Source organism: Hordeum vulgare, chromosome 6H (genome assembly GCF_904849725.1).
Source record: "Hordeum vulgare subsp. vulgare chromosome 6H, MorexV3_pseudomolecules_assembly, whole genome shotgun sequence".
Lineage (NCBI taxonomy): Eukaryota > Viridiplantae > Streptophyta > Magnoliopsida > Poales > Poaceae > Hordeum > Hordeum vulgare.
The window spans coordinates 36,265,602-36,337,690 of NC_058523.1; positions in this window are offsets into that span (position 1 = coordinate 36,265,602).

Consider the following 72,089-nt stretch of genomic DNA (forward strand, 5'->3'; position numbering starts at 1 on the left):
TTTAATGAACCCCATGAGAACTAGCTCCAATTAGTACCTCTTGGGTGGGATAGTTTTTTGGGGTGGGTTAGATGCAACTAGCTCCAATCTAACCCTTATATTTGGATACTTTAGGGCTAGTTGAACCCAAACTAGCTCAAACTAACTCTAGCCCATGGATCCAAACAGGACCATTCATGGCGGTGGCCATGGCATGGCAGGATGGCTATGATCTTTCTCTCTCTCTGGTGGATATGGTGGTGTTTCTCTCCCAGGGACTAGACTTTTTTTAGTCTCAGGGACTAAAGAAAAAGGTCCCTTCAATAGAGGGGGTGTTTGTTTCCAGGGACTTTTTGATGTAGGAACTAAAAAAAGTCCCAAAAAGTCCCATGTGAAACAAACAGGAAGCACTTTTAGGGACTAAAAGTGGGTATTTGGGACTATTTGAAGAAGTCCCTATGGGAGGGTCTTTTTGGGACTTTTTTGACACTTTTTCCAGCAATGCCCCTACTTTTAGCATGTCATTTAATAACTACTACTACATTACTAAGGGTAACATGGTCTTTTTGCATGTCATTTAATGACCTCTAGTCCCTATTTAGTCCATGAAAACAAACGGGTAGGGACTAGGGACTTCTAAGTTGGGACTAAAAAAAGTCCCGGGACATCTCAAACAAACAGGGCCAGGCACGAAGTAACCGTAGGCGCCTCGTCGTCGATGGGAACTTCTCCTCCCATTGAAAGCGTATCGTCGAAAATCCTGATATAAATCCAGAATTAATGCAAGCACCAGGATTTGAACCCTGGTGGGCTGGGGATACCACTGTCCCTCTAAGAGCAACTCTAGCAGACCTCGCAAAATCTCGACTCACAAAACGCGTTTGCAGTTTCACGAATATCTCATTTACGGGTCGAAAATGAGTGCGGCCGAACAGAAACCGTAGATGAAACTGCATAATTTGAAAATATAATTTTGCGGAAAGTTCATACTACATACTACATCAGTACGAGCTCAGTCCTCCTCGCCGGAGCTGCAGAGATCAATGTACATCGCCCTCTACTCCTCGCGGATGCGCCGCCACTCGTCGTCCTTCGCCTTGGCAGCGAGGTTAGCCTCGACCGCCTGCCGCCGCTGGAGGTCTTCGATCTCCTCGTCGTGGCGCCGGCGCTCTCCCTCCTCGTGCAAGCTACGCTCGGCAATGGCGGCCGCAACCGCGTCCACGTCGGCGACGAAGTCCTCCAGCCCGACGACTCCGCGGCGGCCGAGCTCCTCGGGCTCCTCCTTGACGGCGACGACGTCCTCCGGCTCCTCCGACCAGTGCCTCTTCACAGGGAGAGGGCGAGCCCCTGAAGAGGAGGAGCTACCGGCGTAGGACGAGCCCGCGGCCGAGGACGAGCCATGCCGACGGTCGTACTCTTCCGTCTCCCGGACAAGGAAGCTCGCCGGCGGTGACATGCCGCGGTTGGTCCACCTCCGGGCCCCGCGCTTCCTCGCGGCGTCCGAGCGGACGCGCCGCTCGCGCTCCGTGTCGCTTCCATCGCCGGAGCCGCGTCCGGAGCTCCACATTGCGGCTGGAGGCGGGGGAGGTGGTCGCCGGCGGCAAGAAATGTGGAGAAGGGGTGGGGAATCGCGGGGGCTCGGCGGCGGCGGGGGATAGGATTTCGACTCGCAAACGCGTCGCGGAACCGTAGATATAGTGGTCGGGACGTGCGTTTTGGAGGCCGCGGCAAAAAAAATTACGGGCCGAGCGAGTATGCGGGCTCTGTTCTGGCTGGAAAAATGGGCCGAACCCGCATACTCACCGAAATTTTATGGGTTTGCCTCTTTTGCGGGGTCTGCTAGAGTTGCTCTAACCATCCAACCACAAATTGATTTGCGTTGGAGCCATACTTAGCAGTATGTGTCTGGTGAAAAGTCTATACTGCCCGTGCCTTTGTTTTTCTCGAGAGCCATTCGAGCATAACGAGTTAAATAGCAGAAGAAAAATATATGATAGTGGTTAACTAGGCATCTTCAACGCCGACCCCTAAAGTGGGTAGATACGGGAGCTAGCTAGCCATCAAACTGTGTACCCCAAATCATTTGCATACATTTTTAACGAAATTCAATTAACTTGAACAATTTGCATTTAAACAAAACTAGATTAATTACATTTTGGATATGGGACACACCCACATGGGACACAAGGCGTAACCCACGTCACACTCTTCTTCGTTGGAGTGCGGCGTGTGGACGTCATCGACCGAGGTGAGGTCTACGATCGATGTGAACGGGCCAGCCTAGTGGTAGTTGCGCCCGGGCGCAAACCACGTGGGTGGTGCTACCGATGCGGAACTGAGGATGTCCGTGATCATATGCGCCTCCTCTGCGTCCGCCCATGCATCGATCTCCACCCACAAAATTGAAGAAAATGGTTCTACTATTTCTGCTTAAAAATCAATATCGCATCTATCGATTCTAACAGGAAGAGGAGGGAGGGCTTGAAGGCAAGTCAGTGGCAACGTTTACGGCCCGATGGGGCCTCGTTAGAACTGGGCAGAGTGGTCAACTATGTGGATCTTTGCGGGATTGTAAGGCAAGGCGAGTTAGAGGTTGATAAATGTGGTAGAGGGAGTTTTTCCGTATTGAACTTGATTGGATGGGAGGAAGCCGAAGACGGAGATGCCACATCTTACCACGGTGTCCCCTACGAGGCTCGATCAGGAACTCGCCGAAGTATAGGTGGGGGAGGGGGCAGTCGGGTTGCATTGCACAAAATCACGATCAGGGGGTTGAGGATGAATAGCGTAGTCGAAGGTTGAAGATGATAGCCAATTTTGTTGTTGTTAGATTTCAGTCCAACGGCTAGCACGAAATCACCGATCTCAAAAAGAAACTACTAAAAAATAGGTGATCCATTTTGTAAAAAATTGAAGTGGTTAATCCCTATTAAAAAAGGCGCTAATCGATCTGAATCGGACCATTTGTACCTGTGAAAGAAACGGCAAACCGGGAATTATTTAGAGTTCACGGGTGCGAGCTCACGCCTGCGTCCCGTCCCGGCCGTGACAACGGGTTGCAAAACCTGCAACACCATGCAGATCCGACGATCGATCGGACGTGGTCGATGCATGCATGAATGCGTTTTGGCACCACTTATGTGAGCCATGTGTCGTCCTTGACCGTGGAGCAGAGATATGCCGCACGACAAAGCGTTAACACCATCGATCGATCTCAGCAACGAACATGCCCGGTTGTTGTACGTGTTCAGAAATTTGAGTACAAACATATCTCGTGTTTTGATTTTTATGGAAGTTGATCGAGATTTGATTCTAGTGTGTAAAATTCTTGAGATCTGGTCATTTTCCTACTACCGGGTCATGTTGGGTATAACAACCCGTCGTCGGGGACCCTAGTGGTACGAGTTTACGCTTTATTGTAAAAATAAATTGTAGGTATTGAATACAGTGCATGTTCGCACCTACCGTTGGACACCTTGACAGTAAGGTTGTACAAGATATCACCAGCCTATTTGGCGGTAGGCTTGCATCATGTTGACGTTGATATAAGTTTTCTACCGCCAGAAACCTCGATGGTAGACTGCTATACCCTAACATCATGGACTTCCGTGATAAAAAAAATGATCGGATTCTAATTTTTTTAGAAACCAAGGTCAGTTTCATAAAAAAGTCAAAACACAAAATTTTACCATGTTACACATGTGTGTAACGTAGACATGTATGTATGCACTAGTCGGGACAGGGCCTATAGTGTCGGCCCGTAAGGGGCTTTAGTCCCGGTTCACCAACCGGGACTAAAGGGGCGGGACTAAAGGCCTAACCTTTAGTCCCGACCCTGTTCCACGTCGGGACTAAAGGTGCTCCACGTGGGCGCCTCGTAGCGCACCAGGGGCAGGCCCTTTAGTCCCGGTTCGTTACACGGACCGGGACTAAAGAGTTTTAGATTTTGTTTATTTTGGGGTTTTTTTGAATGAAATTATTTTTGGGTTTTAGGGTTTTAGGGTTTAGGTGTTCGGGAGATTAACGTGATGCCTCATTTGGTGTTCGGGAATTAGTTTTTATATAATTTAAATAGAAATAATTATGCATATATATATAAGATTAACTTATCTTACAAGCGAGCATATATATACAATTATATGGAGATCTGAATTATCGGGACTAGAGCCCGTCTATTCGATTACATGGACGAACATCAGTAATGGCCCCTAGCTACACTAAATTGTCCTTTGTCATCTATAGCTTCCGTCCTCAGAAAGGTCGCAAGCTCCTCTGCAACAGCAATCGCGCGTTGCTCTGGTAGGACCTTCGTCCTCATGGCCGTGTACTATATAAGAAGAGGAGATGAATATGAATATCAATCATGATAACAAAGAATGACGGGTAAAAATAGAGGTGTGAATGTTCATTGCTTACGTCGAATCTGTGATCCTTGTGCTCAGAGGTAAACGTACGAATGGTCTCGCAAATATAGTATCCGCATAGATGCGTTCCCCGTGGCTGCTGGTCGCACTTTACGAGAATAGAATATATATAATCAAAATAATAATCTAGCATCATAAATGTATTGAAAATAAAAGTATATCATACTACTACTTACCTGAGCCGCTCTAAAGGTCAGCTTCTGAGGAAAGTTACCGGGAGTCACGCACTTGAACCGCTTCCAAACCCTGCCCGACAAGGATAATGATTTGCTAAGTTTTTCATTAATTGGTATATCAGAAAATCATCGAAAGAGACCGATAGAGCGCAAGAATGATTGAAATTACCCTTGGAGCATGTCCTGCGGGCTTTGGAACTGTTCCAAGGGTCTCGATAATGGGTCGAAGGCATCAACTCTTACCTTATCAATTTGAATGTCCAACAGAATCCAATGAAAGCTGCACATGTACATATATATATATATATATATATATGTGTGTGTGTGTGTGTGTGTGTGTGTGTGTGTGTGTGTGTGTGTGGTGTGTGTGTGTGTGTGTGTGTGTGAGTAACTTATCAATTACACTTATAAGTGAATGGACACAACAGAGTAAAGACCCTCACCTGAAGTTGTATGGAAACAGTATGTGGTCACAGAAATTTTGATCTGTTAGAAACCTTAGAAGGTTTTCCTCCGTCTCCTTGGGTTTATCAGTTAGCGTCGCTATATGTATTTTATATGGGTCAATAAACCCAATATTTAGGATGTTCTTTCTTTTACAATCCAGAATCTTCATTCTGCATAATAGAGTACAAGTTATATATAGACAATCAATTGAAATAACTAAACAAGTTATATGTAGAGAACGAATTGAAAAACTTACAGACAATAGCAACTCATAAGCGATTTGTCGAGGGCAACCATTGTACATCTGGAAGAGTTCATCAAAGTCGATATGGATTTCTTCGGGGCGGCCGTAGTACTCCCGTGGGACACTCACCACGATCATCGTTCTCCCATTCTTTGATTCACTTAAGTACCATGTATGCAAGTAACGCATATTTGTTGGGAGATCATCTTTGGTGACCAAAGGCGCTCCCATGACAAACTGTGGCTTAGGGGCTACCACAGCCTTGGATAACCTGTCGTCTTGGGAAGCCAGAATGTCTTCAACCGAGATACCCCATTCAGCCGCCCACTTCTTTGCTAATTCGAAATCTTGCCCCTGCACCGGAGGGGGGACATTCTCGGTTAAAACCTTGAGGGGTGGGATCGACTGTTTGGCCTGTTGTCCAAGCACAGGAACGTCTGATTTTTTCTTGCTTGTAGTTGAACTTGATTTGCTCCCACTTGCACTTGCACGTGATCTGCTCTTTTTCACTTCCTTGTGCAATGTGCGTGTATAGTCATCAGGCTTATGGTGTAAGTCATACTGTGATGGAAGGGTCGTGAAGTATTTTGCAAATGCTATTTGCTTCTCGGTGTATTCCGGGCGGGGCTCGGGTTCCTTCTTTTTCATCTGCGCATCATGATGTCCCTTTGCTATCCTGGCGTTTTCCTCGGGGGTACGATCATAAGGTCTGATAGGAAGATTCGCATGAGGTACCTTTGGGAGGGGCGACCGTTTGCGCTTTGGGGGGCTCCGTCGCTTAGAAATCGTCGGCGGAGCGTTCTTGGTGGCACGCTTCCGCTTAGTATCCGGAGCGGGCGACGACGGAGACGGATGACCCAAGTCCGGCCGCGGTGATCGAGATGGACTCGTGTTGTGCTGGCCGACGTCATGTGGAGGGCTTGGAGGTAATGGAGGTGTAGGTGACCTACGACGACTCGGAGGTGGTGTTGTCCTTGGGGCCGAGCCTGGAAGCTTGATGTAGTTCTTGTCCCATAGGATGACTCCACCCAGTACTTCTCCGAGTGTCCTCTCATCTTCGGGTACAGCTATGTCGAGCTCCATATCATGAAACCGCTACATGATTTCATCCACCCCGACTTTAGCTTGTCCGATGGCCACCTTCATGGATATGCTCTTGAATTTATGATGGAGTTCACATGATGTTGACTCCTTGATTCCTTCCACGGGGTAGCCGGGACCGCCCTCTATCATTCTTCGTTCATCCTCGGGCGGGGCCTCAAATTTAGCCACGCTGCTTTTCCGCTTAGATGGGACGCCGGTAATATCAAATGCAGGACCTTCCTAGCGCGCTACTCCTCTAAGCTCATCAATCTGCTTCTCTTGCTCGTTAATCCTGGCAAGCAACTGGTTGAACTTGTCATTGTCCTCATCCTGCTGCCGCTTCTTTGCTCTCTCTCGGCTTCTGTAAGTGTCTTGGTCTCTGGCAAACCCAAGCCACCACGGGTAAGAAGGACCGAAGGCTCGCGCTCGTCCTCCATGTTCGTCATTGCCGAGGACCAGTGTGAGCAAATCTTTCTCTCTATCTGCAGTGAACTTTCTTTTTCCCTCCTTAATTTCTTTCACTATCCTTTTCCAATTCTCCCTGGGTATCCTAAGACCGTCACTGCAGATGAGGTCCCCTGTTTCTTCGTCGTACGAACCACCATGCGCAAGGAACCAATTTCTTGCTCTCAACTCCCACTCATCACGGAGTGGTTCAGGTACGATGCCTTTATCTAGCAGATCTTGCTCTTTCTTATCCCACTTTGGGATGGCAGTCTCATAGCCCCCTGGCCCCAGCTTGTGGTGATATTTCTTCTTGTCGGCATTTATCTTGTTCTTTTCTGATAATGCGTGGGCATCTTCTGACTCCTTGTACTCTTGAAATGCCTTCCAGTGATTCGCCTGCTTGGCTAGATACCCCTCGAATAGTGGCAGTTTCTTTGTCTTCACATAGTTTTTCCATAGCTTCTTCTTCGAGCTATGGAACAGCTGGGCCATCTTCTTTAGAGTCAACTGCTTGACTTTGGCCCTCAGTTTGTCTGCGGCGTCTTCATTCTCACATTCTGGCAGGTTGAAATGTGACATGAGATCATTCCAAATATTATCTTTGTACCTTTCGGCGACATAGTCACTATCGGCTGCCCCTTTGCGCTTGTTCCACTCCCGAACGCTGATCGGGACGTGATCCCTAACGAGAACTCCGCATTGCTTCTTGAATGTGTCAGCAGCATTCTTAGGAAGCTTGGGTTCGCCCGTAGGCAATATCACCTCAAAGGTGTAATGCGTCCGTGCATCCAACTTTCTAGTCGGGCCTCGTTTCGTATCTTTGCTCGATGTGGAGGCCTACGAGGGAGAAACATTCGTCAAATGAATGTATATGTATACAATATAGAGCTATCTCCAATATTTTTCACATATTACAAGTGATTGTCGAACTTCATATGTATACCTCGCCGGACTTTATTATTTCTTCACCGCTTCTCCACCGGCTTCTCCATCAGTGGAGCTATAACCTTCTCCGTCATTAGACCTATCTCCTGCCCCATCGGCTTCATCTTCGTGTCGCTCGACCTCCATTCCATATCCGGAGGGGTTTAGATATGACGACGGAGATTCAGCTGGTTCAACGTCGGGGCCGTCTTTTATTATATCTTCGAGAAGTTCTTCCTCTTCGAGGTTCCTGATATGTGGATCCATAGTTCTGCAAAAAACGGACATTTGATTAACTAATAAACTAACAAACTATATAAGAGGGGTTGGAAACTTCGAAGTGTCGTTTTATATAGGAGGACCTTTAGTCCCGGGTCTTGGCTAGAACCAAATCGTAAAATAAAGTAGTATTCAAATTACATGCATTCAATTATAAGCAAATACATCATCGCTTTTGTCCGTACATCATCGAATATTATCACTAATACTCCTAGAATACTATCATACATATAGCATCACTGATACATCTAGAACCGTAGCGCCCGATGGGTATTGGCGCACGCGGTGGACACCCAAAGAGAAGGAACCATCACAGGATCATAGTTCCAGTGAGATTCCCGAAGAACCTGTCAGGTATGCTCGAACCTGCCCTCCAACGCAACCATGTAGCGACGGACGTGCTCATCCTCCTCGCTGACACGGTGACGTACCACCTCCGCGGTGTCCGGAAGCCTCGGCACCCTCACTGGCCCACGCGACCGCCACCAAACAAGGATCGGGTCAACGACGGGCTCGCTCCTCACCAACCTACGCCCCCCGGAAGGTAGCACCTCCCAATACCAGCCGGGCGGAGCCCAGTCCCGGACAGGGCCCCTCTGATCAAGCAGGTCTCCTCCGCCGAGTCGACGACGAGGATGCGGGATAGGCATCGTAAAATGAACTAAAAAAATAAGCTAGTTCTATTAATTTTCTTGCTAAAAATGTGTTGGGGAACGTCGCATGGGAAACAAAAATTTTCCTACGCGCACGAATACCTATCATGGTGATGTCCATCTACGAGAGGGGATGAGTGATCTACGTACCCTTGTAGATCGCACAGCAGAAGCGTTAGAGAACGCGATTGATGTAGTGGAACGTCCTCACGTCCCTCGATCCGCCCCGCGAACAATCCCGCGATCAGTCCCACGATCTAGTACCGAACGGACGGCACCTCCGCGTTCAGCACACGTACAGCTCGACGATGATCTCGGCCTTCTTGATCCAGCAAGAGAGACGGAGAGGTAGAAGAGTTCTCCGGCAGCGTGACGGCGCTCCGGAGGTTGGTGATGATCTTGTCTCAGCAGGGCTCCGCCCGAGCTCCGCAAAAACACGATCTAGAGGAAAAACTATGGAGGTATGTGGTCGGGCAGCCGTGATAAAGTCGTCTCAAATCTGCCCTAAAAGCCCCATATATATAGGAGGAGGGAGGGGGACCTTGCCTTGGGGTCCAAGGGATCCCCAAGGGGTCGGCCGAGCCAGGGGGGAGGACTCTCCCCCCCCCCCCAAACCGAGTCCTACTTGGTTTGGTGGGAGGGAGTCCTTCCCCCTTCCCACTTCTTCCCTTTTTTTTCTTTCCTTTGATTTTTTCTTTCTTGGCGCATAGGGGATTGGTGGGCTGTCCCACCAGCCCACTAAGGGCTGGTGTGACCCCCCCAAATGCCTATGGGCTTCCCCGGAGTGGGTTGCCCCCCTCCGGTGAACTCCCGGAACCCATTCGTCATTCCCGGTACATTCCTGGTAACTCCGAAAACCTTCCGGTAATCAAATGAGGTCATCCTATATATCAATCTTCGTTTCCGGACCATTCCGGAAACCCTCGTGACGTCCGTGATCTCATCCGGGACTCCGAACAACATTCGGTAACCAACCATATAACTCAAATACGCATAAAACAACGTCGAACCTTAAGTGTGCAGACCCTGCGGGTTCGAGAACTATGTAGACATGACCCGAGAGACTCCTCGGTCAATATCCAATAGCGGGACCTGGATGCCCATATTGGATCCTACATATTCTACGAAGATCTTATCGTTTGAACCTCAGTGCCAAGGATTCGTATAATCCCGTATGTTATTCCCTTTGTCCTTCGGTATGTTACTTGCCCGAGATTCGATCGTCAGTATCCGCATACCTATTTCAATCTCGTTTACCGGCAAGTCTCTTTACTCGTTCCGTAATACAAGATCCCGCAACTTACACTAAGTTACATTGCTTGCAAGGCTTATGTGTGATGTTGTATTACCGAGTGGGCCCCGAGATACCTCTCCGTCACACGGAGTGACAAATCCCAGTCTTGATCCATACTAACTTAACTAACACCTTCGGAGATACCTGTAGAGCATCTTTATAGTCACCCAGTTACGTTGCGACGTTTGATACACACAAAGCATTCCTCCGGTGTCACTGAGTTATATGATCTCATGGTCATAGGAATAAATACTTGACACGCAGAAAACAGTAGCAACAAAATGACACGATCAACATGCTACGTCTATTAGTTTGGGTCTAGTCCATCACGTGATTCTCCTAATGACGTGATCCAGTTATCAAGCAACAACACCTTGTTCATAATCAGAAGACACTGACCATCATCGATCAACTGGCTAGCCAACTAGAGGCATGCTAGGGACGGTGTTTTGTCTATGTATCCACACATGTAAATGAGTCTTCATTCAATACAATTATAGCATGGATAATAAACTATTATCTTGATACAGGAATTATAATAATAACTATACATTTATTATTGCCTCTAGGGCATAATTCCAACAGTCTCCCACTTGCACTAGAGTCAATAATCTAGCCCTCACATCACCATGTGAATTACATTGTAATAAATCTAACACCCATACAGTTCTGGTGTCGATCATGTTTTGGCCGTGGAAGAGGCTTAGTCAGCGGGTCTGCTACATTCAGATCCATGTGCACTTTGCATATATTTACGTCCTCCTCCTCGACGTAGTCGCGGATGAGGTTGAAGCGTCGTTTGATGTGTCTGGTCTTCTTGTGAAACCTTGGTTCCTTTGCTAAGGCAATGGCACCAGTGTTGTCACAGAACAAGGTTATTGGATCCAGTGCACTTGGCACCACTCCAAGATCCGTCATGAACTGCTTCATCCAGACACCCTCCTTAGCCGCCTTCGAGGCAGCCATGTATTCCGCTTCACATGTAGAATCTGCTACGACGCTTTGCTTGAAACTGCACCAGCTTACTACACCCCCATTAATAATAAATACGTATCCGGTTTGCGACTTAGAGTCATCCGGATCTGTGTCAAAGCTTGCATCGACGTAACCTTTTACGGCGAGCTCTTTGTCACCTCCATACACGAGAAACATCTCCTTAGTCCTTTTCAGGTACTTTAGGATATTCTTGACCGTTGTCCAGTGATCCACTCCTGGATTACTCTGGAACCTGCCTGCCATACTTATGGCCAGGCTAACATCCGGTCTAGTGCACAGCATCGCATACATGATAGAGCCTATGGCTGAAGCATAGGGAACGGAGCGCATATGCTCTCTATCTTCATCAGTTGCTGGGCACTGAGTCTTACTCAATCTCGTACCTTGTAACACTGGCAAGAACCCTTTCTTGGACTGTTCCATTTTGAACCTCTTCAAAACTTTATCAAGGTATGTGCTTTGTGAAAGTCCTATCAGGCGTTTTGATCTATCCCTATAGATCTTAATGCCTAGAATGTAAGCAGCTTCTCCTAGGTCCTTCATAGAGAAACTTTTATTCAAGTAACCTTTTATGCTCTCCAAAAGCTCTACGTTGTTTCCAATCAGCAATATGTCATCCACATATAGTATTAGAAACGCCACAGAGCTCCCACTCACTTTCTTGTAAATACAAGATTTTCCAACCACTTGTATAAATCCAAATGCTTTGATCACCTCATCAAAGCGTTTGTTCCAACTCCGAGATGCTTGCACCAGTCCATAAATGGATCGCTGGAGCTTGCACACCTTGTCAGCATTTTTAGGATCGACAAAACCTTCGGGTTGCATCATATACAACTCTTCCTTAAGGAAACCGTTAAGGAACGCCGTCTTGACATCCATCTGCCAGATTTCATAATCGAAAAATGCAGCTATTGCTAACATGATTCTGACGGACTTAAGCATCGCTACGGGAGAGAAAGTCTCATCGTAGTCAATTCCTGGAACTTGTGAAAAACCCTTTGCCACAAGTCGAGCTTTATAAACGGTCACATTACCGTCAGCGTCCGTCTTCTTCTTAAAGATCCATTTGTTCTGAATAGCCTTGCGGCCTTCAGGTAGTATCTCCAAAGTCCACACTTTTTTCTCATACATGGATCCTATCTCGGATTTCATGGCTTCTAGCCATTTGTTGGAATCTGGGCCCACCATTGCTTCTTCATAATTTGCAGGTTCATTGTTGTCTAACAACATGATTGACAAGACGGGATTACCGTACCACTCTGGAGCAGCGCGTGATCTCGTCGACCTGCGTGGTTCAACAGAAACTTGAACTGGAGTTTCATGATCATCATCATTAACTTCCTCCTCAACCGGCGTCGCAACGACAGAGGTTTCCCCTTGCCCTGCGCCACCATCCAGAGGGATGAGAGGTTCGACAACCTCGTCAAGTTCTATCTTCCTCCCACTCAATTCTCTCGAGAGAAACTCCTTCTCGAGAAAAGTTCCGTTTTTAGCAAGAAACACTTTGCCCTCGGATTTGAGATAGAAGGTGTACCCAACTGTCTCCTTTGGGTAACCTATGAAGATGCACTTTTCCGCTTTGGGTTCCAGCTTTTCAGGCTGAAGCTTTTTGACATAAGCATCACATCCCCAAACTTTAAGAAACGACAACTTTGGTCTTTTGCCATACCACAGTTCGTATGCTGTCGTCTCAACGGATTTTGATGGTGCCCTATTTAAAGTGAATGCAGCTGTTTCTAATGCATGACCCCAAAATGATAACGGCAAATCAGTAAGAGACATCATAGATCGCACCATCTCTAACAAAGTACGATTACGACGTTCGGACACACCATTACGCTGTGGTGTTCCAGGCGGTGTTAACTGCGAAACAATTCCACATTGTCTTAAGTGAGTACCAAACTCGAAACTCAGATATTCACCCCCACGATCAGACCGTAGGAACTTGATCTTCTTGTTACGATGATTTTCTACTTCACTCTGAAATTGCTGGAACTTTTCAAATGTTTCAGACTTGTGCTTCATTAAGTAGACATAACCATATCTACTCAAATCGTCAGTGAAGGTGAGAAAATAACGATATCCGCCGCGTGCCTCCACGCTCATCGGACCACACACATCGGTATGTATGATTTCCAATAAGTCACTTGCACGCTCCATTGTTCCGGAGAACGGAGTTTTAGTCATCTTGCCCATGAGGCATGGTTCGCACGTGTCAAGTGAATCAAAGTCAAGTGACTCCAAAAGTCCATTAGCATGGAGTTTCTTCATGCGCTTTACACCAATATGACCCAAGCGGCAGTGCCACAAAAATATGGCGCTATCATTGTTTACTCTAACTCTTTTGGTCTCAATGTTATGTATATGTGCATCGCTATCGAGATTCAATATGAACAATCCTCTCACATTCGGTGCATGACCATAAAAGATGTTACTCATAGAAATAGAACAACCATTATTCTCAGACTTAAAAGAGTAACCGTCTCGCAATAAACAAGATCCAGATATAATGTTCATGCTCAACGCAGGCACTAAATAACAATGATTTAAGTTCATCACTAATCCCGATGGTAGTTGAAGTGACACGGTGCCGACGGCGATTGCATCAACCTTGGAACCGTTTCCTACGCGCATCGTCACTTCGTCTTTCGCCAGCCTCCGTCTATTCCGCAGTTCGTGCTTCGAGTTGCAAATGTGAGCAACAGAACCGGTATCGAATACCCAGGCACTACTACGAGAGCTGGTTAAGTACACATCAATAACATGTATATCAAATATACCTGATTTTTCTTTGCCCGCCTTCTTATCTGCCAGATACTTGGGGCAATTGAGCTTCCAGTGACCCATACCCTTGCAATAGAAGCACTCTGTTTCAGGCTTAGGTCCAGCCTTGGGTTTCTTCGGTGGATTGGCAACAGGCTTGCCACTCTTCTTCGAATTGCCCTTCTTGCCTTTGCCGTTTCTCTTGAAACTAGTGGTCTTGCTCACCATCAACACTTGATGTTCTTTACGGAGTTCAGACTCTGCGACTTTCAGCATCGCAAACAACTCGCCGGGAGACTTGTTCATCCCTTGCATGTTGTAGTTCAACACAAAGCTTTTATAGCTTGGCGGCAGTGATTGGAGGATTCTGTCAGTGATAGCTTCTTGCGGGAGTTCAATCCCCAGTTCCGCTAGACGGTTTGAGTACCCAGACATTTTGAGCACATGTTCACTGACAGACCAGTTTTCCTCCATCTTGCAAGCATAGAATTTATCGGAGGTCTCATACCTCTCGATCCGGGCGTTCTTCTGAAAGATGAACTTCAACTCCTGGAACATCTCAAATGCTCCATGACGCTCAAAGCGACGTTGAAGTCCCGGTTCTAAGCCATACAAGACTGCACATTGAACTATTGAGTAGTCCTCCTTACGCGCTAACCAAGCGTTCTTAACATCCTGATCAGCCGTAGCGGGTGGTTCATCTCCTAGCGCAGCATTAAGGACATAATCCTTCTTTCCAGCTTGTAAGATTAGCTTAAGATTACGAGCCCAGTCTATAAAGTTGCTTCCATCATCTTTCAACTTAGCTTTCTCTAGGAACGTATTAAAATTGAGGATGACACTTGCGTGAGCCATGATCTACAACACAAATATATTCAAAGTGGACTTAGACTATGTTCAAGATAATTAGAGTTCAACTTAATCAAATTACATGCTAAACTCCCACTCAAAAAGTACATCTCTCTAGTCATTTGAGTGGTTCATGATCCACCTACACTATCCCAAGTCCGATCATCACGTGAGTCGGGAGTAGTTTCAGTGGTAAGCATCCCTATGCTAATCATATCATCTATATGATTCATGATCGACCTTTCGGTCTCATGTGTTCCGAGGCCATGTCTGCACATGCTAGGCTCGTCAAGCTTAACCCGAGTGTTCCGCGTGCGCAACTGTTTTGCACCCGTTGTATGTGAACGTTGAGTCTATCACACCCGATCATCACGTGGTGTCTCGAAACGACGAACTGTAGCAACGGTGCACAGTCGGGGAGAACACAATTTCGTCTTGAAATTTTAGTGAGAGATCACCTCATAATGCTACCGTCGTTCTAAGCAAAATAAGGTGCATAAAAGGATTAACATCACATGCAATTCATAAGTGACATGATATGGCCATCATCACGTGCTTCTTGATCTCCATCACCAAAGCACCGGCACGATCTTCTTGTCACCGGAGCCACACTATGATCATCCATCAACGTGTTGCCATCGGGGTTGTCGTGCTACTTATGCTATTACTACTAAAGCTACATCCTAGCAAAATAGTAAACGCATCTGCAAGCACAAACTTGTTAGTATAAAGACAACCCTATGGCTCCTGCCGGTTGCCGTACCATCGACGTGCAAGTCGATATTTCTATTACAACATGATCATCTCATACATCCAATATATCACATCACATTATTGGCCATATCACATCACAATCATACCCTGCAAAAACAAGTTAGACGTCCTCTAATTTTGTTGTTGCATGTTTTACGTGGTGACCAAGGGTATCTAGTAGGATCGCATCTTACTTACGCAAACACCACAACGGAGATATATGAGTTGCTATTTAACCTCATCCAAGGACCTCCTTGGTCAAATCCGATTCAACTAAAGTTGGAGAAACCGTCACTTGCCAGTCATCTTTGAGCAAAGGGGGTTACTCGTAACGATGAAACCAGTCTCTCGTAAGCGTACGAGTAATGTCGGTCCAAGCCGCTTCGATCCAACAATACCACGGAATCAAGAAAAGACTAAGGAGGGCAGCAAAACGCACATCACCGCCCACAAAACCTTTTGTGTTCTACTCGAGAAGACATCTACGCATGAACCTAGCTCATGATGCTACTGTTGGGGAACGTCGCATGGGAAAAAAAAATTCCTACGCGCACGAATACCTATCATGGTGATGTCCATCTACGAGAGGGGATGAGTGATCTACGTACCCTTGTAGATTGCACAACAGAAGCGTTAGAGAACGCGGTTGATGTAGTGGAACGTCCTCACGTCCCTCGATCCGCCCCGCGAACAATCCCGCGATCAGTCCCACGATCTAGTACCGAACGGACGGCACCTCCGCGTTCAGCACACGTACAGCTCGACGATGATCTCGGCCTTCTTGATCCAGCAAGAGAGACGGAGAGGTAGAAGAGTTCTCCGGCAGCGTGACGGCGCTCCGGAGGTTGGTGATGATCTTGTCTCAGCAGGGCTCCGCCCGAGCTCCGCAAAAACACGATCTAGAGGAAAAACTATGGAGGTATGTGGTCGGGCAGCCGTGATAAAGTCGTCTCAAATCTGCCCTAAAAGCCCCATATATATAGGAGGAGGGAGGGGAACCTTGCCTTGGGGTCCAAGGGATCCCCAAGGGGTCGGCCGAGCCAGGGGGGAGGACTCTCCCCCCCCCCCAAACCGAGTCCTACTTGGTTTGGTGGGAGGGAGTCCTTCCCCCTTCCCACTTCTTCCCTTTTTTTTCTTTCCTTTGATTTTTTCTTTCTTGGCGCATAGGGGATTGGTGGGCTGTCCCACCAGCCCACTAAGGGCTGGTGTGACCCCCCCAAATGCCTATGGGCTTCCCCGGAGTGGGTTGCCCCCCTCCGGTGAACTCCCGGAACCCATTCGTCATTCGCGGTACATTCCCGGTAACTCCGAAAACCTTCCGGTAATCAAATGAGGTCATCCTATATATCAATCTTCGTTTCCGGACCATTTCGGAAACCCTCGTGACGTCCGTGATCTCATCCGGGACTCCGAACAACATTCGGTAACCAACCATATAACTCAAATACGCATAAAACAACGTCGAACCTTAAGTGTGCAGACCCTGCGGGTTCGAGAACTATGTAGACATGACCCGAGAGACTCCTCGGTCAATATCCAATAGCGGCACCTGGATGCCCATATTGGATCCTACATATTCTACGAAGATCTTATCGTTTGAACCTCAGTGCCAAGGATTCATATACTCCCGTATGTCATTCCCTTTGTCCTTCGGTATGTTACTTGCCCGAGATTCGATCGTCAGTATCCGTATACCTATTTCAATCTCGTTTACCGGCAAGTCTCTTTACTCGTTCCGTAATACAAGATCCCGCAACTTACATTAAGTTACATTGCTTGCAAGGCTTGTGTGTGATGTTGCATTACCGAGTGGGCCCCGAGATACCTCTCCGTCACACGGAGTGACAAATCCCAGTCTTGATCCATATTAACTCAACTAACACCTTCGGAGATACCTGTAGAGCATCTTTATAGTCACCCAGTTACGTTGCGACGTTTGATACACACAAAGCATTCCTCCGGTGTCAGTGAGTTATATGATCTCATGGTCATAGGAATAAATACTTGACACGCAGAAAACAGTAGCAACAAAATGACACGATCAACATGCTACGTCTATTAGTTTGGGTCTAGTCCTTCACGTGATTCTCCTAATGACGTGATCCAGTTATCAAGCAACAACACCTTGTTCATAATCAGAAGACACTGACCATCATCGATCAACTGGCTAGCCAACTAGAGGCATGCTAGGGACGGTGTTTTGTCTATGTATCCACACATGTAAATGAGTCTTCATTCAATACAATTATAGCATGGATAATAAACTATTATCTTGATACAGGAGTTATAATAATAACTATACATTTATTATTGCCTCTAGGGCATAATTCCAACAAAATGAACTACTAACACTTAAGCATATACGATAGCAAAATTAAACTATTAACACTTAAGCATATACAATAGCAAAATTAAGCAATAATCTAAGAAACACTATTAACACTTAAGCATATACACTATACAATTGCAAAATTAAATGACAAAAAAATATTTCTTCTTCTTGTAACCCTAAAATATTTTTTCCTCTTCTTCTATTTCTCCTCTTCTTCTACTTCTTCTTCTACTTCTACTTCTCCTCTTCTTCTACTACTTCTCCTCTTCTCTTCTTCTACTTCTCCTCTCCTCCTCTTCTAATTTTTTCTCTTCTCCTACTTCTCCTCTTCTTCTATTTTTCCTATTCTTATCCTCTCCTCCTCTTCTTATTCTCCTTTTTCTTCTTTTCTTCTCCTCCTCTTCTTATTTTCCTTTTTCCTAATCTTATTTTCTTATTTTTGTTCATATTTCTTCTTCTTGTAACCCTAACCTAATTTTAAATATTACTAACCCTAATAATCTAGCACAAACCTAATATCTTTTTCTTTTTCTTTTTTCTTCTCCTTTTTCTTCTTTTCTTCTCCTTTTTCTTCCTTTCTTCCCTTTTTCTTCTTTTCTTCTCCTTTTTCTTCTTTTCTTCTCATTTTTCTTATTTTCTTCTCCTTTTTCTTCTTTTCTTCTCCTTCCCTTTTTCTTCCTTTCTTCTCCTTTTTCTTCTTTTCTTCTCCTTTTTCTTCTTTTCTTCTCCTTTTTCTTCTTTACTTCTACTGGCCGGAGTGTTGGGGAGGGGGCGGGGGGCTTACCGGCCGAAGGAGGGGGCGGGGGGCTTACCGACCGGAGGTGTCGACGGCGCGTGGCGAGGAGGACGGCGGCGCGCGGCGAGGAGGGCGGCGCGCGGCGAGGAGGACGACGTCGACGGCGAGGAGGACGGCACGCGGCGGCAAGGAGAACGGCGTCGTCGAGGTCGTCGGTGTGCCGCGCCGGGCAGGAGAACGAGAGGAACAAGAAGAGAAATGGACGACTTGGGTGGGAATTTTTCAAAGTCCCGCTTATATAGGTGGATCTTTAGCCCCGGTGCGTGGCTCCAACCGGGACTAAAGACCCCCTTTAGTCCCGGGTGGAGTCACGACCCGGGACTAAAGGCCTCTTTTCGGGCAGACCAGAAGGCGGGAAGCAGGGGCCTTTAGTCCTGGGTGGAGCCACGCACCGGGACTAAAGCCCCTCCTCGGCAAGCGGCATGCGAGGGGCTTTAGTCCCGGGGCGTGGCTCCACCCGGGACTAAAGCCCCTCCTCGGCTGCACGATAAGTTTAGTCCCACCTCGCCCAGCGAGGGGGACAAACACTTGTTTATAAGCCCCGTGGCACCTTCTCCATCGAGCTCCTCTCTAAAGCAGGCTTACTGGCCTAAACTCACTAAAAATTGAAACTATATTCAAAATTATGGAGAAAATTCAACCTGAATTCAAAGTGAGTTCACTTTGAATTTAGGTTGAATTTTCTCTATAAATTCTCATATAGTTTCAATTTTTTTCTATTTTCAAAATTAATTATTTTGACTATCCAAACTATTATCTATTTTGTTATTTTCAACTAAAAACTATGTTTATTAAAAATTCTTTTTGCATATTTGAGAATTTGATAAAACTATGATAATGAAAAGTGTTTGAAATTGAATAAATAATTCAAAATAATTTTCTATTTTCAAAAGTAATTATTTTGACTATCCAAACTATTATCTATTTTGTTATTTTCAATTAAAAACTACGTTTATTAAAAATTCTTTTTGCATATTTGAGAATTTGATAAAACTATGATAATGAAAAGTGTTTGAAATTGAATAAATAATTCAAAACTATTTTCTATTTTCAAAAGTAATTATTTTGACTATCCAAACTATTATCTATTTTGTTATTTTCAATTAAAAACTATGTTTATTAAAATTCTTTTTGCATATTTGAGAATTTGACAAAACTATGATAATGAAAAGTGTTTGAAATTGAATAAATAATTCAAAACGATTTTCTATTTTCAAAAGTAATTATTTTGACTATCCAAATTATTAACTATTTTGTTATTTTCAATTATAAACTATGTTTATTAAAATTCTTTTTGCATATTTGAGAATTTGACAAAACTATGATAATGAAAAGTGTTTGAAATTGAATAAATAATTCAAAACTATTTTCTATTTTCAAAATTAATTATTTTGACTATCCAAACTATTATTTATTTTGTTATTTTCAATTAAAAACTATGTTTATTAAAAATTCTTTTTGCATATTTGAGAATTTGATAAAACTATGATAATGAAAAGTGTTTGAAATAGAATAAACAATTCAAAACTATTTTCTATTTTCAAAATTAATTATTTTGACTATCCAAACTATTATCTATTTTGTTATTTTCAATTAAAAACTATGTTTATTAAAATTCTTTTTGCATATTTGAGAATTTGACAAAACTATGATAACGAAAAGTGTTTGAAATTGAATAAATAATTCAAAACTATTTTCTATTTTCAAAAGTAATTATTTTGACTATCCAAACTATTAACTATTTTGTTATTTCCAATTAAAAACTATGTTTATAAAAATTCTTTTTGCATATTTGAGAATTTGACAAAACTATGATAATGTAAAGTGTTTGAAATTGAATAAATAATTCGAAACCATTTTCTATTTTAAAAATTAATTATTTTGACTATCCAAACTATTATCTATTTTGTTATTTTCAATTAAAAACTATGTTTATTAATAATTCGAACGAGAACTAATCTCTTATAAAGAGATTTCATTTTTTTTGAACTTATTTGAACTCCATACTTTTTGTGTGTTCAAAATGCACCATTCAAAGGCAGATCACAAAATTTCAATAATTTCTGACTTAATTTGGTATTCTTCGTGCATTTACTTATTTATTTTTGAGCTAGTTGACCCTGAAATTGAAAAGCACTACAAATGAACTCTGAAAATGTTGAAAGTTGGCATGCTATCGTCATTTCACCCACATAGCATGTGTTAAAAAGTTGAGAGGTCTACGACAAAAACTGGTTGCACTTCGTGTACAAAACGGACAATCTCTCTCGAAGTATTAGCGTTTCGAACGAGAACTCATCTCTTACAGAGGGATTTCATTTTTTTGAACTTATTTGAACTCCATACTTTTTGTGTGTTCAAAATGCACCATTCAAAGGCACATCACAAAATTTAAAAAATTTCTGACTTCATTTGGTATTCTTCGTGCATTTACTTATTTCGTTTTGAGCTAGTTGACCCAGAAATTGAAAAGCACTACAAATGAACTCTCAAAATGTTGAAAGTTGGCATGCTATCATCATTTCACCCACATAACGTGTGTTAAAAAGTTGAGAGGGCTACGATAAAAATTGGATGCACTTCGTGTACAAAACGGACAATCTCTCTCGAAGTATCACCGTTTCGAACGAGAACTCATCTCTTACAAAGGGATTTCATTTTTTTGAACTTATTTGAACTCCATACTTTTTTTGTGTTAAAAATGCACCATTCAAAGGCACATCACAAAATTTCAACAATTTCTGACTTAATTTGGTATTCTTCGTGCATTTACTTATTTTATTTTTGAGCTAGTTGACCCTCAAATTGAAAAGCACTACAAATGAACTCTCAAAATGTTGAAAGTTGGCACGCTATCATCATTTCACCCACATAGCATGTGTTAAAAAGTTGAGAGGGCTACGACAAAAACTGGATGCACTTCGTGTACAAAACGGACAATCTCTCTCGAAGTATCAGCGTCGATGATGGTCGCTACTCCTACTTCCCCTAGTGCATAAGCAATATCTAGCACACGGAGAAGAAGGAGAAACGACCCCCCACAACAACAATCGACATTCTTCTTCTCTCATGTATGGTGGACACTCCCTCACCTGATTTTTCGACCGTCGATGATGGCCGCTACTCCTTCTTCCCCTAGTGCATAACAAATATCTAGCACAAAGAGAAGAAGGAGAAGCAATCCCCACGCCACGTGAGACTAATGGTCTTTCATTTTTAAATGACTGTTTTAATCAAAAATAGATCTGTTACAAAAGGGATTTCATTTTTTGAACTTATTTGAACTGAAGACTTTTTGTATATATATGTGGCCGAAATGCATGATACCATGAAGTTAGAAAGGGCTAAACCATTCAAAAGTAGCAAATGAAGTTAGAAAGGGCTAAACCATTCAAATTTGGAAACTATAATGGCACAAACGGAAACTAGACATATATGAATTGGTCGAAGCAGTACATGATACTAGTCCAAACAGTACATAATAATAGCTACCATAGATATATATATTCGAGGTGACGCTGGCCATAGTTAACGACTCGAATTAGAATGTCCACCTTATTCGAGGTGACGCTGGCCATAGTTGACGACTCGAATCTTGCGGTACAACTCGTATGAAACGTATGCATCTTTTGCTGCATACTCAATGTTGATACGATCAAGTGGGGTCTTCTCCCAAAGTTTGTGCTGAGACTTTGGGAAATTGGTCTTAATATTACCATATTCCTCGTCGATTAAGGCAACTGCCATATGAGCCATCGAAGTCCTGACATGTCGAAGCCTGAATACCGTTTGGAGATCAATGAGGCAACCAGTTGGTATCTCAATACCGAAGTTGTACCTCATCTTCAGCTTGTCGTTCGTTATATCAACGGTAGCAAAAGTGATGCCGCTGCGAAGGAAGTCCATGAGTTCTGGACAATGCTTGTCACTACTGCAACAGAAACAAATTAAAATGGAACAAATGTTACATACTGCTGCAATTAGGAAACATGTTTCACTACAACTAAAGAGAAAATTATATTTAGGATTCAAATAGAACATATTGCTATCCTATGCAATTTTCATATCCTACGAATTGATCAAGAAACCGTAAATTAACTATGACATATATATATATATATATATATATATATATATATATATATATATATATATATATTCTCCCATGGTTTTGCAAATATTCAATAAGCTAGACATATTGCATATTGCTATCCAGTGGAACCTAGAGAGATCACTATAGCTATCCAATGGAACCTAGAGAGATCACTAGCTATATGCAATTTTCATGACTATGACATATCATATTGCTATCCAATGGAACCTAGAGAGATCACTAGCTATATGCAATTTTCATAACCTTGGAACAAAGAACACCACATAAAATTGTATCACTACAACTATGATTTCAATGGAACATATTGAACCAATCAGATTTTTCAGATTGTGGAACACTATTCCAATCATATTGTGTTCCCTTCAACTAATCAAAATTGTTTCACTAAACCTATTTGAAGCGAACCAACTATGATTCCAATGGAACATATTAAACACTAGTTGATTCTAATACGATTTTTCAGATTATGGAACACTATTCCAATCAGATTGTGTTCCCCTTTAACTAATCAAAATTGTTTCACTACAACTATTTGAAGGGAACCAACTATGATTGAAACAAATGAACTTACAATGTCATTGCCTTGGATCAAAGAAAGCCTCAAAACTTACCTCGCCCATTGGAAGATCAAGACATGGTGTTTGAAACATAGTTGGATGACGGCAACACCGCGTTGATCGGCCGTGTACTCCAGATCAAGCCCCAAGAACTTCTCATGATCCACTGCGGCGTCAAGCCATCGTTCCTTCAACTGTCTAAGAAAATGCGGCACCTCCCTGCTCTGGTTCGTGTACACGACATCGAGCTTGGTCTTGCCATGTGCGAGCACCTCTCCAAAGCGAGTTGGCATGGTGGAAGAAGAGAAGGGAAGAAGAGAGGGGAAGTATAGAGAAGGGAAGAAGCGAGAGAGGAAGAAGAACGGAGAAAGGGCGGCGCGACAGAGACTCTGCTTTGGTTGTAGTTTTGTGAAGCGGGATGCAAACCGTTTGGGCCTTTAGTCCCGGGTTGAGCCACCAACCGGGACTAAAGAGGGATACCAACGGTTGCCACCACTACGGCAGGCCACGTGTTAGGCCTTTAGTCCCGGGTTGAGCCATCAACCGGGACTAAAAAGGGATACCAACGGTTGCCACCACTACGGCAGGCCACATGTCCCTTTAGTCCCGGTTTGGAACACAAACCGGGACTAAAGGCTCCTTACGGGCCGGGACTAAAGCCTCGAGAAAGGCATTGAGAATTGGGGCGACGTGGCCGGGACCAGAGGCAGGCCGAGACTAAAGGGTCCCGGCCAAAGGCCCGTTTTCCACTAGTGATGCATACAAGGTGCTAGACTAAAAAGGAGAAAAGACATACTACAGGATACATACAAGACTTTGATATCCAGGCCGTTACGTTGGACCCTTTCTTGTATACGTAGAAAACTTTGGAAGCATCTTTTGATATGACTACTGAGGCACTTATGACGCTAGCATTGCGTCATTCGCTTCCGAATCATTTGTCCCAAAATCATTTTCTTGATTGACACTTAGTTCATATACATTGGTGCTATCTTAGAGATGCAACATAGGATAAATGTTGACACGAGGGACAGATAAATTATATAAAAAAGAATTTCCTTCACTTATCTTAAGAGGTAATATCTTAGCATAACATGTTTCATCATGTTTTTAGAAATAACTAATTATTGAAAATATTGTTAAGAGATAGCCCGTTGTAGACATATTTTATTGTCATATCTACATTACATGCAAGGTCTAAGATAAAACTTCCTTAACAATCATTATACATGCGCTTACAATGTTTAGGGAGAGAATTTGTGGCAAGCAAGTGCGGGCGCATGCATGTCCCTGGTACCCACTTTTTTTTATTTCCAAGTTTATATCCTTTATACAAAAATTTAAATTAAGTTTCATACTCGTGTTTCTCGTGACCAGCGCCTTGAAATAAGATTCATTTTGAATTCGGAGTATATTTTAACGACTTTAAAAAATATATCTTGAGTTTCATTGTTGAAACTAAATACTCACGACCAATGAAAATCAGTTATTTTGTGTTTATAGCCAACAGGAAAATTGCTTGAAATCATATCTCTGAAACTGACTGAAACTTGACAGTTTATATTTTAACGACTTTAACAAATATATTTTAAGTTCTACCATTGAAGCTTAAAACATTTTAAGTGATTTTCTTTTTTACTGTACACTTGTGGGGCCCAGATCGATTGAAGAACGATTGGAGCCTCCACTTGGCACGTAGTCCCATGCAACACAGGTTGCTGTACCGACTGCCCCGTCTCGTTGTTACGATAGCGACCGCGACAGCCACGCTGACCCTTGTGACTCTGTGTCCCTGTCGATCTTGACGAAGCGACGCAAAGCATGTGACTGGGTACTCCTCTCTCTTGATGGTGGACCATGGATGAGAGATGAGGACCATGACGCCGTCGCTTGTGAGAAGCTGCCAACCTTCGTTCCGTTTCCATGGCATACAGGCAAGGCCGCCATGAAGATCTGCCGTGCTGACGATGCATCCAGCACTAGGGCATCCTGCGCCGAAGGATTCTCTTCTTTTGGGTCGTGCTCGCTGCATGGTCTACTACTAAATTTTAGTCCATCCGCAACCGACACCAGGCCATACGTAGATACGAACTTTCCCATCTACTCCCTCCGTTCCAAAATACTACCTCCGTCCTAAAATTCTTGTCTAAGATTTATCTAGATACGGATGTATCTAATACTAAAACATGACTAGATACATTTATGTTTAGAGAAATCTAAGTCAAGAATTTTGGGACGGAGGGAGTATAAGACCTTTTAGGAATTTCACTAGAAGACTACATACGGAGCAAAATGAGTTAATCTATACTTTAAAATATGTCTATGTATATCCGTATGTAGTTTATAGTACAATTTTTAAAATGTCTTATATTTAGGAACGGAGGAAGTAGTGCTTAGATGTTTTTAAAAAAGTTTTTTTTTTGTGGAAACACAAAAATATTCATACCTAATAGTCTAATATACACGCGTTTGACTCGGATTAGAACACTCCAGTTCTTTAGGTATGCATGCAGATGCAGGTTGAATGCATGAGAGATCTTGCTTTAGTTTTGTTTTGTCACGAGAGTCGTCACCTGCGTTCTTCATGTTGTTCACTAACCACACCTCCCACTATAGTAGTTAATTCGTACTAGTACCATGATTGCCGACGGAGGAGAGCAGCTGACATATGCCTTTGGCCTTTTTATTTCCTCCCTGTTGTTTCTCTTGATATTGTTCCTTTATTTTGTTTTCCAGATTTTGCTTTGCCCTTTATACATCGAGGGTGATGGCTGACCTTCTAATGGCATGTCCCTTTGGCTAGCTGGGTCGACGTACCATGCACAAGTTAGTTAGGATACTGGAATGAAGGAGGAGAGAAAATCAGCTCGATTAATATTGATGCCCTGGATTCTGTTTCTAGGTGGCCGATTGCTCTTTGTTCCAATAGAGTGCTGGGGTTGTATACTTGCATGCAGCGTCATGGTTGTTAAGGGCTGAATTTCCATTGATAGATTAGTGGTTGTTGGGTGTGGAATTTTGCTTCACTGGTTGATTACCCATGATGGTATCAAGCACTCTGACTTATATCAGCCACAAAAAAGCACCCAACTTATATATCTAAGAGGTCTGAGATATTTTTCTAGTGCAAACGGATTTTAAAGTGTTGGTTGGATTGATCAAAAGTGAATTAGTTAGGCATGAAAAAGAATCTCAAACAAAGCATGATTAGCAAAGTGTATTGTGACTACAACTAAAGTCACACCCCTCCTCCTAGTTGCATGCTCTCTCTGTTGCGGTATTACAAGGCAACCTCCGATTTTATCTCTAATTTAACCATCAGCTCATGCAATAAAATATGACTTACTGCATACACAAAAGATATACCATTAGAAACTTTATTTGGGTGAAGATCCGATGATATATTTTGTGTCTGGCATAACTCATGTCCAGTATGTCAAGTTAATAGCTAAATTAACCAAAAATGAACAACAAAATGGAGGTAGTAGGCCCCAAGCTCAACTTCATTAACAATGGTACACCGTCCAAAAAATGGCTTTATATCATTATCACTCTTCACAAGTCTATTATTTTGAAAATTGATTTGGGTTTTTGTGGTTTCTTTCATTTCGAACGAGAACATAGACATGTCTGCCCTCGTCGAAGAAGGAGGCGGCATTGGGTATCTCTAGGCTACTCTATAAATTTAATTTTATTAAAGTTAATCTGATTTCCAATGGGATGACACACGAGATTGTGAAGTACAATTGTGATAATAGATCTGATGGTGTTCATCTTAAAAGCTTTGTGCCCCGAGTGACATATGATGTAACTAAAATGATTGTAATAATATTTTAATTCATTTATATATGGGTGGTTTTCAGAAAAATGAAGGAGGTAAGCAAGACTATTTACCTACCCCCCCCCCCCCCCCCACACACACACCCTTTCACCGCAAAACGTACACTGTCGACTCGAACTACTCGTGTGTCATCCTAAAGGACGTCTTAATCCTCAGTCTTCCTTGTTAACCTCTTGTAAATCACCATCATATTACTCCCTTCGTTTCTAAAGATAAGTATTTTAATAGATTTCATTAGGGGTCTATATACGAAGTAAAATGAATGAATCTACGCTTTAAAATATGTCTATATACATCCGCATATAGTCCACTAGTGAAACCTCTAGAAAGACTTATATTTAGAAACGGAGGGAGTACTATTGTAGTTTTATGACCTCTTTATTTCGCAGAATTCAAAAATTTATGAACAAGAAATAAAACACATGCTCGCAATCCTTGTATGTTTTATATTTTATGTCCTTGGCTTGGTTTTTATGTACAAACTAATCCTTCAAAAACTATAATTCTTTTTTGCATCCAAAGAGAAAGAGGCCCTTAAGATGTCAGCGAGTAAAAGGCAGCGTGGTTAGTTCGAACATGATCGTGGCAAAGGCGCGAATTAGAGAGTTTGAACGTGTGTCCATTATTCTCCCCTTTCGCTTTCTCTCTAGCTAAGTTAGCAGTCGTACGACGTAGCAGTAGACTCGCCTCATGTACGCTTTGCAATTTTGACCAACGACCACGTTTCCATCGGGATCGGCAGCAAAATCCATCATATCGTTCGGCCGTAGAGAATCCAGTCCCGGCCCGCTCTATATAATTAAACAATGAACAAAAACACACAACTGGTATAGTACAAGATGGATCAGCTGATTGTGGACATCATCATGATAATCACCACCATGCATGATACTCCTACCACGTGAACGTACGTTCATACATTTCCTAATCAATTGGTTGCATCCAAAGAGAAGCCTTGGCCGGTGAGGATGTCGCACATCTTTCCACGCAATCAAATGCACGACAAGAAAATATCCAAAAGCGTGACTAGCTGCTGCCCGTGTCACATGCTAAGCTAGCTAGGATTATTAGTTGCGACCTAGCAATATTTAATTGGCCAAGAACCGAGCCCTAACGATGGCGGCATTGTGGCTCAACCAACGCACGATGCTCTCAGCAGTTCCGTATGCAAGCTGTAGTACAGTGTCATCTTAATATAGGAGTAATATATTTTTAGATGTAAGAGCATCTATAGACAGTCTCCTTAAAACCGGCTCCTCAAACGTCCGGACGCGTTCGTGGATATTAACCAGTCACACCTTAAATAATGCAGTCTATATCGGGACATCTCATATTATGATCCTCGAATCCAAACAAAACATGCAAGAAATGAAACCTACTTAGTACGTACAACCTAGCTACTCCTCGTCGGAGATGACGACGATCTCCGTGCCCTCCGCTGGATAAATGGCCGCCTGTCGCAGTTCCGCCCCCTCCAACGCCTCCAGCTGCTTCGCTACAGCCTCCTTCGCCTCAATCTCCGTGTCCAGCTCGTCAAAGAGGGCTTCTGCCTCCGCCTGTCTCTGTCGGATGAGCCGGCGGTTGGCCTCCACCTCGGCCTCATCCCGGATGGAATCCAGGATGGTCTGCTGCTCCACCATCTCCTCCGATTGGGCGACGGCGAACTCCGTCTCCGCCTCCGTCAAGCTCAAGCCGGGAGCCTCCTCCTCCTCCTCCATGGCCGCCGGCTGCTCCTCCTCGTGCTACTCGTCGTCGTCCTCCTCCTCCGTCTTCGACAAGTTCGGAGGAAGACCCGTAGCGATGCGGGTGCTGCGGCGAGCCTCGATCTCTACCTCGATTTGAAGGGGCCGCTCCGGAGTGAGCTGCGCGTAGGTGGTTATGAGCCGCCGGACCATCTGACGAAGAGGGAACTCCGAGAGGAGGCGGACATGCTCGAGTGACGGCGGAAAAAAGAAGGAGGCGGATGAGATAGGGTTAGGGGCGCTGGCCGACTTAAATAGCCGCCCCCGACCTTGAGAGGGGAGCCAGAGCGGCGCCACGCGGCGTTCACATCGCGCCGATGATCGAGGCGTCCGTCGGACCGTCGGAGGGTTGAGGCGTTTGAGCCCGGTTTTGAGAGGCTCGTGTGGGTCATTTTTTTGTGACCAGATGGTGACTGGACGTCGTGTCCGGAGAGTTTAAAGAGTCCGATTGCAGATGCTGTATGAATGTTTTTTAGTGTAAGAACGTTGTGACACTATTCGATGGGTTAGCTAGCTAGAATAGGATCGGGAGGGAATCATGACGGCCCAAACGACGCTTGTACTGTACTAGCTAGGATAGTACGCCCTTGCTGTGTCCGGCTCCGTATCCAGCCCGTCGGTCAGCAGCAGGCTCGAAAGGAGAGAAGGACACGGGCATTCATTGGACAATCACGCCACCCTCGTCGCCCTGCTCAACTGCTCGTGCCGGCCTCAAGTAGTAGTATCCTTTCTTCTTTTCTTTTGTAAGGACAAGAATTTGTGTGTGATTCTGAATCCTCCCGCCGTGATTAAAATACTGAACCACATCGGATCGGTTCAGGTTCATCATCGCCATGCATGATTATATACATCAACGGATGGCTAGGTAGCTTGGGTCCGGTCGATTGATATGGATGGCGGAACTTTTCCAGTTTTGTCAAACAAAACGCTGCTAGTATATATGATCAGATCGATCGTGCTATCAACCTAACTAGCTAGCTAGCTCCTCTGTATGTATGCCTATGGGAGGGAGGAGAAGAATAGTTGGGTACCAAACCGTGTTATTTACCACCTTACTTTGTTGATGGCCGAGCATATTCCAAACCTTGGGCGGCAAGGTACGTACGTACGTGTGCACCAGCTGGGCAAAATTGGCGAGGAAGCCACCTTTCCGCCTCCCCAGATTCTTCTGCAAAACGAACCGACTTGTATTCTTGATCGAGAGATGCCAAACCCAAACCTCTACGAACAGTATGTGTGAGGGGACGTTCTTGGAACCGACCTCGATCGGGACACACGTTTCGTGCTGCAGTGCACTCCCACGCAGCTTGCAAGCATGAAAGACACGAGCATTTCACTGACGATTTCGGAAATAAATTATGGTGCATGCACATATAGCATTTCACTGACTATTTCGGAAACAAATTATGGTGCATGCACATATAGCATTTCATTGACTATTTCGGAAACAAATTATGGCGCATGCGTATATTGCATTTCACTTGCAGCCAAATTTCTTTTTAAAAAATCGGTGACAAGGAAAGCAATTTATCTTCTGAACAAGAATCGTTCTTTTTTTTTTGTGGGGAACAGGAATCGTTCTACAGGACGAGCCATTTTCTTCTTTGGATAATAGTTGTGGCCTAGTCACCACACTGTCCGTCCGCTCACCGGTGCCGGTGCCGGTGCGTGTGTACCAACCAACAGTGTGAAAAATCGTAGAAAGCCACATGTTTGCGCGCGTAAAAAACAAAAGAAAAAGAAAACCCTAGACATAGGCTAGTCGTGTCGGTCACCGCCAGAGATTTTTTTCCCCATCAACGGCTTCAGTCTCAGTCGACCAAAAGCAAAGCCTTGCACCTAGGACAGGACTACACTGCACACGCATCAACGTTTGCTACACACCACAAACTCAGTCGCCCTGCAAGGAGGGAGACCCTAGCTAGGGCGCCGGCCTCCCCTCTCTCGTCTGTGACTTCGCCGCTGCCGGAAGGGACACCGACTATATCTAGCCATGGGCAGCCTCATCTGGACGTCGCAACGTGACCTGAGGTGGAAATTCCTGGCCGGGCCGGGTTCAGGCCTGGAAAATGATCCCGGTGGTCGGGATGGGCCGGGACCGAAAACCCCGTTTTTAGTCGTAGTCAGGCCGGACCAGTCGGGCCGTGTTACACTTTTTCGGGCTTGGGCTAGGCCAAGGCCTGATTATGGAGCCAGAAGGTTGGGTCGCGGCGGGCTAGGGCCTGGGTTTTTACACGGGCTTTTTTGGCCCGACCCGAAGGTTGGGTTGGGCCGGGCTAGGGCCTGGATTTTTTGGCCCGGCCCAAAGCTCGACCCAGCCCGAGATATGTCCAGGTATGACATTGAAGATGCCCACGTGTATCGAAGGGAAGGTGTAGGCGAGGCGACCCCATTGTTTCGCCACTACCCTGCGCAGATCTTACACCGGAGGTCCGATGGTGGGTTGCGCCTGCTGCCCATGGGGCCACGTCTCTCATGACGGAGGCGTTACCCTTGAATGGTGCTCGATGGTGGCCGCTTGGCGGCGTGTGGGCGGGCCGATTCTGGGCTTAGGATCCGCTTCCTTGCCGTTGCCCTCGTCCATGAGGCATGGTGGTGGGCACGCCTAGCTAGCTTTCATGGTGCCGGCTAGGACGGACACTCACGGCGCCCTGCTTCTTCTCGTGTGGGGTACATGTGGGTGTGGCAGACGAGGTAGTGGAATGTTATTTAGATGTGGTGGTTAGGCGGATGTGCCGACATTTGTGTGCCATCCCAACATCATATCCTCCTACTAATTCAACTTGGTTAACTGGATCCATTCAATTTATTTAATCGGTGTTTCATTCACTACTTCTTCATTGTTGTCATATAAAAACTTGTGTAACGACATACAAAAAGAAAATACAAATACATAATAGTGATGCTGGATAGAAAACCAGTACCAAATGGAGTCCAAACGATATAAAAAATTTGATGGTTACTTTCTGGACAAAAGAGGGCCTAGAAGGTTAGGTAGGAGGCCAAAAGTTGCACGAGGAGACAACAATTCAAGAGGGTGCACCCAGGGGGTAGGGGGCCCTCGTGGATCCATTTGACCTAATTCCGTGGGTGCAAATTATCAAATATCGGGAAAACATCACAAAACCACCTGAAACATTTTCCACCGCCGCCAGTCTCTGGTCCGACGGGAGGCCACCTCGAGACCTTTTTCGGTGCCTTACTGGAGGGGGCATCGATCAGGAAGGCCATCTTCATCAACCTTGTTGCGTCCATGATGTTGTATGAATAGTCCACCACAAACCTACAGTTCCATGGCTAGTACCTATGACTTCTTCTCTCTATTTGATATTCAATACAAAGTTCGCCGCGATTCACGTGGTGATCTATTTGATATAATCTTCATTGCCGTGTGTTTGTTGGATCCGATAAATTGTGGGTTTATGATGAGATTTTCCACGTATATTAATCGATTATTCTCTCAATTCTTTTATGCATCATCACTATAGCTTAGTATTTCTCCCCGATCTATCAGTTTGGTTTGACCAACTAGATTGATTTATCTTCACCGAGAGTGCTCGTTGTGATGGGTTCAATCTTGCGGTGCTCAATCCCAGCGGCACAAAGGGACATGAAACATATTTGTATTGTTGGTATTAAGGATTAACTGATGGGGTTTATTCATATTGCTTGATTTTACTTTGTCTACATCAATGTCATCTTGCCCCAAGCATTACTCTCTTTCATACTTAATACTCTAGATCTATGTTGGATAGTGGTCGATGAGTGGAGTAATAGTAGATGATGCCTCGAGGAGTCGTTCTACTTGCTTACGGACGTGATGGCTATATACATGATCATTGCTTTGAATAAGATGGCATAACTATGCATTATTCTATCAATTGCCCAATAGTAATTTGTCTAACCACCATTTGTTATCTTCAAGAGGGAAGCCTCTAGCAAAAACTATGCCCCCGTGTCTACTAAAATTATATGTCAAAAACCATAAAAAAATATTGTTGCATTTTATTTTTTGTCATTTATATTATTTATCTATCACTAGTTAATCCTTGCAAGTAATGAGCTCAAGGGGCTTTGCTCCCGGTCCATCGACATATGTTCGGACGTTTTCAGTGCGCATCGGACACTCTACTACAAGTAAGGGCAACTCCAATGGGGCGACCCATTTCGTCCGACGCCGTCCGTTTGGGTCAGTGCGGACACAAAAGGCGGCCCAACGCGCCGATCCAAATGGACGCGCGTCCGGTTTTCGTCCGCGGGTGACCCATTCCTGGCCCATTTTTGAGCCGGATTTGCGTCGGCGCAGACACGCGATGGACGCGCGCACGCTCGCCTTCTCCTCCCCGTCGGCCTGCTGGTCGGTGGCACATTGGCCTCCTCCCATCCAACCCTCGCCCGCCTCCATCGTCGCCGACGCCGCCGCCCATTTTTGGCGGCGACTCTGCCAGCTCCCGGCGCCTCCACGTCCGCCCAGCAACGTCGTCCACTCCCACGACGCCCGTCACCGCCGTCTTGCCGCCGGGGAGCCGACTGCTTCCCACTCCCACTCCCCCACCACACAGCCCGCCCCGGCCAGATCGTCATCGACACGATCGTCGGACACCGGCCCACTCGTCGGACGGCGGCAGGGCAGCTAGCTAGTCCGTGCGCGCCGCGACTCCCTTCGTCGGGCGTCGACAAGTTGTTCGACAATTTGCCAAGCTACAAAATGGACTCCACCGACGAGTTCTTTTTTCACAATTTCCTTTGCAACTCCGATGATTCGTCATCCGTTGACGAGGAGGAGATATTGGCTGCTGTGTTGGTCCATCACCACCTCAACAGCCAGCGGCCGTTATTCCGTGGCTCCATTCCGGGCCACCTTCCGGCGTTGAATCGCAACCGAGAAAGCGGGCATTTCCTTCTTTGGAAGGACTACTTTAATACAACAAACCCGTTGTTCAAACATAAAAAATCCCGCTGTCGTTTCCGTATGAGTAGGCATCTTTTTAACCGTATTAGAGAGGGGTTGTCGGCTATGATGACTATTTCGAGTGCAAAGAGGATGTCGCTGGTAAGATAGGTTTTCTTCTTATCAGAAATGCACTGCAGTCATCCGGTGAACTTTACTGTCAACGGCCATAACTACGACAAATGATACTACCTGAGTGACGGTATATATCCTCAGTGGACCACTATTGTCAAGACAATACCGGCCAACCCTATTGAAGAGAAGAGGAAAGATTTGTCCAAGAGCAAGAGAGTGCTAGGAAGGATGTCGAGCGTGCTTTTGGTGTTTTGCAATCTCGATGGGGCATCGTTCGGTATCCTGCTAATACGTCGAGCATGCAAAAACTTTAAGAGGTGATGATTGCTTGTGTGATCATGCATAATATGATCGTCGAAGACGAGCGCCCGGAACGTATGTACGATCAAGGGTTTCGGTTTCAGGGTGAGAATGTTGTGTCTGAGCATGGAGGAGCGGTAACGTTTCAACAGTTCATCCAATTTCATCAGGACATGCGTGGTTGGAAAACTCACGTGCAAGTGCAAAATTATTTGGTTGAGCATATGTGATCATGTTGGCAACCAATAGATTTATCTTTTTTTATTCGTTTGCAAAACTATGTGAGAAATATGTTATTTTTATTCGGCTTGTAATAACTATGCTATTTTATTCGGTCCAAATTATGTTATTTGATTCAAACTATGCAAATTCATGTAAAATAGGGCGGCCGGCCGACCACATATGGATCGGCGCGTTGGGCGCGCCGCCGACCCATATCTAAAACAGGGCGGATGCGGGCGAGCGGCCAACCCAAACAAACAAAAAAACGGACGAAATCGCCGTCCGTTTGGGTCGTCTCATTGAAATTGCTCTATAGAACCCACAACATCCCAAAAAATCAGCCTGAAAAGAGTGTGGCACCCTCCCTTATAAAGGGCTCCTAGCCTCCTTAGAGCAAGTACAATAGTATAGCCAGCTGCTGGCTATAAGCCATTGTCATGTCATCTATAGCCCATGTTATAGCCAACATGTACAATAGTTCATTGTAAAAGTGTGCTACTTTTTTATTGTATGGTCCACCTTTCATACTCACAAAAGGCCTAGAAGCACGTGTTATAGCTCGCTCTTAGCTAAGAGCCTGCTTAGGCTGGTCGTAATGGGAGTATCATAGCTAGTATCATGCATGCCAACTAGACAACTTTGATGATGTGACATAGAATTAAATGAAGAAAGAGAGCGTTGAGTATCATATCATGATACCGTATCATATTAAATGTTGTGTTACTTTGTGTCTTGCATGTCAATAAATTATCTATTATATGATACTAACATATGATACTATGCATTACGGGTGTAATATCATAGACTAGTATCATATGTACGATACTAGTATATGATACTTGCCATTACAAGCAGCCTTACCTTCTCTCCCCTCTTCTCTTTTCTCTAATTAAATAAAAATGTATTAGTTTATTTTTTATAGCCAGTTAACTCAGCTCTATTGTACTTGCTGTTACATAATATCTGAGCTGGGATTAAAGTCACTTGCGGAAGGAAAGTCGGCCGCAACTGCATCTCTGGGTTAGAAAAAGTGACTTTAAGAGAGGGAGAAAAGGACCAGTGCATATGTACTGCCTGCGATGCTCTGTTTCATTGCACCGCGTGCGATATGCATGCGCTCCACCACCACCTCCCCACCGGATCGAGAAAATTCGAGGTGTTGGCGCCACCTTCAAATTTAAAGCATAATGTATTTTGTTCTTTCAAGTAGTCCTTGCCTCTTAACTTTAAAACACCCAAGAAATTTATACTAGGTTGCAAGGAAGAGAGAGTCTTGGTTAATCTGAATTTTCTTGTTCCGTGACGTTTGACCTCACTAGCTAGTGCAGTGTTAGCTGCCTAGCCTAGGGCATGTCAAGAAATGAGGCCGACAGGAATTCACCGTGTGGGATTCAGCGTTTTTGTTTTCCCATTCCAACCCATCCCAAACAAGCATATTATATCTCTACGTAGTAGTAGCTGTGTCTCGTGTTGTTGCTCAAAGTGGTTGGACAGGACAGGAGAGGGTCAGCTAGCAGCTGCTTTCGGAAAGCAAAGTGCCATGACGACTAGTACGTATCGGGGGTATGCTTTGCTGACGAGTAGTACTAAAAAGAATGAGAGACGGAGCAATGAAATTTCCACTTAATCTTGTGAGCTTTTGGAGGCAAACATTGCTGACTTTGATTGCGCTGGTTTTTGTTTGATCCATCTTGTCACTTGAGGTCGCGAGGAACCTCTGAAATTCAGTACGTATACGTCCTCAGTGGCCCGAACCTATCCATCATACATTTGCCGCTGCTCGATCTCGATTGAGTTTGGTTCCCTGATTCATCCATTTGTATGCCGAACCTATCTATGTACGCAGTACGCTGTACGCACACAGACACAGGCAAGAGCCCGGCCGGGTGGACAGGCATGACAGATGACACACAAGAGTTTATTACAGGAGCCCATTACATTGCCTGAAGGCCATCCAAGAAGGAAGGTACTCCAGCAAGGCTGCATCAACCTCGATTGCAGGCATCGCAGCATAAATGTTGGTGTAGTGCGGCGTGCGTCTCCCGTGCAAATGCGCGCCCTCGATTCTTTTCTTCCTCCCTGCGCTGTGCTGCGCTCCATCCAACGACGCAGTCCCATATTGCACTATGCGCTTGTCTCTTCCGCGAAGAATCTCTAGGGAGCCATGAAATGAATGGACAGTAAATCTAGTACAGCAGCAATTGGCATGCATGCACCATCCAGCTCCTCCATCGTGGCTTCAATTCGTCCATTGGGAGAAGAGAAGGCTTACACATCTGGCTGCTTTCTTGGGCTCGCTGCTTCCCGGCCCTCTGATTCAGCCATTCATTTCATTCATTCATGGCGGTGGCCATGGCATGGCAGGATGGCTGTGATCCTTCTCTCTCTGGTGGATATATCTTGTTGCGCGGCACATGATGGGTGCCGGAGGATCGCGAGCCCGAATCATGCGTACGTCTTTCCTCGCCCCCGCCTCAGCTCAGTCCACGACGCTGACAGTCTCGGGTTAATCTATATATACTCTCACTTCCTTCTATGCGTGTCTTTATCTAGGTATATACCAGTGGTTAGTTAAGATTAGTATATGTTTTGACCCATAATAATGTCACTGTTTGGCAAAGTTAGTGAATGCGCCGGGGTTGGGATTGAGGCGGTGGTATCATAACACAATCGATCTTGAAAGAAGAGAGCAAGGAATATACACTAATTTACAGAGCGACCCAGATTGTGATTTCATAAGCACAGATTGCGATCTCATTGAGCTCAACACTGTCAACACTCATCTTGACTGCCCTAGTGAGCTAGCCAACGTCCAGCACCAAACAAACACAACAAACGACAGTTTCCGGTTGGCATTTTGCGAGTGGGACTGGGGCAATTGGCAGCTTGACGTGGCAAGAGTCATCTTTCCTAGCATGCCCACTCCACTCAGATTGACAGCTACAGTTCATGAAATGCATGCATGCATGCATGGGATGATGCCCCAGAAGAACAGAATATATCCACTTCACTGCTTTGTGCTTTCTTCTTTGCTTCTGCATGCATGTCCGGATAGACTGACAAACAGATGAGATGGATGTATGTGTGCAATTTCTCTTGAGATCAAAGACACGTCTCTTTCGACTATCTACTTACCGAGTTAAAAGTCTCGGTATTCACTGACGGGCCATCTAACCCATCCCTTTCGAAATGGATGTCATTTCTAGAGTTGGAGCCATAATTTCTAATATGTGTCGGTGACGGTGTCCTGGACTAGGGATACTAACCTAGTCGGTCTATGCTCGTCGGATTGGACCAATGGGTCCTCATTCTTTTTAAGATGGACTCTTGTACGACGTGGCGTTATCAAGACTACATCTACCGAAGGTTTGACGTATACTTCAAGACTTCTCCTGCCGCCTCTAAGCCAACATACCGACCGTGTAACACTACATACCCTACCTGGTATGTATATAAGCCATAGGATTTAGCCTGTATAAGGAAGATCATCAACACATTATCATTCACCGCCCTAGAGTTAGAACACAGGCACCGATAGGGAAGATCAAATCTATACTCGATACTTCTTCATTGATATAAACAAAAGCAAAACATAGGGTATTACCTCCATAAAGAGGGTCCAAACCTGGGTAAACATCGTCCCCTTGCTCCTGTTTCACCGACACCGGTGCCTTCATTGAGAGTTCCGTTGTGAAATCGACAAAAGGATCGATGGCTCATCTGTAGATCAACTGCGACAATGGCAACGAAAACGTTTATGTCCCCGGTTGACTTTTCATGTTCGACAGCATGATCTTCTGCGCCAATTCGACACGCCATCTGGCCTTAGTCCAGAACTACGTCCCGGATCATATCGTGACCTTTGGAGGCCGGAATACACCGCAGATTCCTGCGGAGAACTCATCATGTCAGGGCTATCTGGCACCGCAGAATCGACTCCGGAATCGACCTATTTCGAGGACGTTGGGACAGAAACCTTGGTGTCGTTGGAGAACTCCAATGTAGCGACTCGGGAGTTCTCCCCTTGAACCCCGACCCGAACCCAGGCCCGACCCCTATATCTGAAGCTATGTTGGATCTCGAGCCAACCACAAACATGATCTAGAATCACCCTTGGATCCCCTCCATGCCGGAAACACGCCAAGCTATACACCGAGCACGCCTCGTGTCAGTCCCGCTTATAGCCAGGCAATGAACTCCTTAGAATTATCTCACGTGAACGAGATGCTCGATCGTATCCAAAGCATGTCTATCTCGGATTGCAAGACTTTGGTTTACGATAAGATCGGACTTAAAGCCGACGATCGGGAAATTTACATCCCACCCACCTAGTCACCATGGTTGATGACTTAACCCACGTGATAGACTAAGACAAGGCCACGAACATGGATGAAGATGCCGATGGCCCCCACGGGACAAACTTTGCCCCTGGTAAACACTAGCAAGTGGATTGCAACATCTGTTGGGTAACGTAGCATAAATTCAAAAATTTCCTACGCATATTCAGATCTTCCTATGGAGAGACCAACAATGAGAGAGTGGTGAGTGCATCTTCGTACCTTTGAAGATCGCTAAGCGGAAGCGTTACTAGAACGCGGTTGATGGAGTCGTACTCGCGGCGATTCAGATCGCGGTGTGATTCTGATCTAGTGCCGAACTACGGCACCTCCGCGTTCAACACACGTGCAGCCCGGTGACGTCTCCCGCACCTTGATCCACCAAGGAGGAGGGAGAGGTTGGGGAAGATCTCCAGTAGCACGACGGCGTGGTGTCGATGGAGAGACGAGGTCTCCCGGCAGGGATTCGCCAAGCACCGGCAGAGAGGAGGAGAAAGAAGAGCAGGGCTGCGCCGAGAGAGGGGGAAAACTGTGTTGGGGAACGTCGCATGGGAAACAAAAATTTTCCTACGCGCACGAAGACCTATCATGGTGATGTCCATCTACGAGAGGGGATGAGTGATCTACGTACCCTTGTAGATCGTACAGCAAAAGCGATTAGAGATCGCGGTTGATGTAGTGGAACGTCCTCACGTCCCTCGATCCGCCCCGCGAACAATCCCGCGATCAGTCCCACGATCTAGTACCGAACGGACGGCACCTCCGCGTTCAGCACACGTACATCTCGACGATGATCTCGGCCTTCTTGATCCAGCAAGAGAGACGGAGAGGTAGAAGAGTTCTCCGGCAGCGTGACGGCGCTCCGGAGGTTGGTGATGATCTTGTCTCAGCAGGGCTCCGCCCGAGCTCCGCAGAAACACGATCTAGAGGAAAAACTATGGAGGTATGTGGTCGGGCAGCCGTGAGAAAGTCGTCTCAAATCAGCCCTAAAACCTCCGTATATATAGGTGGGAGGGAGGGGAGGAGGCAGCCTCAAAACCTAAAGGTTTGGCCGAAATTGGAGGTGGAGGAGTCCTACTCCAATCCTACTTGGAGTAGGATTCCACCTTCCCACTTGGAAACTCTTTCCACCTTGTGTTTTTTCCTTCTCAAACCTTATGGGCCTTAGTGGGAACTTATTCCAGCCCACTAGGGGCTGGTTTATCTCTTCCCATAGCCCATGAGACCCCTTGGGGCGTGACACCCCTCCCGATGGTCCCCGGCACCCCTCCCGGCACTCCCGGTACACTACCGATGAGCCCGAAACTTTTCCGGTAATGCACGAAAACCTTCCGGTAACCAAATGAGGTCATCCTATATATCAATCTTCGTTTCCGGACTATTCCGGAAACCCTCGTGACGTCCGTGATCTCATCCGGGACTCCGAACAACATTCGGTAACCAACCATATAACTCAAATACGCATAAAACAACGTCGAACCTTAAGTGTGCAGACCCTGCGGGTTCGAGAACTATGTAGACATGACCCGAGAGACTCCTCGGTCAATATCCAATAGCGGGACCTGGATGCCCATATTGGATCCTACATATTCTACGAAGATCTTATCGTTTGAACCTCAGTGCCAAGGATTCATATAATCCCGTATGTCATTCCCTTTGTCCTTCGGTATGTTACTTGCCCGAGATTCGATCGTTAGTATCCGCATACCTATTTCAATCTCGTTTACTGGCAAGTCTCTTTACTCGTTCCGTAATACAAGATCCCGCAACTTACATTAAGTTACATTGCTTGCAAGGCTTGTGTGTGATGTTGTATTACCGAGTGGGCCCCGAGATACCTCTCCGTCACACGGAGTGACAAATCCCAGTCTCGATCTATACTAACTCAACGAACACCTTCGGAGATACCTGTAGAGCATCTTTATAGTCACCCAGTTATGTTGCGACGTTTGATACACACAAAGCATTCCTCCGGTGTCCGTGAGTTATATGATCTCATGGTCATAGGAACAAATACTTGACACGCAGAAAACAGTAGCAACAAAATGACACGATCAACATGCTACGTCTATTAGTTTGGGTCTAGTCCATCACATGATTCTCCTAATGATGTGATCCTGTTATCAAGTGACAACACTTGCCTATGGCCAGGAAACCTTGACCATCTTTGATCAACGAGCTAGTCAACTAGAGGCTTACTAGGGACAGTGTTTTGTCTATGTATTCACACAAGTATTGTGTTTCCAATCAATACAATTATAGCATGGATAATAAACGATTATCATGAACTAAGAAATATAATAATAACTAATTTATTATTGCCTCTAGGGCATATTTCCAACAGTCTCCCACTTGCACTAGAGTCAATAATCTAGTTCACATCACCATGTGATTCCAACGAATCCAACACCCATATAGTTATGGGGTCTGATCACGTCTTGCTCGTGAGAGAGGTTTTAGTCAACGGTTCTGAAACTTTCAGATTCGTGCGTTCTTTACAAATCTTAATGTCATCTTATAGATGCTGCTACTACGTGCTATTCGGAAATGCTCCAAATATCTACTCTACTATACGAATCCGTTTCACTACTCATAGTTATCCGGATTAGTGTCAAAGCTTGCATTGACGTAACCCTTTACGACAAACTCTTTAACCACCTCCATAATCGAGAAAAATTCCTTAGTCCATTAGTTACTAAGGATAAATTTTGACCGCTGCTAGTGATTCAATCATGGATCACTCTCTGTACCTCTCAACATACTTTGAGTCAAGGCACACTTCAGGTGCGGTACACAGCATGGCATACTTTAGATTCTACGGCTAAGGCATAGAAGACGACCTTCGTCTATTCTCTTTATTCTGCCGTGGTTGGGTTTTGAGTCTTACTCAAATTCACACCTCACAACGCAACCAAGAACTCCTTCTTTGCTGGTCTATTTTGAACTCTTTCAAAAACTTGTCAAGGCATGCATCTTGTTGAAACTTCTATTAAGCGCTTTCGATCTATCTCCATAGATCTTTGATGCTCAACGTTCAAGTAGCGTAATCCAGGTACTCCTTTGAAAACTTCTTTCAAACAACCTTGTATGCTTTACAGAAATTCTACATTACTTCTGATCCACAATATGTCAACCACATATACTTATCAGAAATTCTATAGTGCTCCCACTCACTTCTTTGGAAATACAAGTTTCTCATAAACCTTGTACAAACCCAAAATCTTTGATCATCTCATCAAAGTGTATATTCCAACTCCGAGATGCTTGCACCAGTCCATTGAAGGATCACTGGAGCTTGCATACTTGCTAGTATCTTTAGGATCGACAAAACCTTCTTGTTGTATCACATACAATGTTTGCTCAAGGAAATCGTCGAGAAAACAATGTTTTGACATCCTACGTGCAATATTTCATAAATAATGCATCAACAACTAACATAATTCTAACAGACCTTTAGCATCGCTACGAGTGAGAAAGTCTCATCATAGTCAACTGTTTGATCTTGTCGAAAACATCTTTGCGACAAGTCGAGCTTTTCTTAATAGTGACTTATCACCATCATCGTCTGTCTTCTTTTAAAGATCCATCTTTACTCAATAGTCCTATGACCATCAAGTAGTTCTTCCAAAGTCTACACTTTGGTTTCATACATGGATCCTCTCTCGGATTTCATAGCTTCCAGCCATTTGTCGGAATCCGGGCCCACCATCGCTTTCTCCATAACTCGCAGGTTCACAGTTGCTCAACAACATGACCTCCAAGACAGGGTTACCGTACTACTCTGCAGCAGTACGCGACCTTGTCGACCTACGAGGTTTGTAGTAACTTGATTCGAAGCTCAATGATCATCATCATCAGCTTCCACTTCAATTGGTGTAGGCGCCACATGAACAACTTCCTGCGCCCTGCTACACACTGGTTGAAGTGATGGTTCAGTAACCTCATCAAGTTCTACTACCCTCCCACTCAATTCTTTCGAGAGAAACCTTTCCTCGAGAAAGGATCCGTTTCTAGAAACAAATACTTTGCTTTCGGATCTGAGATAGGAGATGTACCCAACTGTTTTGGATATCCTATGAAGATGCATTTATCCGCTTTGGGTTCGAGCTTATCAGACTGAAACTTTTTCACATAAGTGTCGAAGCCCCAAACTTTCAAGAAACGACAGTTTAGATTTCTCTAAACCTCAGTCTATACTGTGTCATCTCAACGGAAATACGCGGTGCCCTATTTAAAGTGAGTGCGGTTGTCTCTAATGCATAACCCATAAACGATAGTGGTAAATCGATAAGAGACATCATAGTATGCATCTTACCAAATAGTGCGTGGCTATGATGTTCAGACACATCATCACACTATGATGTTCTAGGTGGCATGAACTGCGAAACAACTTCCACATTGTCTTAACTGCGTACCAAAACTCGTAACTCAGATATTCATTTCTATGATCATATCGTAGACAGTTTATCCTTTTGTTACGACGAACTTCACTCTGAAACAGAATTGAACTTTTCAATATTTCAGACTTGTGACTCATTAAGTAAATACTCCTGTATCTACTCAAGTCGTCAGTGAAGTAAGAACATAATGATATCCACTGCGTGCCTCAGCACTCATTGGACTGCATACATCAAATGTATCACTTCCAACAAGTTACTATCTTGTTTCATCTCAATGAAAATAAGGCCTTGCTCATGTGGTATGATTTGCATGTCACTAGTGATTCAAAATCAAGTGAGTATAAAGATCCATCAGCATGGAGCCTCTTCATGCAATTTATACTAACATGACTCAAGCGGCAGTGCCACAAGTAAGTGGTACTATCATCACTACCTCGTATCTTTTGGCACCAATATTATGAACATGTGTAACACTACGATCGAGATTCAATAAACCATTAAAGGTGATTATTCAAGCAAACAGAGTAACCATTATTCTCTTTAAATGAATAATCGTATTGCAACAAACACGATCCAATCATGTTCATGCTTAACGCAAGCACCAAATAACGATTATTTCGGTTTAACACCAATCCCGATGGTAGAGGGAGCGTGCGACGTTTGATCACATCAACCTTGGAAACACTTCCAACACGTATCGTCACCTCGCCTTTAGCTAGTCTCCGTTTACGCCGTAGCTTTCATTTCGCGTTACTAATCACTTAGCAACCGAACTGGTATCCAATACCCTCGTGCTACTAGGAGTACTAGTAAAGTACACATCAACATTATGTATATCAAATATACTTCTCTCGACTTTTGCCAGCCTTCTTATCTACCAAGTATCTAGAGTTGCTCCGCCTCAGTGACTGTTCCCCTCATTACAGAAGCACTTAGTCTCGGGTTTGGGTTTAGTCTTGGGTCTCTTCATTAGCGCAGCAACTGTTTTGCCGTTTCACGAAGTATCCCTTCTAGCCCTCGCCTTTCTTGAAACTTAGTGGTTTTACTAACCATCAACTATTGATGCTCCCTTTTGATTTCTACTTTCGCAGTGTAAAAACATCACGAATCGCTCAAGGATCATTGTATCTATCCTTGATATGTTATAGTTCATCACGAAGCTCTCATAGCTTGGTGGCAGTGACTTTGGAGAACCATCACTATCTCATCTGGAAGATTTAACTCCCACCTGATTCAAGTGATTGTCGTACTCAGACAATCTGAGCACACGCTCAACGATTGAGCTTTTCTCCTTTACTTTGTGGACAAAGAATCTTGTTTGGAGGCCTCGTACCTCTTAACAAGGGCACAAGCATGAAATCACAATTTCATCTCTTCGGAACATCACTCATGTTCCGTGACGTTTTACAACGTTTTCGGCGCCTTGCTTCTAAGCCATCAAGTATCTTGCACAGAACTATCGTGTAGTCATCGGTAACGTGTATGTCCGATGTTCATAGCATCCATAGACGACGCTCGAGGTGCAGCACACCGAGTGGTGCATTAAGGACACAAGCCTTCTGCGTAGCAATGAGGACAATCCTCGGTTTTACAGACTCAGTCTGCAAAGGTTGCTACTATCAATTTTCAACTAAATTTTCTCTAGGAACATATAAAAACAGTAGAGCTATAGCGCAAGCTACATCGTAATTCGCAAAGACCATTAGACTATGTTCATGACAATTAGTTCAATTAATCATATTACTTAAGAACTCCCACTCAGAAAGTACATCTCTCTAGTCATTTGAGTGGTACATGATCCAAATCCGCTATCTCAAGTCCGATCATCACGTGAGTCGAGAATAGTTTCAGTGGTAAGCATCCCTATGCTAATCATATCAACTATACGATTCATGCTCGACCTTTCGGTCTCATGTGTTCCGAGGCCATGTCTGCACATGCTAGGCTCGTCAAGCTTAACCCGAGTGTTCCGCGTGTGCAACTGTTTTGCACCCGTTGTATGTGAACGTTGAGTCTATCACACCCGATCATCACGTGGTGTCTCGAAACGAAGAACTGTCGCAACGGTGCACAGTCGGGGAGAACACAATTTCGTCTTGAAATTTTAGTGAGAGATCACCTCATAATGCTACCGTCGTTCTAAGCAAAATAAGGTGCATAAAAGGATTAACATCACATGCAATTCATAAGTGACATGATATGGCCATCATCACGTGCTTCTTGATCTCCATCACCAAAGCACCGGCACGATCTTCTTGTCACCGGCGCCACACCATGATGATCCATCAACGTGTTGCCATCGGGGTTGTCGTGCTACTTATGCTATTACTACTAAAGCTACATCCTAGCAAAATAGTAAACGCATCTGCAAGCACATATGTTAGTATAAAGACAACCCTATGGCTCCTGCCGGTTGCCGTACCATCGACGTGCAAGTCGATATTTCTATTACAACATGATCATCTCATACATCCAATATATCACATCACATCATTGGCCATATCACATCACAATCATACCCTGCAAAAACAAGTTAGACGTCCTCTAATTTTGTTGTTGCATGTTTTACGTGGTGACCAAGGGCATCTAGTAGGATCGCATCTTACTTACGCAAACACCACAACGGAGATATATGAATTGCTATTTAACCTCATCCAAGGACCTCCTCGGTCAAATCCGATTCAACTAAAGTTGGAGAAACCGTCACTTGCCAGTCATCTTTGAGCAAAGGGGGTTACTCGTAACGATGAAACCAGTCTCTCGTAAGCGTACGAGTAATGTCGGTCCAAGCCGCTTCAATCCAACAATACCGCGGAATCAAGAAAAGACTAAGGAGGGCAGCAAAACGCACATCACCGCCCACAAAAACTTTTTGTGTTCTACTCGAGAAGACATCTACGCATGAACCTAGCTCATGATGCCACTGTTGGGGAACGTCGCATGGGAAACAAAAAATTTCCTACGCGCACGAAGACCTATCATGGTGATGTCCATCTACGAGAGGGGATGAGTGATCTACGTACCCTTGTAGATCGTACAGCAGAAGCGATTAGAGATCGCGGTTGATGTAGTGGAACGTCCTCACGTCCCTCGATCCGCCCCGCGAACAATCCCGCGATCAGTCCCACGATCTAGTACCGAACGGACGGCACCTCCGCGTTCAGCACACGTACAGCTCGACGATGATCTCGGCCTTCTTGATCCAGCAAGAGAGACGGAGAGGTAGAAGAGTTCTCCGGCAGCGTGACGGCGCTCCGGAGGTTGGTGATGATCTTGTCTCAGCAGGGCTCCGCCCGAGCTCCGCAGAAACACGATCTAGAGGAAAAACTATGGAGGTATGTGGTCGGGCAGCCGTGAGAAAGTCGTCTCAAATCAGCCCTAAAACCTCCGTATATATAGGTGGGAGGGAGGGGAGGAGGCAGCCTCAAAACCTAAAGGTTTGGCCGAAATTGGAGGTGGAGGAGTCCTACTCCAATCCTACTTGGAGTAGGATTCCACCTTCCCACTTGGAAACTCTTTCCACCTTGTGTTTTTTCCTTCTCAAACCTTATGGGCCTTAGTGGGAACTTATTCCAGCCCACTAGGGGCTGGTTTATCTCTTCCCATAGCCCATGAGACCCCTTGGGGCGTGACACCCCTCCTGATGGTCCCCGGCACCCCTCCCGGCACTCCCCGTACACTACCGATGAGCCCGAAACTTTTCCGGTAATGCACGAATACCTTCCGGTAACCAAATGAGGTCATCCTATATATCAATCTTCGTTTCCGGACCATTCCGGAAACCCTCGTGAAGTCCGTGATCTCATCTGGGACTCCGAACAACATTCCGTAACCAACCATATAACTCAAATACGCATAAAACAACGCCGAACCTTAAGTGTGCAGACCCTGCGGGTTCGAGAACTATGTAGACATGACCCGAGAGACTCCTCGGTCAATATCCAATAGCGGGACCTGGATGCCCATATTGGATCCTACATATTCTACGAAGATCTTATCGTTTGAACCTCAGTGCCAAGGATTCATATAATCCCGTATGTCATTCCCTTTGTCCTTCGGTATGTTACTTGCCCGAGATTCGATCGTTAGTATCCGCATACCTATTTCAATCTCGTTTACCGGCAAGTCTCTTTACTCGTTCCGTAATACAAGATCCCGCAACTTACATTAAGTTACATTGCTTGCAAGGCTTGTGTGTGATGTTGTATTACCGAGTGGGCCCCGAGATACCTCTCCGTCACACGGAGTGACAAATCCCAGTCTCGATCTATACTAACTCAACGAACACCTTCGGAGATACCTGTAGAGCATCTTTATAGTCACCCAGTTACGTTGCGACGTTTGATACACACAAAGCATTCCTCCGGTGTCCGTGAGTTATATGATCTCATGGTCATAGGAACAAATACTTGACACGCAGAAAACAGTAGCAACAAAATGACACGATCAACATGCTACGTCTATTAGTTTGGGTCTAGTCCATCACATGATTCTCCTAATGATGTGATCCTGTTATCAAGTGACAACACTTGCCTATGGCCAGGAAACCTTGACCATCTTTGATCAACGAGCTAGTCAACTAGAGGCTTACTAGGGACAGTGTTTTGTCTATGTATCCACACAAGTATTGTGTTTCCAATCAATACAATTATAGCATGGATAATAAACGATTATCATGAACTAAGAAATATAATAATAACTAATTTATTATTGCCTCTGGGGCATATTTCCAACAAACTGTGTCTCCAAAAGCCCAAAAGTGCCCACTATATATAGGAGGAGGGGAGGGGGGTTCCACCCCAAGGGTTCCCACCCTAGGTGGTGTGGCAGCCCCCCCAGATGGGAGGTGCGGCGGCCAGGGCAAGGGGGAGGGGTGGCGCACCCCTAGGTGGGCCTTAGGCCCACCAGCGCCTAGGGTTTCCCCCCTCTCCACCTCCCGCGCCCTGGGCTGAGTGTGGGTGGCGCACCAGCCCACCTAGGGGCTGGTTCCCTCCCGCACTTGGCCCATCTAGCCTCCCGGGGTCGTTGCCTCCTTCCGGTGCACCCCCGGGGCCACCTCCGGTGGTCCCGGTACATTACCGGTGACGCCCGAAACAATTCCGGTGTCCGAAACCATCCGTCCTATATATCAATCTTTACCTCCAGACCATTTCGGAGCTCCTCGTGATGTCCGAGATCTCATACGAAACTCCGAACAACTTTAGATAACCTCATATAGCAATTCCCTATAACCCTAGCGTCATCAAACCTTAAGTGTGTAGACCCTACGGGTTCAGGAGACACGCAGACATGACCGAGACACCTCTCCAGCCAATAACCATCAGCGGGGTCTGGATACCCATGGTGGCTCCCACTTGCTCCATGATGATCTCATCGGATGAACCACGATGTCAAGGATTCAATCAATCCCGTATACAATTCCCTTTGTCTATCGGTATAGAACTTGCCCGAGAATCGATCGTCGGTATACCTATACCTTGTTCAATCTCGTTACCGGTAAGTCTCTTTACTCGGTTCGTAGCACGTCATCGTGTGACTAACTCCTTAGTCAAATTGAGCTCATGATGATGTTCTACCGAGTGGGCCCAGAGATACCTCTCCGTCACGCGGAGTGACAAATCCCGATCTCCATTCGTACCAACCCAACAGACACTTTTAGAGGTACCCGTAGTGCACCTTTATAGTCACCCAGTTACGTTGTGACGTTTGATACACCCAAAGCACTCCTACGGTATACGGGAGTTGCACAATCTCACGGTCGAAGGAAAAGACACTTGACATTGGAAAAGCTTTAGCATACGAACAATACGATCTAGTGCTATGCTTAGGATTGGGTCTTGTCCATCACATCATTCTCCCAATGATGTGATCCCGTTATCAATGACATCTAATGCCCATGATCAGGAAACCATGATCATCTATTGATCAACGAGCTAGACAACTAGAGGCTTGCTACGGACACATTGTGATCTATTTATTCACACATGTATTACTGTTTCCTGTTAATACAATTATAGCATGAACAATAGATGATTATCATGAACAAGGAAATATGATAATAACCATTTTATTATTGCCTCTAGGGCATATTTCCAACAGTCTCCCACTTGCAGTAGAGTCAATAATCTAGTTACATTGTGATGCATCGAACACCCATAGCATTATGGTCTTGATCATGTTTTTCTCGTGGAAGAGGTTTAGTCAACGGGTCTGCAACATTCAGATCCGTGTGTACTTTACAAATCTCTATTACTCCACTCTGGACATGGTCCTGGATGGAGTTGTAGAGGCGTTTGATGTGCTTCGTCTTCCGGTGAAACCTGGGCTCCTTGGCTATGGCAATGACCCCAGTGTTATCACAGAAGAGTGTCATTGGACCCGACGCGCTTGGAACCACTCCAAGGTCGGTGATGAGCTCCTTCATCCAAATTCCTTCATGAGCTGCTTCTGAAGCAGCTATGTACTCCGCTTCACATATAGATGCTGCCACGACTTCTTGCTTGGTGCTGCACCAACTCACTGCCCCACCATTCAAAACATATACATATCCGGTATGTGACTTAGAGTCATCCGGATCTGTGTCGAAGCTAGCGTCGACGTAACCCTTTACGAAGAGCTCTTCGTCACCTCCATAAATGAGAAACATTTCCTTAGTCCTTTTCAGGTACTTAAGGATATTCTTGACCGTTGTCCAGTGTTCCATACTAGGATCACTTTGGTACCTCCCTACCAAACTTATGGCAAGGTTTATATCAGTCTGGTACACAACATGGCATACATAAAAGAGACTACGGCTGAAGCATAGGGGACATAACTCATCTTCTCTCTATCTGCTGTCGTGGTCGTCGACTCAGTCTTACTCAATCTCATACCTTGCAAAACTGGCAAGAACCCTTTCTTTGAGTTTTCCATATTGAACTTCTTCAATATCTTGTCAAGGTATGTAATTTGCAAAAGACCTATGAGGTGTCCCGATCTATCTCTATAGATCTTGATGCCTAATATGTATGCAGCTTCTCCAAGGTCCTTCATTGAAAACCTCTTGTTCAAACAGGCCTTTATGCTCTCCAACATCTCTATATCATTCCCCATCAATAATATATCATCCACATACAGTATGAGGAAAGCTACAGAGCTCCCACTCACTTTCTTGTACAGACAGGCTTCTCCCTAAATCTGTATGAACCCAAACGCTTTAATCACCTCATTAAAGCGAATGTTCCAACTCCGAGATGCTTGCACCAACCCATAGATGGAGCGCTGGAGCTTGCACACTTTGTTAGCACCCTTAGGGTCGACAAAACCTTCTGGTTGCATCATATACAACTCTTCCTTAAGGTTCCCGTTAAGGAACGCTGTTTTGACGTCCATTTGCCAAATTTCATAATCATAAAAGGCGGCAATTGCTAACATGATTCGGACTGATTTCAGCTTCGATACGGGAGAGAAAGTCTCTTCGTAGTAAATTCCTTGAATTTGTCGAAAACCCTTTGCGACAAGTCGAGCTTTATAAACGGTTACATTACCGTTTGCATCAGTCTTCTTCTTGAAGATCCATTTATTTTCTATGGCTCTCCGGTCATCGGGCAAGTCCACCGAAGTCCATACTTTGTTCTCATACATGGATCCTATCTCGGATTTCATAGCTTCAAGCCATTTGTTGGAATCCGGGCCCGCCATCGCTTCTTCATAGTTCAAAGGTTCACCGTTGTCTAACAACATAATTTCCATTACACGGTTGCCGTACCACTCTGGTGCGGAGCGTACCCTTGTGTACCTTCGAGGTTCAGTAGCAACTTGATCCGAAGCTTCATGATCATTGTCGTTAACTTCCTCTTCAGTTGGTGTAGGCGCCACAGGAACAACTTCCCGCGCTACGCTACTATCCTGTTCGAGAGGGGGTGTAATTACCCCATCAAGTTCTACTTTCCTCCCACTTACTTCTTTCGAGAGAAACTCTTTCTCTAGAAAGGATCCGTTCTTGGCAACAAAGGTTTTACCTTCGGATCTAAGATAGAAGGTATACCCAATAGTTTCCTTAGGGTATCCTATGAATACACATTTCTCCGCTTTGGGTTCGAGCTTTTGTGGTTGAAGTTTCTTCACATAAGCATCGCAGCCCCAAACTTTAAGAAATGAGAACTTAGGTTTCTTGCCAAACCATAGTTCATACGGTGTCGTCTCAACGGATTTAGACGGTGCCCTATTTAAAGTGAATGCTACAGTTTCTAATGCGTATCCCCAAAATGATAGCAGTAAGTCGGTAAGAGACATCATAGATCGTGCCGTATCTAATAAAGTGCGATTACGACGTTCAGACACTCCCTTGCGTTGCGGTGTGCCAGGCAGCGTCAGTTGTGAAACGATTCCACACTTCCTTAGGTGTGTGCCAAACTCGTGACTCAAATATTCTCCTCCACGATCAGATCGTAGACACTTAATTTTTCTGTCATGTTGATTCTCGACCTCACTGTGAAATTCCTTGAACTTTTCAAATGTCTCAGATTTGTGCTTCATCAAGTAGATATACCCATACCTACTCAAATCATCGGTGAGAGTGAGAACATGACGATAGCCACCGCGAGCTTCAACGTTCATTGCACCACACACATCAGTATGTATTATTTCCAATAAGTTGATTGCTCTCTCCATTATTCCTGAGAATGGAACCTTAGTCATCTTGCCCATGAGGCACGGTTCACATGTGTCAAATGATTTAAAGTCAAGAGACTCTAATAGTCCATCAGTATGGAGCTTCTTCATGCGCTTAACGCCGATATGACCAAGGCGGCAGTGCCACAATTATGTGGGACTATCATTATCAACTTTACATCTTTTGGTACTCACACTGTAAATATGCGTAACATCACGATCGAGATTCATCAAGAATAAACCATTCACCAGCGGAGCATGACCATAAAACATATCACTCATATAAATAGAACAACCATTATTCTCTAACTTAAATGAGTAGCTGTCTTGCATTAAGCAAGACCCTGATACAATATTCATGCTCAAAGCTGGTACTAAATAACAATTATTAAGGTTTAAAACTAGTCCCGACGGTAGATGTAGAGGTAGCGTGCCGATGACGATCACATCGACCTTGGAACCATTCCCGACGCGCATCGTCACCTCGTCCTTGGCCAGTCTCCGCTTATTCCGCAGTTCCTGCTTTGAGTTGCAAATGTGAGCAACAACACCGGTATCAAGTACCCAGGAGCTACTACGAGCGTTGATAAGGTACACATCAATAACATGTATATCACATATACCTTTAACGTTGCCGGCCTTCTTGTCCGCTAAGTATTTGGGGCAGTTCAGCTTCCAGTGACCCTTTCCCTTGCAATAGAAGCACTCAGTCTCAGGCTTGGGTCCATTCTTTTTCTTCTTCCCAGCATCTCGCTTACCGGGCGCGGCAACGGCTTTGCCGTCTTTCTTGAAGTTCTTCTTACCCTTGCCCTTTTTGAAACTAGTGGTCTTGTTGACCATCAACACTTGGTGCTCTTTCTTGATTTCTGCTTCTGCAGACTTGAGCATCGAGTTCAACTCGGGAATGGTCTTCTCCATCCCTTGCATGTTGTAGTTCAGCACAAAACCTTTGTAGCTTGGTGGGAGAGATTGGAGGATTCTGTCAATTATAGCATCATCCGGAAGTTCGACTCCAAGTGAAGTCAGACGACCGTGTAACCCAGACATTTTGAGTATGTGCTCACTGACAGAACTGTTCTCCTCCATCTTACAGCTAAAGAACTTGTCGGAGACTTCATATCTCTCGACACGGGCATGAGCTTTGAAAACTAGCTTCAGCTCTTGGAACATCTCATATGCACCGTGTTGCTCAAAACGCCTTTGGAGCCCCGTTTCTAAACTGTATAACATGCCACACCTAACTAGAGAGTAGTCATCACTCCGCGTTTGCCAGACGTTCAGAATGTCCTGGGCTGCTGCGGGAGCGGGAGGGTCACCTAGCGGCGCATCAAGGACATAAGCCTTTTTAGCTGCTTCAAGGATGAGCTTCAAGTTGCGAACCCAGTCCGCACAGTTACTACCATCATCTTTCAGCTTGTTTTTCTTTAGGAATGCGTTGAAATTGAGGTTGACGTTGGCCATCTACAATATTTGTAAAGACAACTTTTAGACTAAGTTCATGACAATTAAGTTCATTTAATCAAATTAAGTATGAACTCCCACTTAAATCGACATCCCTCTAGTCATCTAAGTGATACATGATCCATGTTGACTAACCCGTGTCTGATCATCATGTGAGACGGACTAGTCACCATGGTGAGCAACTTCATGCTGACCGTATTCAACCATACGACTCATGTTTGACCTTTCGGTCTCTTGTATTCGAGGTCATGTCTGTACATGCTAAGCTCGTCGAGTCAACCTAGGTGTTTTGCGTGTGTAAACCTGGCTTACACCCGTTGTATGCAAACGTTAGAATCTATCATACCCGATCATCACGTGGTGCTTCGAGACAACGATCCTTCGCAACGGTGCACACTTAGGGGAATAGGTTCTCGAAATTTTAAGAGGGATCATCTTATTAGGCTACCGTCGTTCTAAGCAATAAGATGAAAAACATGATAAACATCACAATGCCTTCATATAGTGACATGATATGGCCATTATCATCTTTGCTCTTTTGATCTCCATCTTCAGGCATCGCATGATCATCATCATCACCGGCGTGACACCATGATCTCCATCAACGTGTCTCCGTGAATTCGTCACGCCAACTACTACTATCACTACTACTATAGCTAACCGTTAGCAATAAAGTAAAAGTGGTAAGCACATGGCGTTGCATCTCATACAATAAATTAAGACAACTCCTATGGCTCCTGTCGGTTGTCATACTCATCGACATGCAAGTCATGAAACCTATTACAATAACATGATCATCTCATATATCATACATGCAACATCACAACTTTGGCCATATCACATCACATGTCAAACCCTGCAAAAACAAGTTAGACGTCCTCTAATTGTTGTTGCAAGTTTTACGTGGCTGATTTGGGTTTCTAGCAAGAACGCTTTCTTACCTACGTGAAAGCCACAACGATGATATGCCAAAGCTATTTACCCTTCATAAGGACCCTTTTCATCAAATCCAATCCGACTAGAGTAGGAGAGACACACACCCGCTAGCCACCTTTATGCACGGTGTGCATGTCTGTCGGTGGAACCAGTCTCACGTAAGCGTACGTGTAATGTCGGTCCGGGCCGCTTCATCCCACAATACCGCCGGAAAAGAATAAGACTAGTAGCGGCAAGCAATTGACAAATCATCGCCCACAACCTTTTGTGTTCTACTCGTGCATAGAATCTACGCATAGAAAACCTGGCTCGGATGCCACTGTTGGGTAACGTAGCATAAATTCAAAATTTTCCTACGCATTTTCAGATCTTCCTATGGAGAAACAAGCAACGAGAGAGGGGTGAGTGCATCTTCATACCTTTGAAGATCGCTAAGTGGAAGCGTTACTACAACGCGGTTGATGGAGTCGTACTCGCGGCGATTGAGATCGTGGTGTGATTCTGATCTAGTGCCGAACTACGGCACCTCCGCGTTCAACACACGTGCAGCCCAGTGACGTCTCCCACACCTTGATCCAGCAAGGAGGAGGGAGAGGTTGGGGAAGATCTCCAGCAGCACGACAGCGTGGTGTCGATGGAGAGATGAGGTCTCCCGGCAGGGCTTCGCCAAGCACCGGCAGAGAGGAGGAGAAAGAAGAGCAGGGCTGCGCCGAGAGAGAGGGAAAGTTGTGTCTCCAAAAGCCCAAAAGTGCCCACTATATGTAGGAGGAGGGGAGTGGGTGCCACCCCTAGGGTTCCCACCCTAGGTGGTGCGGCAGCCCCCCAGATGGGAGGTGCGGCGGCCAGGGCAAGGGGGAGGGGTGGCGCACCCCTAGGTGGGCCTTAGGCCCACCAGCACCTAGGGTTTCCGCCCCTCTCCACCTCCTGCGCCTTGGGCTGAGTGTGGGGGGCGCACCAGCCCACCTAGGGGCTGGTTCCCTCCCGCACTTGGCCCATCTAGCCTCCCGGGGTCGTTGCCCCCTTCTGGTGGACCCCCGGGGCCACCTCCGATGGTCCCGGTGGTCCCGGTACGTTACCGGTGACGCCCGAAACACTTCGAGTGTCCGAAACCATCCGTCCTATATATCAATCTTTACCTCCAGACCATTCCGGAGCTCCTCGTGACGTCCAGGATCTCATCCGGGACTCCGAACAACTTTCGATAACCTCATATAACAATTCCCTATAACCCTAGCGTCATCGAACCTTAAGTGTGTAGACCTTACGGGTTCGGGAGACATGCAGACATGACCGAGACACCTCTCCGGCCAATAACCATCAGCGGGGTTTGGATACCCATGGTGGCTCCCACTTGCTCCACGATGATCTCATCGGATGAACCACGATGTCCAGGATTCAATCAATCCCGTATACAATTCCCTTTGTGTGTCGGTATAGAACTTGCCCGAGATTCGATCGTCGGTATACATATACCTTATTCAATCTTGTTATCGGTAAGTCTCTTTACTCGTTCCGTAGCACGTCATCGTGTGACTAACTCCTTAGTCACATTGAGCTCATGATGATGTTCTACTGAGTGGGCCCAGAGATACCTCTCCGTCACGCGGAGTGACAAATCCCGATCTCGATTCGTACCAACCCAACAGACACTTTCAGAGGTACCGTAGTGCACCCTTATAGTCACCCAGTTACGTTGTGACGTTTGATACACCCAAAGCACTCCTACGGTATCCGGGAGTTGCACAATCTCACGGTCGAAGGAAAAGACACTTGACATTGGAAAAGCTTTAGCATACGAACAATACGATCTAGTGCTATGCTTAGGATTGGGTCTTGTCCATCACATCATTCTCCCAATGATGTGATCCCGTTATCAATGACATCTAATGCCCATGATCAGGAAACCATGATCATCTATTGATCAACGAGCTAGCCAACTAGAGGCTTCCTAGGGACACATTGTGATCTATTTATTCACACATGTATTACTGTTTCCTGTTAATACAATTATAGCATGAACAATAGACGATTATCATGAACAAGGTAATATGATAATAACCATTTTTTATTGCCTCTAGGGCATATTTGCAACAACATCCACCTATGATGTCTATATGGCGGATACCACCAAATCCTCTCCATCAGTGGGGAACCCAGCGGCAACAACGACATCGCCAATGACAGCGAGGCAATGGTCGGCAAGGCTGATAACACTCGAGAGGACCCTTGAGACTCCCCAGTACAGAACAGCAATCTAGAAGAAAATTGCTAGGACTTGGATCCCGACGACCTCTTTGAAGGGGTCGACGACAACTACATGTCGGAATTCGAGGAAGATGAGATCCTCGGTACCGAGGACTATATCGTCCCTGAAAATTCCTTCGAACAAGAGCGCTTCCAGCGGCGCCTCGTTGCCACCGCTCGAAGCATGAAACGCAAGCAGCAACAGTTGCAAGCGAATGCAGATGTGTTGAATGAAAAGTGGGTCGAAGTGCTCTTGCTCGAAAAAGATCTCGAAGACCGATGTCGTAGTGCGCCAAAATAATACCCACATAGGCGTGTGTTGTTGGAGTTCAACGAACAACTAGTCGTCGACGCACTTGACCGACCTCCTAGAGGTCGGGATAGGCCAGTGCGGAATCATCACTACCTGACCGGCTCCACGTCGTCATGGCAAGGACTCCGTGGATTACCTAGACCCTCATGATGTTCGACGTCACATGGAGGCAAACCGAATGCCTCCCTAGTCCATCTATGTCTCTAGATGAAGCGCACTAGCGAGGCTCGATGGCTATGACATCTGGCCAGACAGGAACGGTCGTTCCCGGTATCAAGCCTATACATGGCTTTCCCCTGAGCTCCGATGAGATACTACCCAGTTTCGAGGTCCAGCTCACCCGATTTGCTTTATAGTCACAATAATGGAACATCAATCTCCAAAAGGGTTTAAGCCTATCAATATAGAATCATGTGATGGCACCACATACCTAGAAGTGCGCGTCGAAGATTTCCTTCTCCACATACGCATGGCTAACGGAGATGACCTCCACATCATCAAATATTTTCCGCTCAAACTAAAGGGGCCGCTCAAACTGAATGCACTTATGTCTGACCTCCGGACACTAATGACCTCAGTCGTGTCACCCAACAGCCACGTGAATCTGCTCAGAAGTTCTACAACAGGTTTCTTACTAAAAAGAACCAGATCATACAGTGCTTTGACGCTGAAGCCATCATTGCATTCAAAAATAACATCCAAGATGAATGGCTTGCCCTCCAGCTCGGCCAAGACAAGTCGAGGACCATGGCATCCCTCACTTTGCTAATGTCCCGCTTTTGCACGGGATAAGACAATTGGCTCGCACGAAGCATGAACAATGGTGAGGAAGGCACTTCCGCGAGATGTGATGCCAATGGAAAGCCTCGATGCGATAAAAACAAGCACATGCATAAAATTGGCGGGAGCAACATAAAGGACGCTGCACTCAATGCACGGATCACTGGACCTAGATCGAGATAGAGAAGGGAACCCTATAAAGCGAATAAGGATGGACCTAGCCACCTCGACAGGATGATTGATCGAGTGTGCCAAATCCATGCCACTCACGAAAAACCAGCAACCCACACTAACAGAAATTGATGGGTCTTCAAACAAGCTGGCAAGTTAACAATGAAGGGTCAAAGTAAAACCCTTAATCACAATGAAGACGAGGATAACCTCGGCGGCCCAACAACGGAGGCCAAAAGAAGTTTCCTAATGAGGTACCATAGGTGAACATGATCTATATTACCCACATCCCCGAGAGGGAGAGGAAGCGCGTACTTCGGGACATCTAAGCGTTACAGCCATTCAGCCCAAAGTTCAACCCATGATCAGCTTATCCAATCACATTTGACAAACATGACCATCCGACCAGCATCAGGCATCGAGGATCAACTGCACTCGTCCTAGATCCATCTGTCAACTGTTTCCATCTGACGCACGTCCTTATGGACATAGGCAGTAGCCTCAACTTAATCTAGGAGGACACACTTAGGAAGATGGGCATTAACTCATCTCAGATCAAGCCAAGCAGCACGACCTTTAAAGGTGTCATACGAGATGTTGAGGCCCGTTGAACCGGAACCGTGTCACTAGAGGTTGTCTTCGGATCACCCAAGAACTTCAGAAGCAAGGAGTTAATCTTCAGCATTGTCCCCTTTCGAAGTGGATACCATGTGCTCCTAGGGCGCACAACGTTGACTTGCTTCAATGTGGTCCCGCACGCCTACTTCAAGCTAAAAATGTCGGGACCATACGTTGTTATCACAATCAATGGTAACACAAAACGCTCACCCCTTACTAAGGAGCAGACTTATAAATATTCGCGAAAATTGAGAATTTGTGGCCTGCAAGTGTGGGAGCGCGCAGTTTCTGTTGTCCGCTTTCCTATTTTGGTTTTCCATTTTTCATTTTTTTTCTTTTACGTAAATTTTTTAAATTAAAATTAAATTGTGTTTTTATATTCATGATCAACGCTTTTAAATAAGATCCATTTCAAATATATTTTGATGTCTTTCAGAAATGTATGTTAATTCTCAATGTTGAAACTTACTATAAGTGACACATAAACAACAACTATTTTATGTCTACGGCCGACAAAAAAAATGTTGAAGTTATATCTCTGAAACTGAAAATTGGTTTTTTTAAGGATTTTCTTTTTGACTGTGCATTTATACGGAATTGAACTACAACATGAATCACGAGGCAAAACGAGAGGATGACATGACTTGGTAACTGAATACCCCTGCAGTCGCATGTCCCCCCCCCCCCCCCCCCCCCCCGCATTTTCGCCCCAGTGTTAGCTATGCCTTCCTGGAGTTAGGGTTTATCTCACATAGTACAAAACATTTGCAAAACAGAGCATCAAAAATACACCGGGATTTTGTAAATTGATTTGTTTGTTTAACATGAGAAGAAAAAGACTACAATCAAGAAAAAGGTACAGCTAAAATATTATCACATAATTCTTTATTTTACAACACATAATTCTTATCATGAGATGGTGGTGGTCAAATACTACTCCCTGCCTCCGTTCCTAAATATAAGACCTTTTAGAGATTTCACTATAGACTAGATACAGCGTAAAATGAATGAATCTACATCCTAAAATATGACTATAATCAGCCGTATGTAGTACATATTGAAATTTCTAAAAGGTCTCATATTTAGAGCAATTTCAACGGGGTACCCATTTCGTCCGTCGCCGTCCGTTTGGGTCTGCATGGACAGAAAAGCTGACCCAACGCGCCGACACAAACGGACGCACGCCCGCTTATTGTCCGCGTGGGGACCCATTTCCCGCCCAATTTTGAGCCTAATTTGAGTCGGCGTAGACACAAAGCGAACGTGAACGACGCGTGCGTACTCCTTTCCCTGGCCCGCTAGTCAGTGGCACAGTGGTCGTTCTCCACCCCTACCGACAGCTAGCACACGCCTCGCCCCCACCCTTTCACCGCCGCCGCCCAGTTCCGGTGTCGGCCGCATTGCCGCCGCCTACCCACGCTGCCGGCTGCATCGCCGCTGGGCCACCACAGTTTCCCCGACCCCAATTTGATGTTGTGGGTCAACTTTGTCATCCACGCCCGCAAGTTGTTCGACAATTTACCTCAAGGTACAAATGGATTGCGCCGATGAATTCTTTATCCACAATGTTCTGTGCGACTCCGACGATTCCTGTCCGACGATGAGGAGATGTTGCTTGTCGTGTTGGTCCGTGACCACCTTAATAGGTAGCGGCCGTTGTTTCGGGGCTCGATTCCGGGGCATGTTTCGTCAGTCAATCGCAACCGAGAGAACGGACATTTCCTTCTATGGAAGGACTACTTTGACACAACCAACCCGCTATTCAAGCATCAGAAATTCCGGTGGCGTTTCTGAATGGCTAGGCATGTTTTCAACCGGATTTGAGAGGGGGTTGTCGGATACGATGACTACTTCGAGTGCAAAGATGATGCCATTGGAAATATTGGCTTCTCATCTTATCAGAAATGCACTCCAGCTATCCGGATGCTTGCTTATGGAGTATCCAGTGATCTTATCGATGAGTATGTCCGCATGAGTGTGTCTACGTGCCTAGAGTCGCTGTACAAATTCTACAAGGCTGTGATTGCACGGTTTGCCTGAGTACTTGAGAGAGCCGACTGCTGCAGACACAACCCGTTTGTAGGCGAGCAATGCCAGACGGGGCTTCCCAGGCATGCTTGGCAGCACACACTACATGCACTGGAACTGGAAGAACTGCCCTTTTGCTTGGCAAGGCCAGTACAAGGGCCATATCAAGGCTTGCACTATTTTACTTGAGGTCGCGGCCTCTCAAGATATCTGGATCTGGCACTCTTTCTTTGGCATGACCGGATCACACAATGATATCAACGTCCTTCAACATTCGCCGGTGTTTGCAAGTCTTGCCGAAGTCAACAGCGTGTCGGTCAATGTTAACATCAACATTCACAACTACAACAAAGGATACTATCTAGCTGACGGAATCTATCCACAATGGACCACTATTGTGAAGACAATCTCCAACCCTGTCGGAGAGAAAAGGAAAAGATTTGCTCAAGAGCAAGGTAGTGCTAGGAAAGATGTCGAGCGCGCCTTTGGTGTTCTGCAATCTCGATGGATTATAGTTCGGCATCCTGCTAGAACTTGGAGCACCAAGAAGTTGTAGGAAGTGATGATTGCTTGTGTGATCATGCACAATATGATCGTAGAGGATAAGTGCCCGAAACGTCACCTGGTACATGAAGGAAGCAGCTACCAACGAAAATGTACAAATTACATACCTGGTACTTGAAGGAAGCAGAACTCAAGCGTCAGTCCCTAATGGTGAAAGTCAAACCAGAGCATTTCTTCAATTGCAAAGATTTGTGGATTGAGAATCCAGAATTTTGGCAGTTATACAATCAAGATGCACTCGATAAATGTCTCGTCGGTTGCTATTGTTTGTAAGTGATTTTTTTTCTGTAATTCAAGTCCCTAGCTCATCGGCTCGTTCATTTGCGTCTAATTATCCTCACTATATTATTTTGTGTGTGTGCTGTTATCGAGAATGAAGATGCTTGAAATGAAAAGAGATGGACTATATGGCATCGGCTTCATTGACCCAAATAAGATTTTTAAAAAGGCGGTATTAGAATACCCAGAAGAGACACAGGAGAACTTGTTTCGGTTTTTGGAGATACTAAGTCACAATGAAAAAAAAAATTATTTCCTTACAACTTCAAGTGAGTGTTACTGCTGTCTTGTACTATAAATTCAATTTTTCTTACCCGATCGATGTTAAGTATACATATAGTTTTTGATGAGTTGCATGCATGCTCGTTTATACAACGCATATTCCACTTTATCCTGCTCGTCATTACGACTGGCCAAGGAAAAGTTCACGTACTCGACTTACTAAGAAAAGATGAAGGCGAGTACATGACCGTGAAGTTGATGTTGGACCGGTAATTTCAATCATTATCGCACTATATCGGCCTCTTTAGTTCATTAACTGATATCAATTAATCAATGACTCATTTTATTATTTTCTTTGTCGGGCAGGGTTTAGAGCCGGTTCTATGATATATACCAAAATGTATATATATATATGGTCGTACGAGATATTCTATGATATACGTCATATGAGAAATTCTATGGTATATGTACCAAATTCTATGATATGTTTAAAATGAAATAGAATTAAATGGAAAACAGAAAATGAAAAGCAAAAATAAACAATAAACCCCCAAATCCCAAAACCCCAGAACCCCAAATCAGAATCCTAGTCCCGGTTGATGTTACCAACCGGGACTAAAGATCACTGCCCCTTGGCACACTCTGACAACCACGTGGAAGGGATTTAGTCCCGGTTCGTGGCAAACCGAGACTAGGGGGCTTTAGTCCCAAGTAATAGTCCCGGTTGGTGAACCGGGACTACAGGCCTTTACCAACCGGGACTATAGCCCCGTTTTCTACTAATGTGATGCGGCGGCGCGGGCGGCTGCAGAGGAGGAAGCCATCCGCGTCCACATTTTGAAGAAACGTCAGCGGCGGAACACGGCCCTCGCCCACGAGAAGAATCGGATAGTCCGTTAAATGGTTGGATTGCCACCGAAGGAGGAGAAGGAGGTTAGCGGCGCGAGGACAGCTCGGGCGACGAGCAAATCTAGCTTGATCCATACGGTGCCTTCGACCAGTACTTCCGCGACAAGGACGCCAAAGGCGCCGGGAAGGACAAGGACAGCCGTAGATAATCTCCATCATAGCCAAACATGCCAAATTTTCGTAGTCCGATGACATTTCTAATAGTGATGAAGTAGCCAAACGATACGTGTGCGTCGATATAATAGTTGCATGGGTTGTATCGATTTGAGATTTTTAAATATATAAACTGTATTATTAGAGACGTGACTGGTAAGTGTCCATGGACGCGCATCAAATTTAAGGGCTCCGTTTGTAGATGGTCTAATTAACCAGAACAGGGCCATTTGTAACCGTGACGGAAACGGCAAACCGGCAACTATTCAGAGTTCACGGGTGCGACGTCGCGCCGGCGTCCCGGCCCGGCCGTGACAGCGGGTTAGAAAACCTGCAACACCATGCAGATCGGTCGATCGATCGAACGTGGTCCATGCATGCATGCATGAATGCGTTTTGGCTTCACTTATGATGAAGCCATGTGTCGTCCCTGACCCTCAGCTCGAGCAGAGATCGATGGATAACACCATCGATCGATCTCAGCAGCGAGCATGCCCGGTTGTTGTACGTGTTCAGAAATTTTTGAGTACGAACATATCTAATTAATGATGAACGAACGATGCAAACACATGTGCGTACCGTAACGTAGACGTGTATGTACGCATGCATACATATACATACAAGGTGGTTGACCAAAAAGAAGAACAGACATACTACAGGATACGTACAATACTTTGATAGAGGCCGTTACGTACGTTGGACCCTTCGCTGTATAACTAGAAATAGCATCTTGTGTTATGACTACTGAGGCATTTATGACGCAAGCATTGCGTCATGTTAGACACGGGTATTTATATAATGTAGTATTTTTTTTCTTGGGGGGAATATATGGTAGTATTACACTCGAACCATTCGGTCCGAATCATTTGTCCAAAAATCGTCTTATCGATTGAAGCTTGCAACATTTCGGGAGAGAATTTGTGGCCTGCATGTGTGGCAGCGCGCATGTTTCTGGTGTCCTCTTTCTTATTTTGGCTTTCAATTTTTAAAGCTTTTTGTCTTTTAAAAATAATAATTTAAATTAAGTTGTGTTTTCATATTCGTATTTCTCGTGACCAACGCTCTCAAATAATATGTATTTGAATATATTTTGATGACTTTTAGAAAAGTTTGTTAATTTTTTATGATGAAACTTAGTACTACTAACGTAAATTAATATAAGAGCATTTAAAACATTATTTGAATAATCCAAATACTTTTGTACTCCCTCCGTCCCAAAATAAGTGTCTCAAGCTTAGTATAATTTTATATTAAAGTTAGTACAAAATTAAGACAGTTATTTTGGGACGGAGGGAGTATTAGTTTATAGAGGGAGCATAAGCGACAAAATAAGCAACAACTTTTTTGTGCCTACAACCAACAAAAAAAATTCTTGAAATTATATCTCCGAAACTAGTTGAAATTTGGTTGTTTTAGATGAAAAACTCTAAGTTTCTTCATTGAAACTTAACTTCTTTATGATTTTCTTTTTGACGCACTTGTAGGTATTGAACAACTGTACGAATCGTGAGGCAAAGTGAGCAGATGACACGACTTGGCAAGTGAATACCACTATACCAGGCACTCGCGTGTCCCTGCACATTTCTGCCAATGTTAGCTATGTCTTCCTCTTACAGAGTTAGGATTTATCTAACAAAAAAAATATCTTGGTTCGCACAGCTCTGGAAACTATAAAATTTAAAACACATACTAGTACAAAACATTTGCAAAACAGAGCATAGAAAATACACCGGAAATTTGTAAATTGAATTGTTTGGTCAACATGAGAAGAAAAACGCTGCAATCAAGACAAAGGTACAGCTAAAATACTATCACATAATCTAAATCTAAATAATTGTAGTTTGAAGAACTAGACTAGTTCTTTTAAATTATAATTATATCGTGAGATGGTGGTCGTCAAATACTAAATCAGATACGATTGAAGAATGGTTCGGCCCTCCGCTTGGCACGTAGTCCCATGCAACACAGGTTACTCTACTGCCTGTCTGCATGGCCCCGTCGCGTTGTTACGACAGCGACCGCGACCGCGACAGCCCCCCTTGCCTTGCCTTCCTTGTGACCTTGTCCATCTTGTCCAAACAACGCAATGCATGTGACTAGGGCACTGTAGCAGCGTTGTTGCTGCCTGATAGGGTGGTACTCTCTCTCCCTCTCCCTTGATGGTGGGCCATGGGTGACAGATATGAGGACCACGACGCCGTCACTTGTCAGCAGCTACCAACCTTCGTTCCGTTTCCATGGCATACATGCAAGGCCGCCATGAAAGCTCTGCCGTGTTGACGATGCATCCAGCAGCACTAGAGCGTCCTCCACCAAAGGATTCTCTTCTTTTGGATCGTGTTCGCTGTCTCGTGTACCACCAAGAGCATCTAGAGTTGGACGGTTCAAACAGCCCCTCCCATGCTTGCGGACGTATCACTGATCGGATAAAAGAAGAGAACGAAAAAAAGTAAACCCAATCGAATTCTTTATATTATCAATATATGTTTGGACTGTCCGCGAATCTTCATATATTCATCTTAAATATGTAAAAAATATAAGGACTCATGGACGCGTCCGGACAATCCACCACATAAGATGTGATTCCACTTTTGATCATTTTTTATTCATTCTTTTATTTCTCTTCCTTTTCACCGGTCACGTGCAAGTGACATAACATATGAGGAATATTATAAATAACATGATTTTACGGACAGATAAATAGAGGACATGTCCGGTCACTGATCGAACAAAATATATGAGAAAGAAAATAAAGAATATGATTGCACAGACGGATAAATAGGAAGACATGTCTGGTCACTGATCGGACGCGTCCGCAAACACTATGTCCAGCTCTAGATGTTCGAAAATTTCGTTCATCGGCAACCGACACCACGACATACGTAAATACAGACATTCCCTTCTAGTGCTTAGATATTTTTAGAAAGCTTCTATTCTGCAAACAAAAAAAAGTCTACCTAATACCCGTGCTTGACTCGTATTATAACACTCTATCTTTTAAGTATCAATATATATACAGCATGCTATGAATGCAGGCTGTGCATGGGAGATCTTGCTTTAGTCTTGTCACGAGGGTCGTCACCTGCGCTTGGTGTTCACTAACCACACCCCCATTATAGTTAATTCGTATTAGTACCATGATTGCCGACGGAGGAGAGCAGCTGACATATGCCTTTGGCTCTTTAATTTTCCTCCCCCATCATTTCTCTTGATATTGTTCCTTTATTTTGTTTTTTCAGATTGTGCTTTGCCCTTTATAAATGGAGGGTGATGGCTGACCTTCTGATGACATGTCCCTTTGGCAATGTCTCAACGTACGTACGTACCTTGCACAAGTTAGTTATGGTACCGGAACGAGGAAAGAAAATGAAAACGTTTAATATTGATGCCCTGGATTCTGCTTCTAGGTGGTCGATTGGTCTTTTGTTCCAACAGAGTCCAGCTAGGGTTGCATGCAGCGTCATGGTTGTTAAGTGTTGAATTTTCATTGTTTAATTAGTGGTTGTTGAGTGCTGAATTTTGATTGCTTAGGTTGGTCATAGTGAAGAGTATCATATAGTAGTATTATATATGTTACTCTAACCCTTTCTTTTATCTTTAATTGTGTGTCACATCAGCATGTTTGCTATTCTCAAACACATGATACTACCTAAGTTACTCCCACTATGACCAGCCTTAGTTAGCAGGATGCTCCACAGATGGATTACCCATGATGATACTTAATTAATACTTTTTCCGTATCTAAATCATTATGTTTGAAAGAACTAGACTAGTTTTTTTACAATTATAATTATTTAGATGCGGAGGAAGTATATCAAACACTCTATTTGCATTGTCAACAATAAAAAGTACTTGACTTATTTATCTATATAAGCGAGAGCTGCTATACATACGACTGTTTCAGTATGATTTTTGTACGACTGTGCACGTGAGCCGTCCGGTCAATTCAATGGAGGATTAGTATAGCGTCGGACGGAAATCGCACACAGATTAATCGTCGGCAGATCAATTCTGTATCTAAGCTGCTTGGATTGATCACCAGTGTTACACCTTTTCAAAAGCAACTTACTTAGACACAAAACATAATCTCAGAGAGAAAGTAGGATTAGAAATGTGATGCAACTACAACTAAAAGTCACACCCCCTCCTAGTTACATACTCCCTCCTCCGTTGTGCTATTACAAGGTCACCTCCTACTTTATCTCTAATTTTACCATCAGCTCAACCAACGAAACATAGAAACTTTATTTGGATATATAAATCCAATGGTACGTTTTTTGTGGTATAAATCATGTCAAGTTGGTCAAAGTTAATAACCAAACTTACTGTAAATGAACAACAAAATCTGGTTGGATCACTTTTTTTCCTTCTCTTTTTTGTCCGGTCACCGACCGGACGCGTCCACGGGCGTATAAGGGGTCATCTGAGGCGTTCGGCTGTATATACTCTAACAGTGGCACACCGTCCAAAAAAATTGGATATGTCTATTATTTTGAAGATTGATTTTTGCTTTTGTGGTTTTCTTTTCTTTCAAATGAGAACCTTGACGAGGGAGTAAAATAAGTCTTTATTTTGCAAAATTCTAAAATGTATGGCCTCTTTAGTTTGCAGAATTTTACTTACCCTCTTTAGTTTGAAAACTAAAGACTTATTTTGCAGAATTATTCCTCCGTCTTACTAAAATTTATGGCCTCTTTAGTTTGCAGATTTCTAAAATGTATGAATAGAAAATAAAACATATGCTTGCAATTCATGTACATATTATATTATATGGGATTTGATTTGGTTTTCATAAACGAACCTGTGGTTTGATGGTTAGAGAGACAATGGCATTCCAAGCCTATTAGGATTTAAATCCGGGTGCTCGCATTTATTTTTAATTTATTTCAGAATTTGCAGCGATGCTATTCACTGAAAGGAGACGCTTCCATCTACGACGAGACGTTTACGGTGACTTTGTAAGAGCATCTCCATGAGACCTCGTATAATGCCCCGACTGGCAAAGTAACCGTCAAAATATGGGTTCGTGCGAAAAAAATTGTCCGATCAGACCCCGCAAACGCGTCGGATCCGTAAATATTTTTGCGAGACGCGGTAAAAAGCTCCTCCCGATCTACAAAAACACAGTTTTCACATCCGCTTCTAAGGTGCCCTGTATCGAGAGAAAACAGTTGGCGGGAACCAATTGCCACGGGAACTTTCGCGTCCGCCGTCCATGTCCACCGTGCGCTGCCCCGGACTTCGCCCCGCCCGTCCCCGGATGCCGGTCATCCGTCCCCGGACCCCCGCCCCGCCCGTCCTGTCGGCCGCCCTACTCGTCCTAACCGGATTCGGCGTGAGCGACTCAAGCTAGCTAGCTAGCTCCCGGCTCCTGGATGGATTCGGGGATGGGAATTAGCTAGCTAGCTAGCTCCTCGATGGATTTCATGACCGGAGCTAGCTAGCTAGCCTGCTCCTGGATGGATTCATGGACGGAGGAGCTACATAGCTAGTGGATGGATTTCATGACCGGAGCTAGCTAGCTCGCTAGATCCTGTATGGATTCCTGGATGGAGGAGCTACCTAGCTAGCTAGCTCCTGAATGGATTCGTGGACAGACCATAGACACGGCGAGAGGAAGAAGAAGATGTGGGAAAAAAATGTAAGCGGAAATTTGATTTAAAGTTTAAGTTTAACGGGTTTGTTCGGCCGCAGCTCGAACCGACCCGTAAAAGAGCATCTTGTGTGAATATTCTTTTTTACAGGTCCATTTTGTGAGGTTCAACTCTTCCATCGCCCGCGCCGGCCCGCAATACCATTTTTTCGCAAACTGTAAATGCGTTTTACGGGTCGGCATTATACGGGTTTGCTAGAGATGCTTTAAATCTCAAGATGATATGTTGGCTCAGTCTTTAAAGGTGCTCATAAATGTAGGGTATGCGTGTGTGCGTTCATAAAGATGTGTTGCACGTTCATATTAGTGCTTGTGTGTGTACTGTGTTAAAAAGGACTTGGTTTGGTTTGTTCTATAGAACGTAAGGGCATCTACGATAGGAACTTCAAAATTTGGCACCTCAAACGCCCGTGGACGCGCCCGGGCGCGTCGGCGAACACTCACAGGTCATGTCTCAAATAATGCATTCTAAAAGCGAACACCTTAAATCTCATATCTCAAATCGATACAAACTATGCAACTATTATGTCGATGCATTACACACATCGTCGGACTACTTCATCACTACTAAACGTGTCACCGTACTACCAAAATTTTGGTATGGTGGACATCAGCAACGACTGCCCTTGCCGTTCCCGGAGCCCTTGCCGTCTTTCTCGTCGAAGTACCGGTCGAAGATGCAATACCGATCGAGTCGGTTCTGCTCGTCACCGGAGCTGTCATCGCCGTCGCTCACCTCCTCCTCCTCCTTCAATGGCAGTCCGGCCATTTCATGGACCGTTTGATTCTTCTCTCACGCGAGGGCATGTGTGTTCCTACGCTGTTGTTTCTGCAAAATGCGGGCACCTATGACTTCCTCCTTTGCGGCCTCCCGCCCTGCCGCATCAGCCACCTACGTCGTTGTCATCTCCTTCGCGAGTGAGGCCTCACCGACCCTTATCCTCTCCTTCCCACGGCGGGGCGGCCCATTCCCGGTGGGACTCAAAGGCTGTCGGGCCAGTGATGGGGAAGGGGAGACTAAAAAGTTCAAAATAAAATAAGTAATAATAATAATATTGAATTTCAATGAAAATAAAATACGTAATAATATTATTTTATTCATTTTTTTTGCCATTTATTTATTTAATATGGCATAATTAATATCTTTAAATCAATAAACCAAAAATTGACAAATTATATATCCATTATTATCATAAAAATGTAAGGAATACAAATATGACACCCTTTTTATAAAATAAAATTAGAAACTACTAACATAGCAATAAAGTAATATTAACTAATTACAAAAACAAAATTATGGTCAAACAACAGAAAGTAAAGTTAATTATATTAAATTGGCTTAGAATGGTGCATATTGAATGCAAAAAAAAGTTTGGAGTTGAAATAAGTTTAAAAAAATGAAATGTCTTGGTAACACATGAGTTTTCATGAGAAACCCTCATACTTCAAAGGAGATGATCCAGTTTATACATGAAATGCATCCAATTTTTTGTGTACGCTCTCAACTTTTTATCACATTCTATGTGATCGAAATGATGATACCATGCGATGTTTCAACATTTTCAGTGTTCATTTGTATTGCTTTTTAATTTCAGGGTATTTAGCTTAAAATATCATTAAATGCATGAAAAGGTGCAAATGAAATTTGAAGATCTGGCTTATAATGGTGCATATTGAATGCACAAAAACTCTGGAGTTGAAATAAGATTAAAAAATTGAAATGGATTTGTAAGAGATGAGTATTCGTCCATAACCCTCATACTTCGAAAGAGATAGTCCAGTTTGTACACGAAATACATTATATTTTTGTCGTAACCCTTTCAACTTTTTAACACATGACATGTGAGTGAAATGATGATACCATGCCAAGTTTCAGCCTTTTTCGGGTTGATTTGTAGCGCTTTTCAATTTCAGGGTCATTTAGCTAAAAAATCATTTAATGCATGAAAAATAGCAAATGAGGTGAGAAAGGGTTGGAAATTTAAAAGGTGGCTTTAAATGATGCATATTGAGGACACAAAAAGTCTGGAGTTGAAATAATATTTTAAAAATGAAATGGCTTTGTAAGAGTTGAGTATTCGTCGAGAACCCTCATATTTCGAAAGAGATAGTCCAGTTTGTATAGGAAGTGCATCATGTTTTTGCCATAACCCTTCCAACTTTTTAGCACATGCCATGTGGGTGGAATGATGATAGCATGCCAAGTTGCAACCTTTTCAGAGTTGATTTGTAGCGCATTTAAATTTCAGGGTCAGTTAGCTCAAAAAAATCATACCATGCCCATCCAAGCCACATCCTCAAATTTTAACAGTTTCTAACTTCAGTTGCTATTTTCATGCATTTAATAAAAAGTAGGTAAATGTCTCTGAAATTACGACAAAAACTGAGTGCATTTCATGTACAAACTTGACCATCTACTTCAGAGTATGAGGGTTTCACATGAAAACTCATATGTTACACGGGCATTTCATTTTTGTTAACTTTTTTCAACTCGAGACTTTTTGTGCATTCAATATGGACAATTCCAAGCCACATCCTCAAATTTCAACAGTTTCTAACTTCAGTTGTTATTTTACATGCATTTAATGATTCTTTTAGGTAAATGACCCTGAAATTAAAAAGCACTACAAATGAACCGTAAAAAAGTTGAAACTTAGCATGGTATCATACGTCACGAAATCTTGCTCACATCATATTTAAAAAGGGACATAAATAAAAATACTCGCCCAGGCTAGAGATCCCCAAGCAGTACATAGTATATAATATCTAGAAATAGAAGTGTTCGGCGTTGCGAACACTACTCGTGTGAATCAGAATATCCCCAAATTGGTGGTGGTGGTGCTTCATGTACGAGGTGACGCTGTCCATAGTTCATGATTCGAACCCTGCGGTACAACTCGAATGCAACGTACGCATCTTTTGCAGCATACTCAATGTTGATACCGTCAAGTGGGGTCGTCTCCCACTCTTTGTGCTGATCCGAGGGGTATTTGGTCTTCATATCAGCGTACTCCTCGTCAATCATGCCGACTGCCATATGAGTCATCGAAGTCCTCATATGTTCAAGCCTGAATATGTCTTGGATATCAATGTGACAGTCAGCTGGTATCTCAATACCGAAGTTGTGCCTCTTCTTGAGCTTGTCATTCCTTATATAAACGCTAGCAAAACGTATGCCGCTACGAAGGAAGTCCATGGGTACTGGACAGTGCTTGTCACTACTACAGCAACAACAAATTAAAATGGTATAAATGTTACATACTGCTGCAAAATAAGTACATTTTGACAGAAGTATAATAATTAAGAATGATAACAAGTATATTTTGGCACAAGTATAATATGCAACTATAAAGGAAAATTCATCCACTTCAACAAAAGAGGAATCAAAGAAGCCCTAGATGTTGCTATCCTATATAATTTTTATATATGAATCAAAAGAATAAATATATGCAATAAGAAAAATTATTTCACTACAACTAAAGAAGAATAGATATTTCCCATAGGATTCAGATGGAACATATTGCTATCCTATGCAATTTTCATATCCTATGAATTAATCAAGAAACCCTAAATTAACTATGCAATATATGCGTTCCCACGGTTTTGTCAACATGCAACAAGGAAAATTGTTTCACTACAACTAAAGAGAAATTGATCTTTAGGATTCAAATGGAACATATTGCTATCCTATGCAATTTTCATAACCTTTGATCATAAAAAAGCCTCAAAACATACCTCGCCCATTGGATGACCATGGCATTTTCATTGAAACAAAGTTGGATGGCGACAACACCGTCTTGATTGGGCGTGTACTCGAGATCAAGCCCCATGAACTTGTCTTTCTCCTCCGCCACTTGAAGTCGTTCCTCGAAATAGGAAAGAAAACGCGGCACCATGGCGTTGTCGTTCGTGTAGACGACATTGAGTTTGGTCGTGCCATGTGCGAGCACCTTCCCGTAGCGAGTGATTGGATCATCCATGCTGGAAGATATGGGGAAGAAGAGAGGAGAGAGCAGAGGAGACGAGAATGGCCGTGGTTACTGATGCCCTCGCGGTCTACTACTTATCATGTTTTTCATTGCGCGAAACGACGCGGGATGCGAACGGTTTGGACCTTAAGTCCCG